Here is a 72,089-nt window from a genome sequence, read left to right on the forward strand (position 1 = left end):
AAAAAAGCGCCCAAACGAGCCGTTTTATGTCATTTTAACGCGAAAAAGACAGAGCCGTTGTGAGCTTGTTCACTGCGAAATTGCCTCCGAACCGCCAAATTCAAAGCTGCAGATGCCGCAACTCATCAATTTAGCTGCATTGTGCACCCACTGTTCGACCCGAAGGTTTTCCGCACCGTTCATCCAGGTATTCACCGCAATTCTCTTATTTTTCCCCTATGCATGTCGTTTCTCTGCAAATTCTCCATTGAACACCTGGTAATTCCCAAATTAAAGAAGGTCTCTTAGTCAATTCTGGACTAAACAGCCTGCATTGCCCTCTACTCCAAAAATTTGATGTTACAACAATAATTCGCGGCCTTAAATTCACGAATTATCATCCAAATCGCCCGGCATTGCTCCCTTTTGCCGAGTACATACTTGAAGGACCAAATTCACCAAGCTATAATTGCACCCCCTGCAATTCATCTTCATTATTCACAATTCCTGTGAATTTGCCCAAGCAGAGCAGAGACAAGCCTGCCTAGCCAGCCTGTTCCTCTTTGAAAAATACATCCAGCATCATCTGCATTCAAACTGCCAACTGACCTCTAGAAAAGCCTTGCAAGCAATTATACTTACCTTGTAACATTCAGAAACTACATAATGGCTGCTCCTGCACCCACAGCTCTCAGTGTTGCCCCCATGAATCCACCAAATAAAGAGCTTGAGTCCCTGCCTCTTGCTGACAGGGATTACCTCATCCAAGACTTTGTGGGTGATAGGGACCATTTGCAGACCTTCAGGGAATTGAGAGATGACTATTTGAATGGCAAGGATACATATGGGATATGGGAATCAAATCTGCCATATTACTTTCTCCCATCTGTTAACATTTTTCCAGAGATTATTCGCCTATGTGCTGAAAATTATGATGCAAATCACAGAGCTATCAAGTCTCCATCTGGGAGCATCCTCTTTCACATTAATGCTGAGTCCATCAACCAGATGCTCAACTTTAAACAGACTCAGCTGTTGTTTCCTTTCTCCATGAACTATCTGCTGGATACAGGTGCCAAGATGTCCACTGATGACAGGCAGAAGATCACCAAGACATTTATGAGGCCTGACTGCCAGCCCACAGGGCCACCTCCCTACTTATATGTCTATTTTACTGATGTAGGCAAACTTCTGCTGGACATGATTTCATATGTGTTGGGCTATAAAACCAGTGAATATGTTGATGAGACAGTGCTGGTATTACTAGCTGCTTATAGCCCAGGCCAACCTCCTGCCTACAAATATAATTTTGCTAAATTCATAGCCAACAAGATACATGAGCAACTTTTCAAAGTGGACAGGGAGGGCATCTTCAAGTATTCATCTTATATCTACCACATGTTCATGTACTACCAGTCCGAGGCTTTTCCATGCTACATCAAAAAGCTGGATTCTAGAGGAGAAAGAAGATCTGTTATCTTCTGGACATCTGTCTTCCACCAAGTCCAAAATTCACCATATTCATATTGTGAATTTATTGATCAATTTGTATACCCAGTCTCCTGCTTATTGATGAGGTCCCCTCCTCCCAGAGTGTCTTTTGAAATAAAGAAAACCCTACAGCTCTCTAAAAACTATAAAATAGGTGATTGGTACCTATACCAGGATCATACAGTCATCAGAATCTATGGCTGTGAGCTCTGTCCATACAGGCTCCCAAAATATGTGCCCATGAGACTGTTTGCCTTGGAGTATTATAGGCAGCTCATTCACTCTGACCTCACCCACTTCCACAGTGCCAAAAAGAAAGCCCACCTCAAGTTCAAGCACCACCTGGGCCCCTTCATCATGAACAAAAAAGAGGGATGGCAAGATGTTGAGCAAATCCTCAAAGACAAGTACATGCTCTCAAAAAGCTTCCGGTGGGTCCCTTATGACCCTGAAGGCTTCATCTGCCCCAGGAGGGTTAAGTACAGGCTGTTAGGCTATGAAAATTGCAAATATCCACATATTGAATAGTATGCCAATCAGCAAGAATGGCTGCAAGATACTTTAATTGAAAAACTAACTGAAGAAGAGATAATGCAAGAGAATGTCAAGGATTTGGAAAAAACTCGTGACTTGGATTCTGTGCAGCAGGTAATCTTCAAGAAACCACATCCATTGGGAGAAGGGACCTCAGCCACAACAACTGCACCAGCCACCTAGGCACCTTCCACAGCAGCATCAGGTACAGATAAAGGTAAAGGGATAATGGGTGCTGAAGAGGAAACACTAAAAGAACAGCCTGCCTCCTCAATTGGGCAGCAACAAGAGCAAACCCCTCCACCACAAACTGAACAACCAACAACCCCTATTTTGCAGACTCCAGCACATGAGGAGAGGGGTAAGAAAAGAGACAGAGAAGAGTCCACTCCTGCTAGTGGATCCTCCCAGCAACCTGAGGCCAAGAGGCAAAAGGTTGACTCCCCAATAGTAGAAGAAATAAGTGAAGAAGTCCTTGACAGTCCAAGGAAAGATGGGGAAGGCAGCCAGCAAACAGGTACAAGCTCCTTTCAGCAGGAGCAGGGATTACAGCTTGGCTTGGAGGTATCCTCCTCCTCTCAGCAGAGCAAGAAGCCCTCAAGCACTAAGGCTTCTTTCAAACAAATAAAGGCACAAAATGACTTGCTAAGAATTGAAGTGTACAAACAGTTTCTGAAAGCAACACCAGCCAAGCAAGAAAGGCTAATGTCTGTATATGACATTCAAGAGGAGAAAATGATCCTCAGCCACTTCAAACCTAAGGTGCCGCAGCCTAAATCAGCTGCATATTTTGTAAGGACAAGGGTGGAAGTCATGGCAAAAGACATTCATCCCATGGACCAAATTGAACTGCACAAGAAGACTGGAGAAATGGTCTATGCCACCTTGGTGGACAGGGCAACAATGGCCCATGAATTGAAAGAATCACTAAAGAATACCAACATTCAGTTGGATTTTGAGAGAATGTCCTCCATGGCCAAGGACAACAGAATTAAATCACTTGAGGAAATCATCATAGACCTAGGACATGATCCTAAGGACCCAAAGGGCGTGAGGGCCCTCATGAAGAAAAAGGAAGATGACCTTAATGCATTGAAGAAAAGGTTAAAGCTGTTGCCCACCGAGCACCCCCAAACAGCAGAATTGCAGAAGGAAAAGGAGGCCGATGAGCAGCTTGATTTAATAATGCAACTTAACCAGAAGGTCCTTGATTTGGAAAAGGAGCTTGAAGGGGCACTACAAGATAAGCAGGGAGAATCTACATCCCAAGCTCCTCCAACTACTTCAACCACTGCAACAACTACAGAGGCAGCAGTAGCCCCTGTACCAACTACAGCAACAACAGAAGCAGCAGCAAGAACAACAGCCCTAGAGTCCAGTTTAAACATGGAAGATTTGACTAAGGCTATCAAAGAAATGGAGCTCCAGGCTACTGAGATTAAGCAGGCCAAGGAAAAGCTAGCAGAGCTAGAGGCCAAATATGACAAATCAAAAATGACTGTGGCAGAGCAAGGTAGAGAAATAAAGGCCCTCAAAGAGAAAATAAAGGCCTTGGAGAAAGAGCTCAAGCTAGAAAGTGCTATGGCAGAAATAAAAAGAATTTTGTGGGCCCGAATTGACCAATCCATTACTAGACAATGGAAGTCAATCAAGATTGTGCATGAACAAATGGAGTTACTTGGAAAAGCACAGATAGAGATCCTGAAGGCCAGAACAGTATTGGGGAACAGACCTAAGCAGGCCAATAGAATGATACACTTTTTGAACAATCAGACCCAGGAGGAGAGGAGCTAGCAGCCATCAACATTGTTAACAGGACAGAGGCTGTCCTCACAGCTAAAAAGGTGCTAACTCTCAGGAATTATGTACAGACTGTAGAGAGAAAGTGCCACGAAATACAGGCTGAGGTGGATGAATACAAGCTCAAAATGGGAGCACTACAAGGAAAGGGATTGCCCAGCCTACTAACCAGCACAGGGAAACTGCTCCCCCGTGAGCAATATGCTGCCAGGATGGCAACTTTTATTGAAAATCATATCACTGCATCTGCCAGTACTTCTGAGGAAGCAAGGCCTCCAACAGGGCAGGGCCTTCTTGACAAACTTGAAAATCTGTTTTTCATTGAAAATGAAATCCACCACCTTTTTGAGGTTCCTCCTAATTTTTACAGGTATACAGAGGCAGATGAAACATTGGTGAAAATTCAAAGACACCAGCTGCCCAAAGAGGATTGGTGGCAGGCAATGCTACAAATTTTGCCACAGTAGTCTCAGTTGCTCGGTCCCAGTCAGCTTCAACTCAGCAAAAGGCAAAAAGCATAATAAAGACAGCACTTTAGGCAGCCGAAAGGGTGACTCAGCAAAGGACAGCGACAGCAAGCAAAAGATCAAAAATACGCAAATTTTGGGCAGCATATCTTCAACCGACTCCAACGGTCACAAAGTCAACATTCTCTGACCATTTTTGACAGCTAAGGCACTGAGGAGTTACTACAGCATTTACTTTCTCAGCTACAATGCTCCAGGAGTTGGCACGACATTAATGAAACATTTACTCATCAGCTAGATATTTTCTTATGTAAATTATGTATATATACCTCCCCTGGCAACGTATGAGGGGTTGGTGATTTCATTCTGAGGCAAATGTATTGTATATTTCAGATTATCTAATGCAAAAGGCTGGAAAAGCTCAGTGATTTCCTGAATCTTTGATGTCTTGGTGATGCTATGCATGCTGTTGCAGAATTCCTGTGTTGTCTGATGGAACAATAAGTTTTTCTCAATCTATGTTTTGCTTTCTTATGTTTATTAAATCATACACATGTCTCACTAATCTAGCAGTAGAGAAAAGGAATAGTACAGGAAATGTTTGGTTACACCTTGTGCTCAATCTTTATTGCTGAAATGTTTTCTTCAGAATTGATCATGAACATGAATTCTTAATTGCTCATGTTTTCATTAGTTCTATAAGTATGAATGTTATGTAGAAATTCTTCACTACTTCTAAATAATATTCTCATTGTTTCTCCATACCAGTTTATTGAAAGATTCTTAATTGCCTTTCATACCCTGGTTACATCACACTTAATCACAGATTCAAAGAGTTGTTTCTCAGACACTTATCTGGCTCTGCAACATCACTACTGTATCAACACTGACATATCAAACAAATTAAGCACCACTGACTCCATGCCCAATGGCTTAGAACACCCTGATAAGCACATACATATATTGACTGAAGTCATCATCCAGCAAATTCCAAAAACAAAACCTTGAGCATCATAACTAGCCTAAAATATTATACTAACAAAGTTAAATCATAAAGAGAGAGCCCTCTCTGGTCATAGGTAGGCTAGAACCTGTGACCCAAAGATTGGTTAGTGGTTACCTCGGTCGTATTCCCTTGGGAGTCAAAGGGAACAACCTGAGTGATAACACATATAATTATCCATTTTTTGGGCTTATCACCACCCTAGTTGGGTTGATTTTGTGTAGTTTCTTGAGCAAGTTTAGAGTTATTATTTTGTTTTTTCTTTTTCTTTTTCCCGCCAAGTTGTTGATGATTCTTTGGTGTTATGGATTTCATTATATAAACCTTGATGGTTTTATCATAAAATTGTGCTTGTTGAGAACCGGATGCACTTCCTGGGGCTTGGGATGTGACAATTAACAACCCTGGTTGACAACTAACTCGCTCACAACATTTAATGAAATGGAACCAATGACAACATCAGAATATGGTCTTGGTTTGGGTCATGGTGGATCATACGAAGGTCGAGGAGCATTAAGGATGACCTTGCATAAAGTGCCCAATTGAGAATAAATCAAATCAAGGTGTAGAGTACATAAAACGTTCTACTCCTTAGTAGTTTCCCTGGCCATGACAACATCCTTGGCTATAGGTGGAGGTAAGGATTGGGTAAACCTATATTTAAGAAAATAATAAGGAATCATGGTCCTAATTAACCTCTTTCATCTCCTCCACTTATGAATATGACCATAAATGTGAGTAGAATTATCTTGTTTAAACATGGACAAGAGATCAGCCCCAAGATCTTGGCATATAGGTAGTTGAAAATAATTCAGAAAGGTGTGGACCAAGGAAGAATTATCACTATAGGATGCCCTATGAAGTTTAATATGCCATTTAGCAGCACCATCATTCAGGTTTTGTTGGAAAATACGCAACCTCACAAAATCATCCACCAAAGAATTTAAAGAACACCATAAATGCTAGGTGGTAATATGTGTGGTTAATTTTCTCCTAAATTTCCTTCAATTTAGAAATATCAAAATGTAATCTTGCAAGCATAGGTGGCCACCTAGGATCGTGGCATATGGGATCATTCATAAGTTTCTCCTATTCTGGAAATTCAGGTGAATCTAGAAATGAAAGCTAATGTTGGTTAAATGGATTAGGTGGTAAAAGTGTGCCCCTAACAAAGCTTGTGGTCCCACCCATAATGTAGTTAATGGTGGAAGATGATGGACCAAGGTTATAGTTCATCCCAGAAAATTGATCTCTCGAGCCAATAGATGTGGTGAAAGGATATTGTCCTTCATGGGAGACGCCCCTATCGAACAAGGGACTCCCAAAGGCATGACTTCTCATGGGACTATACCCAACACTGGAAGAAGGACCTCCTTGTACAAAATCATTTTGTAAGTGTAAGAACTCGTTGGAGTAGTGGCACTAGTGGGGTTAATGCCCCCAAGTAAACTAGCCCCTCTGAAGGAAAGAGAACCTCTAAGGAAAGGAATCTCACCTAACATAGAACCTCCCAAAGGTTAATATGTTCCACAAAAAACATTATTTCCCCCAGACTAGCAAGAAGAAAATATAGATCACCCCTGCATGTTTTACGAAGAAAAGATGCCCATATTAGGTAAAGAAATCGTAAGAATAGATGAGCTAGGTGGAAACACCCCAGCTCTAACTGGTTGATTATGGTTTTCCCACATTTCAAACATAAAGGTGGAAGAAGGAATAGATATAGACAAGCTTGGAAAACTTGTATGGGTTACCAAAGAAACCAGTGGAATACCCCATGAAAAGGGCAGAGGTGTTGTCAATGTAGGATAAGTGAGACCTATCATGCTAATCACTAGGAATGTAGAAATAATAGAAGATATCATTGCCATAGAAGGTGATGATGGACCCATCTCCCCCATGGTAGAAGCACCACTCTCACCAAACATAGGATGAGAGAACAAGGAAAAGGGTTCAGAACCAAAAGGTCTCAGCTGCACAAGTACAATGCCAAAAGGGTTAATCAATGGTGGGATAATGTGTGGTAGTGGACTTTCATTAATAATCTCAATAGTAACCAAGATTATCCCCTTCAACCTGATTATGGTCTAAGCTCTTGTTGTTAAAGCTATCCTATGTCTCCTAGGTGGTGGGAATTCCACTTCAGGAGAAAGGTTTAAGATTCATCAAGAATGTCAAATATTTTTGTCAACCACGATGAATCTATTTTATTATATAACTTAATTAAAGTGAAATACCCCTATGGTCAACACATGGCCAACTAGACTCTGACCAAATAACATATGTTGTCAAAGCTATAGAGTCAAGCACATAAACCAATAGATCAAATGGATATTCCCACAACTGGAACTTGGTTGATCAAGGCCCAAGTTGACAATGAAGATATGGTTAGAACATTTACATTGGCCTCCTTCTTAATGGCTCTTACACCTGGAACTAAGTACCCTTATGAGTCATGGGGTACTCCCTAGTAGAACTGAGTGAATCTTAACCAATGTCTACCCCAAGTCCAACAAGGACGTCCAGCTCACCATCACCTATGAAAGATTCCTGATATTATGGCCATTGTGGATACCACTTACAACAACCTAGAGAGGGATCAAAACTATTTTCACTCCAAAACAGGTTTGCAACTCAAAAGATTGTGTTTGCTAGATCTGAAATTAAGATGAATCTAGGTTGATTAAATACCAATACATTCTCAAAAGGGTTAGAAAACAACTAACACAACAAAAAGATACACAACTAGAAATGACTCACTCACTGCATGAGATATGACATACTATTGAAATCATTCCCACCTAAAACCTTTAATACCAGGTCCAACTTTTGTCCAGTTTGAAATGCAACATTTGCTCTGCATTTTCACCAATATGGAGCCCATGGCCTAGTTGAGGTGTGGCGAGTGCAAGTAACAGGATCTTCATGGTGCAAGTAAATCCAAATCCTTCCTTCATGTTCACACTGACCTGACCCTCTGGAAGTGACTAGTCGAATGTGCGCACGAGAAGGGGATATGGCGTGTTGTATCTTAACATACACCATGTTCGCAACTTGGCACCTTCTCCTACCAGAAGAGAAGGGCAGGAATCCGAATTCATTGCCACTTAAATTTATATTTGTTTCCAATGGGTCCTTGAATCTTTCCAGTCTGAAACTGAAAGGTTTGTCCCACAATTTGGGGTCGTGTGCAAGACCCCATATGTTGAAAAACATGACGAATTTAGAGGGGATTATGTAGCTTGTGACATCTATAGCCTCTTCATTAAGATGGGGATCCGTCAATGGAATTGGTGGATGAATATGAAGAGATTCTTTCACGACACAATCTAGGTATGGAATTTGCCACATGTCTGATTCATCCACCAGTCAACTATTGCCCACAACTCTGTAGTATTTCCCCTTTAAGATTTTTGAAAACCCGAATCATCTCTACCATCGTCCATTTAATTTTGGTTGCCATGATATCTATATTGAATAGTAACATATCCTGACATACAAACAAAAAAATTCATTGTGAGCATTAAATTATAGAGTTTCAAACAAACTGAAGAAACATATCGTCATCAATCCCATGAGAGATTTTTCTGAGAGTTGTTCTTATCCTTAGAGGGGCAGCAAAATATGCACAAAATCCTTGGTCTCCTCTATCACATTCGCATATGATTCCAACAAGTTGTATCACAGTCAAAGGTCTCGAGTTCGAAACACACCAAGGTAGCATTGGGGAAGATTGTGTTAAAGATAGTTAATAACTCTTGCATGCATAGTTGTCTAAATTTAGAGTGTCGGTTAACTGAGTCAAGTGTGAGTGATCTAAAATGGAGAAGATTATTAATGTTGTGCTAATTTCCCATTTAGAATAAAACCCAAGATGCTTATCATTTTCTTATCAAGTGCTTAAGGATTCACCATGTTTGTTTAATTAACTCATTCCCATGAGATTTTCTTATGTAAATGTTATAAACAATTTAACATAAAAACATATGGTGAACAGTAGTAAAATAAAGGAAAAGAACATCAAAACACAACACACAACACAGAGATTTGATGACGAGTTCACCCCTCCTGGGCTACGTCTCCTTGGTCCAACTTCCAATGCTTGGGCCTCTCTATTATGCTCAAAATTACAACAAAAGTGTGTTTGCAATGCTCAAATGCCTCTTAAACTTGTCTCGATGAGTTTAGAATAGCCGAAATTGCTAGAATTGTCTTTTTTTCCCCTAATTTGGATAAGAATTGAACAAGTTATGACCTCTCCCAGTTCTCCCACAATTTTCTCAACAAAGTCCCCTTTTCCGACCACTAACCATCAAATTCGGCCTAAAATCCGCCAAATTTGCCACATTTCGACCACCGAAGCCATACTTCCTAACAAGTTCAGAAATCACAATTGGCAAGGACCAAAACCCATACATTGCAGCATCGGCGGACCTGACAGGGATATAAACTGCAACATATAAAAATATCCTGTCCAGGCAGTCTATTGGAAATCGCAATGGGTGATTACTACCAGAACCATATCGAAAACATCAACCATTTTCTGCAATTGCAATATGTGATCAATCACATTGCAACCTGCCTTCATCGGGTCTGATTCTGTAATATTGGTCCACCTCCGATTTTTGATATCGCAATCGCAAATTGGCGATGCAGGGGGTCGATTATTAACCTGCATCCTCTGTTTTTTTCTTCCTATTTGCGATATGCGAGACCTAGTAGAAACCTGCCACTTGACGCTTCCCTATTCGCTCGGACTTTTGCCACGTCATCCAACCCTGCCACGTGTCCAAGTCAAACTTGAACCTTGACTTGCTCTAACTTCTTCATATGAGCTCGGATTTGAGTGTCGTTCGCACCATTGGATTCAGAATGATGAGCTTTTTCATCTGAAGCTAAGCTTATCAAGATTCTAATACTTTGATTTTTGAGCATAATTTTGAGCACCTGATCAATGAGTGAATTTGAATTCAGTCATATTTTTGGTAAAGTCAAATTTAGAGTGTGTGTGTATGTTGAAGTTATTTTGAGAGAGTCGCTAGTAGAAAAAATATAAATACCCCTCATCGGGTTCATTGTAATCATAAAGTTTGTGTTATCAATATAAGAGTCACAACTTGTGTTATTGTTTGTGTGTGAAATTTTGTGTCTATCCTCCTCTGCCTTTCCAACAAATTGGTATCAGATCCAAGGAAATATTACAAGATCCAAAGAGCTAACTAAGCTGCCAAGCAGGGGGAAGAAGACTTACAATTTTTCAAAAATCGTGGAAGCAAAACCATCGTAGGTTTTAGGTCCCCATCGCAAGTTGTGAAGTTTAAAGGTGCGATGATTTGGCAAAAACTTACAAAATTAATGGAATTTCGACCTTCATCGCAACTTCCCTCTGTCTAAAAGCGAAATGAGTAAATCATCACAACTCCCTTTTGACGAAAGGTGTGATGAGCCCACGAGAAAATAAAAAGTTTCGTTGTTGATTGGGTTATAAAGTGTAAAAATATCACATCACTTTTTGAGTTGTTTTATTCATACGTATGACCTCCTTTTGAAAAGTTATGCTATGCAAGATTTATATAAAGGGTTATAAGGGGCCTATTATAAGGAGATTTATAAATATTTTAAAAAGTGCTTTTGAAAATAAAGGGTTTTTTTAAGGATTTATAAAAGGTGTCTTTTTAAGTAAAAAAAATTCTAAAAAAAAAAAAGGAAAAGGATTTATTACAAAAGGGAAGTATAAGGTTTTTGAAATATTTTGATATTTTAAAGATGGCTTCATCAAGTTTCAAGTCGTAGTTTCCACCATTTATAGGGAAGAACTATGATAGGTGGGTCATTAAGATGGAGACCACGTTAAAGGATCATGATGTTTGAGAGTATGTCAGGGTTGGATTTCATGGACCTAAGGATTAAAAAAGAACAAGCCCTCACACATGCAGAGAGGGAGAAATTGAAGATACATAAAAATAATAATGCACAAACGTTGCAGCTTATCCAACAAGGAGTGGACCAAGTAGTGTTCCAGAAGATTATGATCACGTCTTCAACAAATACAATGTGGGAGACTTTGGAAACGAGCAATAAAGGTATGGCCAAAGTCAATATTGTTAAGTTGCAGAATACTAGGAAAGATTTTGAATGTCTGTAGATGAAGGAAACAGAGGATATCAATTCATTCATGAATTGGCTTCTAACTATTGTAAACTAGTTAAGTATTTATGGTGATGACATAGAAGATCAAACAATGGTCGAGAAGGTCCTCAGATCTTTGTTTACCAAATTTGATGTTGTAGTAGCAGCTGTTGGCATTATGATTCTGGTATGGCTCTATGTTACAGATGTTGTACTTGATGGCAACACCCTCAAGTGGCAATGCTCTGATCAGGCTCTCAAAATGTTGAAAATTAAGAGGTACGCAGGAGAATAGTTCAAAAGGTGCGTACACGCAGGTACGCCGTGAAGGGACTGCGACCAGACACGCAGGTCACCCGTTCAGAAGGTGCGTACCCCCAGTTCACTTACTTCAAGGCAAAGAAGCGCGTTCACGTGGGGTTTCCTATGTTTGGCCCATGGTATTTAGCTCTCCGATCTTGTTTCTATGGTTTTGGCCCGTGGTATTGTTTTATATTATTATTATTATTGAGCCCCATGTTTTTGGGCCCCTTGTATTGGTGATCTATGGTATTGATCCATGATTTTAGGAAGAGCTTGCCTATATAAAGCAAAGGAGATCACTTGGCTAAGCATCTTTTGTAAATTGAATATCTTAAGATCTGAAATATTGGGTTATTGTTTTAAAAGCTTGATCTATATAAAAGTGAAGTTGGAAGCGAATCTATGAAGGGTGATCTCTCGAGCGCATGATCAGATCTGGGCATCTGACGATCTGAAGCACACTGGTGGACTGCCAATTAGGCCCCTAACCAGAGGTACGCAGGTGATTGACAGAGCAAGTGCGTGGGTACGCAGAGTAGAAGAAGGAGAAGTGCGTGGGTACGCAGAGCAGAAGAAGGAGAAGTGTGTGGGTACGCAGCGGGATAGAGGTTCAGGTGCGTAGGCACAGGGAAAGTACGCGGCGCTTCAGAAGCCGCAGGTGCGTAGGTACGCGACGCGATAGCATCTGTGGGTGCGTGGCTACATTAGCAGTACGCGGAGCGATAGTATCTGTGGGTGCGTGCCTACAGTAACAGTACGCAGCGTGATTGAAGAAACAGTGCGTGGGTACGCGGTGCGGCAGAAGGGTCTCTGCGGGTATACGCAGGGGAGCAGAAGGTGAAGTGCGTACGCACGCAGGCCAGAGAAAGAAAAACTGCGTATCTGTCTTAAGATCTTTTGTTGGCTGACTTTTCTCTGTTGATAAGGTGTTCTGGGTTTAGTTTACTATTATTATTGATCTGGTTACTGCAGTTGACTGGGTGATTTACTTGTACTTGATGATCTCTTGATGTTTATGGATCCAGTTTGAAAATTTATGAAAAGTGGTCCTTGAAAGAAAAGAAGTAGGGGGTTGTAGCTCCCTTCCAGGAGAAGCTGGAGAACGAGAGAGAGTTGTAGCTCTCTGCAGGTTGCAGCCTGCGTACTGGTAAAGGACTGCACCAGTACAAAACCATTGTAAAAGGAGTTTCTAATTTGAAAGAAGATAGAGACATATTGCAGCAGGTGGTTTTCACCCACATTGGGTTTCCACCTTACATCTGGTGTTCTTTGGTGTGACTATCTGTTTTCTTTGTTCATGCTCATTATTTTATGGTACTGACATGAAAAAATAATTCAAAGTATAAATAAGGAAGATTTATTAAAAGAACTTGATAATATTGATTCACCCCCCTCTCAGTATTATTTCCAACAATTGGTATCAAAGCAGGTCCTTAAGAGAAGCTTGATCGCTTGGAGGAAGATCATTCATCATGAGCAACTACGAGAGGGAAGCATCAATCAGGCCACCAATCTTTGATGGGACAAACTTCAATTATTGGAAGGTAAGAGTTACTGCCTATCTTCAATCTCTTGGTACAGAAGTTTGGGATATCATAGATACAGGCTACACTTTTCCTTCAGCTACTCCTACAGATTCGGCCGAGAAGAAGAAATATGAAACAAATGCTAAAGCAGTCAATACTCTGCTAGGATGCTTATCTCAAACAGAATTCGTAAAGGTTATGCAATATAAATCCGCAAAGGAAATATGGGACAAGATTGTCTTGAGCTATGAAGGAGATGAGCAGGTAAAGCGTGCTAAACTTCAAACCCTCAGGATTCAGTATGAGAATCTCAGAATGTATAATGATGAAAGTGTGGCTAACTATTTTCTTCGGGTAGATGAGATTGTTAATTGCATGAAAAACTTGGGTGAAGAAATAAAAGAGGCTATTGTGGTTGAAAAAGTTCTAATATCATTGTCCCCCAAGTTTGAATCTAAAGTGTCTGCAATAGAAGAAAAGGAAAATCTACGAATTCTTACTATGTCTCAGCTACACGGAATTCTAACTGCTTATGAAATGAGAAAGGGAGGTCCATCAGACAGAAGAGAAGTTGCTTTCAAGGCTTCAGGAAAAGGAGACTATTATGAAGCAAGTCATGTGCCATAAGAAGAAGAAGAAGAATCAAATTTTGTCAGAAATCTTCAAAGGGGTTCTGGAAGGTTCAGAGGTAAGTTACCTTTTAAATGCTTTTCTTGTGGAAGAGTAGGTCATTATACTGCGAAATGTCCTTATAAGGATAAAGGAAAGGAACCTGTTAGATGGAACAAGAAACAGATTGCAAATAAGAAAAGCTACTACACGCATGAAGATAGTGATGGTCTATCAAATAGTGATGAAGATGAACGAGGTAATGACTATAAACTTTTAATGGCATTTGAAGATGATGATTACATGGATGCTATAGATGTGGATAGCTTTTGTGAAGAAATTTCTAGACTCAAGACATGTATAGAAGAAAAGGATAGGATCATTGATACTCTACAACTTCAAATTGATGAAAAAGAAAAATATCTTGAAAAGTTAGAAGGTGAAATTGTTGGTCTTAGAAAAGAGATTGAGAAAACAAAGGCTATTAATCTTAAGTTTCTCAAAGGATCTGAAACTTTGGATGAGATCATCAATGTACAGCGTTCTCCTCTAAACAAGACAGGTCTAGGCTATACTGGAGAAACTTCTCAAGCATCCACCTCAAAAAGTTATCTTGATGCAGCAAAAAGGAATGAGCAAAGGCACAATGGATATCACCAGGTAAAGCAGGGACCAATTACAAACAAAGACTATCAGGCAAATCAGGGGCAATCCGTCTTAAGGATGAACAAAAGCTACAACCAGCCACAGGTAAAATCCTCTCAATTTGCTTCAAGAATGAATGACAATAGAAATTACAATCGTTTGGCCAGAAGATTGGATAACCGCAGAAGTTTCTTCAATGGACAATGCTTTTCTTGCCATAACTTTGGTCACAAAGTAGCTCAATGTGTTGCATATAAAACGATCATGACTAGAGAAGCTCAAAAACAAAGAAGTATGACCGGGATTACAAAAAGGACCTATAACAACTTTTCGGTTCTTGAAAATGAAGTTGAATGTTCTATTTGCAATAACTTTGGTCATGAAGATTCTGAATGCAGGAGCAGGTTTCAGCAGACAAAGGAACAAGCCTCAAGCACCAAAACATGGAGAATAAAGGAACCACAAACAGAAAGATGTGGAATAGCATTTTATGCAGAGGGACAGGAAAATCTATGGTACATTGACAGTGGATGTTCGAAGCATATGACAGGTGGTAAAGAAAAGATTGAATCATATTCTGCTCTAGAAAAGGGAAAGAAAGTTTCTTTTGGAAATGATACTACTGCAACTATAAAAGGAAAAGGCACTGCTCAGTTAAAAGAAAAGGTCAAAGCTGGAAATGTTTTGTATGTTGATGGATTGAAGCATAATCTTCTGAGTGTCAGCCAGATGTGTGATCAAGGAACTGAGGTGATATTTAGATCAAATGGATGTCTTGTTCGTGATCTTGATACAGGTAAAACAGTGATCAAAGGTAAAAGAACTCCAAATAATCTATTCATATTTGAAGAAGGACAACAACAATGCTATCTAAGCAAGGATGATGAACACTGGTTATGGCACCGGAGGCTGGGGCATCTAAGATTTTCACAAATAAGGAAAGCATGCAAATATCAGGCAGTTCGCGGTCTTCCAGATATCAAAATTCCAGACAACACCATATGCAAATCATGTCAGTTTGGTAAGCAAACCAGAACTAACTTTCCAGAGAAGGAAGGATCAGCTAGCATGCCTCTTGAGCTAGTACATACAGATACATGTGGCCCATTCAGGAAAAGGACACCTCGAGGAGAAGAATACTTGATATTATTCATTGACGATTTCTCCAGATTTGTCTGGTTAGGACTTATGAAGCACAAAGATGAAGCATTCGAAAAATTCAAATCCTTTAAAGCCTCGGTTGAAAATGAATCAGGATACAAAATTAAGTGCCTCAGATCCGACAGAGGTGGGGAGTTTACCTCAAATGAATTCTTCGATTTCTGTGAAGAACATGGGATAAGAAGAGAATTCTCTACATCTAGAACTCCTCAGCAAAATGGAGTGGTGGAAAGAATGAACAGAACAGTCCAACAAATGGCTCGTGCTATGCTTGATGAGTCTGGAACTCCCGCAACTTTCTGGGGAGAAGCAGCACATGCTACGGTTATTATTCTCAACAAAACAAATGTCCGGGTGAACAGCACTCAAACCCCTCATGAGCTCTGGTATGGTGAGACTCCTTCGGTAAAGCACTTCAAAATCTTTAGGAGCAAATGCTATATTAAGAATACTGATGAGCAACTTGGCAAACTTGAACCTAGAGCAGATGAAGGCATTCTTCTTGGTTATTCTCCACACAACAAAGCATACAAGTGCTACAATCAAAGACTTGGAAGAATTGTTGACAGCATTGATGTAGTGGTTGATGAGAAGGGATACATTCCTAGGCAAGTAAATCATGAAGATATCGAAGAAGATGAAGACTACCCTCAAAGACAGAATTATGAAGAAGAAGAACCTCAAGAAGAACCAGAGGAGCAGATAAGGATAAAAGAGAAGACTCCATCCAGATATGTTCAGAAGAATCATCCAGAATCTCAGATTTTGGGGCAGAAAGAAGCAGGTGTACAAACAAGAAGAACAGTTGCAGAAGCTTCAAGCTATTTGGCATTACTCTCTTCCACTGAACCACAAAATGTGAAAGAGGCATGCAAAGATGAATGTTGGGTGAAAGCAATGGATGAAGAACTTGAGCAGATCGAAAAGAAAAACACTTGGGAGCTGGTTCCTAGACCAAAGGATAAGAATGTTATAGGGACAAAATGGGTCTTCAAAAATAAATTGAATGAAAATGGAGAAGTAATTAGAAACAAGGCCAAACTTGTTTGTAAAGGGTATGCGCAGCAAGAAGGAATAGATTTTGAAGAAACTTTTGCTCCTGTTGCAAGACTTGAGGCCATCCGAATGTTCCTTGCTCTCTCAAGCTTTCAAAACTTCAAAGCATTTCAAATGGACGTGAAATCAGCCTTCCTGAATGGAGACTTGGAAGAAGAAGTTTACATTGAGCAGCCAGATGGTTTCATTCTTGGAAATGATCCAAATCTTGTATGCAGATTGAAAAAGGCTCTCTATGGTCTCAAACAAGCTCCAAGGGCTTGGTACTATCGTTTGGACAAATATCTTCATCAACAAGGTTTTTCAAAAGGATCAGCAGACAACAATGTTTATATAAAAGTTGAAAATGACAAATTGCTAATACTTGTTGTGTATGTAGATGACATTATCTTTGGCAGCAATGAAGAAGCTATGAGTCAAAGCTTTGCCTTGGTGATGCAAAAAGAATTCGAAATGTCCTTGCTGGGAGAACTGACATATTTTCTTGGTTTGCGAATCCAACAAAAGGAAGGAGGAATCTTTTTGTCTGAAACCAAGTATCTCAAGCAGATTTTGAAGAAATATGGCATGGAAGATGCAAAACCAGTATGTACACCCATGGTCACAGGATGTAGCCTCAGTGCAAATGATGAATCAGCAGCAGTGCATCAACCAACCTACAGATCTATGATTGGAAGTCTACTTTATTTGACAAGTACCCGACCAGACATCATGCATGCAGTGGGAATAGTTGGAAGATTTCAAGCGAATCCGAAGGAAGCTCATCTTCAGGCAGTGAAGAGAATCTTTAAATATCTTCAAGGGACTCAAAATTATGGCTTATGGTATCCTAGAGACACAGATCTCACACTTCATGCTTATACAGATGCAGATTGGGCAGGAAGCGTGGATGACAGGAAGAGCACAAGTGGTGGTGCGTTCTTTATGGGTTCCAGATTAGTATCTTGGTTCAGCAAGAAACAGAGTTCGATTGCCTTGTCTACAGCTGAAGCAGAATATGTTGCTGCTGCATCTTGCTGCACTCAACTCCTTTGGATGATGCATACCTTGCAGGATTTTCAAATCACTTGTACACCACCCATCTCCATCTTATGTGATAACACAAGTGCAATCAGCATTTCAAAGAACCCAGTCATGCATTCAAAGACCAAGCATATACCGATCAAGTATCATTTTCTCCGGGAACAAGTACTAGAACAAAAGGTCAAGTTGGAGTATGTTCCTTCTAAGGAACAAGTTGCTGATATACTCACCAAACCATTGCCCAGGGAGACCTTTGAATACCTCAGGCAAAAGCTGGGGGTTGTTGATGCATCATCTTGTTGAATCTCTTCTGATGGTTGGTTGTACGCAAGGCTCATCTCGGGCATATGCGTACATGTGCTGGGTTGCGGATGGCACAGGTTCAGGGGGAGCATATAATGCATTGTTGGCATTATGGAGGACATACAGAAGGAGATCATGGATGCTGTCTGAATATTGCTGCAATATGTCTCTATCTCTTTCATGATCATTTATGGTGTTTGGTGGATTATGGTTCTTCTTTGCAAATCTGGTTCATATTCAGGGGGAGCATGTTCTTAGGGGGAGCATAACCCTTTGCCCTTGATGTCAAAGGGGGAGAATGACGTTGAAGATTTTGAGGTTGCCATCAAGTCCAAAGGGGGAGATTGTTGGCATTATGATTCTGGTATGGCTCTATGTTACAGATGTTGTACTTGATGGCAACACCCTCAAGTGGCAATGCTCTGATCAGGCTCTCAAAATGTTGAAAATTAAGAGGTACACAGGAGAATAGTTCAAAAGGTGCGTACACGCAGGTACGCCATGAAGGGACTGCAACCAGACACGCAGGTCACCCGTTCAGAAGGTGCGTACCCCCAGTTCACTTACTTCAAGGCAGAGAAGCGCGTTCACGTGGGGTTTCCTATGTTTGGCCCGTGGTATTTAGCCCGCCGATCTTGATTCTATGGTTTTGGCCCGTGGTATTGTTTTATATTATTATTATTATTGAGCCCCATGTTTTTGGGCCCCTTGTATTGGTGATCTATGGTATTGATCCATGATTTTAGGAAGAGCTTGCCTATATAAAGCAAAGGAGATCACTTGGCTAAGCATCTTTTGCAAATTGAATATCTTAAGATCTGAAATATTGGGTTATTGTTTTAAAAGCTTGATCTATATAAAAGTGAAGTTGGAAGCGAATCTATGAAGGGTGATCTCTCGAGCGCATGATCAGATCTGGGCATCTGATGATCTGAAGCACACTGGTGGACTGCCAATTCGGCCCCTAACCAGAGGTACGCAGGTGATTGACAGAGCAAGTGCGTGGGTACGCAGAGCAGAAGAAGGAGAAGTGCGTGGGTACGCAGAGCAGAAGAAGGCGAAGTGCGTGGGTACGCAGCGCGACAGAGGTTCAGGTGCGTAGGCACAGGGAAAGTACGCGGCGCTTCAGAAGCCGTAGGTGCGTAGGTACGCGGCGCGATAGCATCTGTGGGTGCGTGGCTACAGTAGCAGTACGCGGCGCGATAGTATCTGTGGGTGTGTGCCTACAGTAACAGTACGCAGCGTGATTGAAGAAACAGTGCGTGGGTACGCGGTGCGGCAGAAGGGTCTCTGCGGGTATACGCAGGGGAGCAGAAGGTGAAGTGCGTACGCACGCAGGCCAAAGAAAGAAAAACTGCGTATCTGTCTTAAGATCTTTTGTTGGCTGACTTTTCTCTATTGATAAGGTGTTCTGGGTTTAGTTTACTGTTATTATTGATCTGGTTACTGCAGATGACTGGGTGATTTACTTGTACTTGATGATCTCTTGATGTTTATGGATCCAGTTTGAAAATTTATGAAAAGTGGTCCTTGAAAGAAAAGAAGTAGGGGGTTGTAGCTCCCTTCCAGGAGAAGCTGGAGAACGAGAGAGAGTTGTAGCTCTCTGCAGGTTGCAGCCTACGTACTGGTAAAGGACTGCACCAGTACAAAACCATTGTAAAAGGAGTTTCTAATTTGAAAGAAGATAGAGACATATTGCAGCAGGTGGTTTTCACCCACATTGGGTTTCCACCTTACATCTGGTGTTCTTTGGTGTGACTATCTGTTTTCTTTGTTCATGCTCATTATTTTATGGTACTGACATGCAAAAATAATTCAAAGTATAAATAAGGAAGATTTATTAAAAGAACTTGATAATACTGATTCACCCCCCCTCTCAGTATTATTTCCAACAGCAACCATATAAGAAGCCAAGGATTTGACAATGCTGACAATTGATGAATTTTTGGGATCACTTCTCTCCCATGATGCAAGGATAGATAGAAATAAGGATTCCACCCTAGAGACCACTTTTAAAAGTCAGGTTTCTATCTCAAGAGATAGAGGTCGAGGAAAAGGTAGATCGAGAGGCAAAGGATGAGGTGAAAGACATGGTGGTCAGAGAGATGGGAGAGAAGAGCAGGAACAAGAAAGTGGAAGAAATAGCAGAAGATTGAACACCAATCAAAGAGTTGACAAATCCAAGGTGAGATGTTATTATCGCAATAAATTTGGTCACTATGTCCGTGATTGCAGGAACAAGATAGTTGATCAAGGAAAGAAGAGAGCTAATGTCACCATAGAAAATATTGACTCAGTGTTCTTAGCTTGCCATAACATGCATGAACCTTCTGATAATGTTTGGCTATTAGATAGTTGTTGTAGTAACAACATGATAGGCAACAACAACCTAGTTGCAAACCTGGATCAATCTGCGAAGACAGAGGTAAAGTTAGGCACTGACAAGACTGTGGATGTAGATGGAAGAGGAGTGGTCAACATTCTAACCAAACAGGTGGAGCCGAAGAGAATCTCATACGTATATTATGTCATTGGTCTCAAAAATAATATGATAAGTATTGTTCAATTGATGCATAAAGGATATAAGGTTATTTTTTAGGGACAAGAGTGTGTTATATATGACAAACCTCCAAGCAAGCAATTGATAGCCAAGGTGTAGATGACAGGGAATAGGCTCTTTCCTCTAATCATGAATTACAGAGATCAGGTCAGTTCATTTATGATTGCATTTTCTGATGATTACTGGTTATGGAAATTTTGATTTGGACATTTGCATTTCTCTGGATTAAGATTATTGCAGCAGAAACAAATGGCTAGAGGATTACCTCTCATTTTGGGAAAGCGACACTGTGAAAGTTTTCCAAAAGGAGCTGCAAAAAGAGAAAAGCAACCAATAGAGCTAGTTCATACAGACTTGTGTGGACCTATGACGACATAGTCAGTTGGTGGAAGTTGTTACTTCCTCACTTTCATTGATGATTTCAATAGAAATAGTTCCTAAAGCAAAATTTTGAAACTTTTGAAAAGTTCAAAGAAATCAAAGTCTTAGCAGAGAACTAGAGTGATCAAGAGATCAAGGTGTTGAGATCATATCATGGTGGAGAATATGATTTGAAGGCATTCCATGCTTACTACAAACAACATGGAATTAGAAGGCAGTTTACAACTAGATACACACTGCAGCAGAATGGTGTAGCAGAGAGAAAGAACATGACAATTATGAACATGGCAAGGAGCATGTTAAAAGGAAGAAACTTGTCTAATGAGCATTGGGCAGAAGCAGTTGCATGTGTTGTTTATGTGATAAAAAGATCTCCTACAAAGAGCATGATGAATAGAGTGCCAGAAGAAGCATGGTTAGGTATGTCTTGCAGTGTATATCATCTTAGAGTGTTTGGATGTGTAGCTTATGCACATGTACTTAAAGAGCTGAGAGGGAAGTTGGATGTTAAAAGTGAAAAATGCATATTTAGTGGTTATAGTGAGCAATCAAAAGCTTATAAATTGTATAACCATGTCACCAATAAGACCATAATCAACAAATATGTTGTTGTCACACGGAATCAGTCAAGGGTGCGGACACAACTGACCTTCCTAGAAGTCTAAGACATTCTAATGACAAACAAAACAAACTGGAGCTATCCTTCTCTAAACATACATTATGATATGAGAAATCAAGTGTTTCGTTCTTACCTTTGTCCAAACGCTGTTGTAGAAGTCCAAGCTTTGTTGATCTGGATGAGCTCCTCCTTTTCTCCAAAACCTGTAATCACCAACAGTCAAACAATTAAATAGCACCTGATTATAACATAAAACAAAGCATATTCAACATATAGACCAAGGAGTACATGAAATAACCCATTAACAACAAGTTATTGAGAAGAATGGACCAATTTGCATTAAAGGTAATCAAAAGGAACCATTACAACCTGAGCCTTGGTGTTGTGCAAGCTCCTTCCAGGGTCCACAAGAGTCTTCCTCTACTTTGACAAAGCTCACCCACTTCCAAATAGAACAAGTAAAGATGACAATCTCTCCTCACAAGCTTCTAAATGGGAGTCCTAATTCCTGCAGCATTTACCCTTAGAAATCTATAGCTTTCAACCTCCCTCCTTCTGGCCCAATGCCTTTATTTATAGTGCTGTAAAGAGGTTATTCAGGTCCACCATCAATGGGATAATCCCCCTCTTTGGGTGGGATAGCTCCCTTATTGATGGGATAAGTTCCTCCTTAATAGGGATACATGAACCAACTGGAGGCGCATCCATTTCATCAAACCGACCTCTAGAAAGTTCTAGAAGTAACCACAAGTAACTTTTTTAAGATGAAACTTGCGCATTTTGCCTTTTACAGAAGGACGCACCTGTCCCTTAACATACAGAGCGTCCAAGGACGCAGCCTTTGTGAACATTGTGAGCGTCCCCGCAGGTAAGGCTTGAGAGAACCTGCGTCCCCAGAGATAAACACATTTTTTACAAGACTTTCTCTCTTCTTTGAGTTTGAGATGGATAGCAGAGGCATAAGACTTGCCTAAGAGGGTAGCATGACTGTTGATTGAGCCATACTAACTGTAAATAGTCATGGTGACATTTTTTAGTGTAACAGATTTCCCCCTAAAGTGCGAAGCCTGGAATAGATTAGGGTTTGTAATATCTACGAAGGGTGAAGCGCTTTATCATTTCAAGGATTATCCCGTGGAGAGCCTGGTCAGAACCTGCAATTTTCAACACAAAATACATGTATAAGATTATATCATCACTGAGGTAGGCATTCCCATACTCAGATCAAAACTTTAACTAACAGACTAACTACTCTGATACAGGAATGATTTTGCAGTACATCACAATCATAGACTTTTGTAGACACAGTATGGACGCAGCCATCTGTTTATGATTAGTCTACTTAGATAATGAATACAAAACTCCTCGCAGCCTGGATGGTGGAAACTAGATCCAGGGTCTTCATTTCTACTTCCCGAATTGGTACGATTCTAGCCATGCGAATAAATGAGTTGATGTCGAACATGGTAGAAACCACTTGATTACCAGTCGATGATGTAAACTGTTAACAAGCGTGAGAGAGACCACCAGTAATGTCAATGGTTCTCAAAGTACCCAGTACAATCCATGAGATGTGAATGAATGAGTTGATGTCGAACATTTCACGGAATCCTTCGATCGAAAGTCAATGATGTAAACTGACGTCAAAGGCGAGAAACCTGCCATTGATGCATGCAGACTTCAAGGCACTGACAATTTCTAAGTCATCTCTCTAGATAATGTGCTGATGTCGATAGAAAGCGACCTGTTGCAGGCAGGCCCGCAACACGAAATCATTGTTCAAGTTGAAGAAATGTTGCTGTAAGGACTGACTCAGGGATGGTCAAATGGATGACAAGTATTTTGCAGATGAAAGTTTTGCTTGCAGACCTCTTGAACACATAACGACACGACAGATGGCTTGGTGACGAATAACTCAAAGTTAATCCCGGAACCCGGTTAAAGACTTTCAAAGTGGTTTGATCAACTGTGAGGTAAAAGATTTCCCAACCCAGGTGAATGAAAAGTGTCGTGTTCAAGAGTGGTAATAAAGTTTCTTCTGAGACAAAAGGTAACAAACAGGCTCATTCTTCTCTTTTTTCCCCCACCATTTCTGGCAAGTACCTCTTTATTTTTAACAAGCTTGAGGAGGATAACATGTGCTTGATTATAAGCTCATCCTTCGGATGAGTCCAACCTAGTTTTGATTCGAACCCTAGGAAGGAGTGGTTCGTTCCTGTTTGTAATTGAACAGGTCCTTTACTGTGAAATGTTTAACGAGCCCAGTATAGGAGAAACTCGGTGTTTTTCAATTTTAGAGAGTCTGAAAAACTTAAGAAGACTCCAAGTTGAACTTTTTCGTAGATTTGTGTCCCTCAAGCCCGAAAAAGTATAAAATAATACCTGGGGGAACCGCTTGATCTTGCGACCAAGGAGTACTTTCATAATTAGTGCCACTGACCTGAAAAGTAAAAAGCGATCAAGGACACGTCGTTTTATTTCCGTATCGAGTTTGAAACGACAAAAACCGGCAATCTTTTCCTGATTTTACGGTCAGAAAAGAGCTATAAGGGGACCGTCTTTTAATTCCGTTTTAACGAGTGTAAAAGAAACGCTCGGCAATCTTTTCATATTTTAGGAGTCAGAAAAGGGCTTAAAAGATGACTCTGAGGTTTCACTTTTTCGTAAGTTTTAACGAGTTCGAAAAAATGATAAAAATGTACTCATGGTTTTCACTTTTTCATAAGTTTTAATGAGTTCGAAAAAATGATAAAAATGTACTCGTATGGCCGACTTTCAATTTAATTTACGAGCAGGAAAAGACGGAAAGAACTCGGCATTTTCATTTGTTTTACGAGAATGAAAGATAGCAAAATAACCTCGGTATTTTCATGAGTTTAACGAGTCTTGAAAATAACTGAAATTGACTCGAAATAAGTTTCATTTTTACAAAAGCTTGAAACAGATAAAAACTATGCTTCAAAGTAGTTTCATTTTTACACAAGCTTGAAACAGAGAGAAAACTATGCTTTATGCCCCCTAAGCACAACTGCTAGAGCGCAAGCCCCCCAGCTTCCTTTCATTCAACCAGTTGGATGAAATGAAGGTTGAGTTACGAGATCATTTCAAAGACTCGACCTAAAACTGTAAGAAAATTATGCAAAACACTGAAATAACTAACCTAAATATACAACTTAACATCTATGAGATCTAGTCAATCTCTCGACTCAAATCTGAAGGAGGATTTGTTTCATTTTTTAACGAGCTTGACACAGGAAAATAACTATGCTCGGATTCGATTTCATGTTTACGCAAGCTTGAAACGAAAAACTATGCTTGTTATAAGTTCACATGCCCCCAGCATAATGACGCAAAACGAGGTACGTGCCCCCCAAGCTTCATTGCATTCAATGAGGTGGATGGAATGAAGCTTTACTTTCAAGATCTTGGAAAGACTTGTGGGAGCTGTTTCATTTTTTAGTGAGGTTGACACAGGAAAAGAACTATCCTCAAAACCCTTGTTTCATTTGTTAAGCGAGCGTGACACAAGATAAGGAACTATGCTCATAACTATTTCTACAATCTACTTAACAAAAAACTTTACTCTAAAAACCTTGATTCATTTTTTAACGAGCTTGACACAAGACAAGGAACTATGCTCATGATCCTTGTTTCATTTTTTAATGAGCTTGACACAAGACAAGGAACTATGCTCATGACTACTCTCTAAAATCTACCTATCTAACCTATCCTTGTTTCATTTTTTAACGAGCTTGACACAAGATAATGAACTATGCTCAAAAAAGTTCGCATGCCCCTAGCATAATGATGCAAAGTGAGGTACATGCCCCCCAGGCTTCATTGCATTCAACCGGCTGGATGAAATGAAGGTTTACTTTCAATATTTAACTTGAAAAGGGAGTTGTTTCATTTTTAAAGAGGTTGACACAAGAAAAGAACTATCCTCATACCTGATTCATTTTTTAACGAGGTTGACTCAGTAACAGGAACTATCCTCAAACCTGATTCATTTTTTAACGAGGTTGACTCAGTGACAGGAACTGTCCTCAAAATCCTACTTTCTACAATCTACCTATATAACCTAAAACCTACCTGATTCATTTTTTAATGAGGTTGACTCAGTAAAAGAACTATCCTCATACTAGCCTGTTTCATTTTTTAACGAGGTTGATACAGGAAAAAACTATCCTCGTCCCTGATTCATTTTTTAATGAGGTTGACTCAGTAAAAAGAACTATCCTCTGACCAACTGATTCATTTTTTAACGAGGTTGACACAGTAAAAGGAACTTTCCTCGTACACACTGATTCATTTTTTAACGAGGTTGACTCAGTAAAAGGAACTTTCCTCACAACTCCTTGTTTCATTTTTTAATGAGCTTGACACAAGACAAGGAACTATGCTCATGACTTCCAGTTTCATTTTTTAACGAGGTTGAGACTAGAAGAAACTATCCTCACACCTGATTCATTTTTTAACGAGGTCGACTCAGTAACAGGAACTATCCTCAAACCTGATTCATTTTTTAACGAGGTTGACTCAGTAACAGGAACTATCCTCAAAACCCTACTTTTTACAGTCTACCTACATAACCTAAAATCTACCTGATTCATTTTTTAATGAGGTTGACTCAGTAAAAGAACTATCCTCATTACAGCCTATTTCATTTTTTAACGAGGTTGATACAGGAAAAAACTATCCTCGTACTCACTGATTCATTTTTTAACGAGGTTGACACAGTAAAAGGAACTTTCCTCGTACCATCCAGTTTCATTTTTTAACGAGGTTGAGAGAGGAACAAACTATCCTCGTAACTATTGATCATGACTTCCAACTGGAAGAAAGACATGTCAATGGACACACCTTGATCATGGCTTCCAAGAGGTCTTCATCAGAAGGAAGAATACTCCTCTGGAAGGAACACATGTCAAGGGACTCAAAAGGGATAAGAACATCGTGTTCAAATAATCCCATAGAGTTTTCCATGTCAATTACCGGATCTAAATCAACAGTGAGAGGCTCACTTACATCGGTAACTGAAAACATGGGACCAGTTGCCACATAATTAACCCGTGGCAGGGTAGATACCACTTTAGAATCAAGAACATTTAGGGGTGTCATATTATTGGTAGTTGAGACAAGACTAGGGAATGAAAGCTGGTCTACAGTAACAATACTGCCATTGTGAGGGAAAGACATCACGCGAAAGAGTGTCGATACGACAGCTTTCATTGCATAAACATAGTCTCGCCCAAGGAGTAAATTGAAATCCAAGGGACCTCGAACTACCATAAGATCAATACAAACAGTTTTACCTTCCAAGGTAATAGGAAACTTAGGAAGGATCCCTAAAGGTTCACTAATGGTTCGGTTAAAAGCTTTGAGATTCTGCGTAATAGGCGCAAGCTGAGGGGAACCCAAAGCTTTCCAAACATTTGAGGATAAAATACTAACAGAAGCACCCTCATCTACCTGAGTACGATGTATGTCCCTACCACCAGCCTTGACAATGATTTGGAAAGGGATGGAGGAAGGAAGACGAGGTTCTGTCAGTCTATTCCAATCAAAGGAAAAGACCTCAGTGCTTGGAGGGGGTTCTCTAGAAACAGGTGAAATGCCCCCCGGCATAGAAGAATCTGATGTAACAAGAAGAACCTGAGTAGTATGAAGTTCACTCTCTAAAGGGAAAGTGGGATCGACCGAATGTGAAATTGAATCGACCACTTGATCAACTAATGGATCATCAACCTGAGTGACATGAGTTTCACTCTCCAATGGGAGAGTGTGATCGACTGTACTTGAATTTAGATCAATCATTATGTCAGTTGACGGTAGGTTGGGAGAAAGTTTACGGTAACCAGTTGGAAATTCTTGCTGTGGAACAGTAAGGTTTTCCAACAATGTTGAGGCTTCATCCATGTGAGGGCAAATGTGAGTTTGATGACTCCCTTTGCATAACTTACAAGGAAACCTAACTTTACCCTTTTTCCCAGGAACCTGACTATCACTGGTTGATGGATCAATGGAAAGTTGATGAGATTTTTCTGACCATACTTCCAAGACCTTTGGAATACCAGGGCAATTGACAAGGAAGTGGTCACCCTTACAAAGCCTGCAAGGGTATTTGGGTTTACGATGCATGTCGGAATTTTCCTCAACACAACTAACACTTACAGCCATGGTTGGTTGGTTGACTTCTTTCTTATCTTGCTTCTTCTTCTTCTTCTTCTTCTTCTTCCCTTTCTTCTTCTTCTTAGCCTCCTGGTTACTAGCATCAAGGCTTTTACCAGGCGAAGAGGAAGAAATGGAGGAAGAAAAATTAGGCGAAGAAGGTAAAGGGTCAACAGAAGGTTGGTGATGTTGAGATGGTGAACTCTGTTGAAATGAAGCATCCGGTTGAGATGGAACAATTGGAGTATTTTGGGCCAACGAAGTTGAAAATAACCATATCGGTAAACCTATTGTAAATCCAGGTAATGACAAAGTAGCCATATAAGGAGGACCAACATTTCCAAAGTAAGGAAGAGTACTAGGATTCTCATTAGGAGGGGTTCCTAGGTTGATAAATTCCGGAACATTTGCCATTATATTCAACTTCAGTGAATTTTATTAACAATTTTAAACTAAAATTAACAATTCACAATTCACACCTAACAATTAAAATTCACAATTCACACCTATGGTCTCTAAAAGTAAAAACAAACAAAGTAACACGCGCTATCAAATCTAGGAGTCAAACCATACACAAACAGTAGCCTTCCGGACTGAAAACACTAGTTGGTGATGAAGCCCAACATCGCCGAATTCAGTACAGAAGTGGTGGGTGGAACAGTTACCCCGACAACCTGCTTAATGAATAGACTGGACCAAGTTCCTCCACTTTAACCGTCTCGAGTGAAGTGAACCCCCCAGAAAATCCAAGTGAGTATAGCCGACGTCTGCTCCAGGTACAGTGGGATCTTCCCTCCACCGTCACCTTGGGTAGAATCCTAAAGATTATGGTCACTAAGGTTACCAACGGCAACAAGTACACCTGGGGGAACAGTCTAAACTCCGACAGCACGCAAGGGCAGAGTAGCAAGCTCAATCCCCTTACCGGCTCCTTGACAGTAATCCAAGGTTTACCGATAAGTGACCCCTGGCTCCTCGACAATGGTTAATCCGAGGTTTACCGTTTGTAATACGTACTGTCTGGCGTCGTTCCCAACGAGGGGGGAATGATCCCCTCACTGGTTCGGACACGAGCTCGTGCTTCTCCTTTAAGAGGAGCTTTCCCAGAGTGCAAATGTAACAATTGGATTTGATTCTATCACAAGATCAACTACTTGTTTGGTTTTACTGTCTTGGAGAGTTAAGTACTCACCTACTCCAAGACACTAGCCTAAGCTATGTTGGTGTTTCAGAGCCCTAGAAATGTAAAAATTACTAGATGAATTTTAATTAAGCGCTGTGTTATTAAGGTTGTTATTACTCAAATGGGTAAATGGATATGAAACCAATGGTGTTATGACCCGACTCAACTGAATGCAATCGAATATGATAATGTAATCTTTTCAATTCGATGAATCCTAACTAAAGTAAGGAGAGAGTTTCCATTCACTTCCAACAATGCAAAAATTGATCACTAAGAGAAAATATAACAAATTCTCTAATGCACTAATTTCATCAAGAAAAACTAATGCAAATCAATTCCAAACCATTTTTTTATTTTTATTTTTGTGTAAATTCAAATCAAAGAAAACTGATCTAAATTTACGATTGAGTTTTTCAGAATGTAAACTATGCAATGGTAATCTAAGCACAATTCACTTGAAAAGTATGCAAATGTAATCTATGCACATTTTTCATTCATATTCTGAAAATGAGAACTCTAATTATGCAAATGTGATCTATGCAAGAGAATTCTCAAACACAAGACGATTCTAATGTAATCTAAGAACCAATCAAGTGCAAGTCGAGAAAATTGGGTGAGAGTTCCAAAGATCATAAAATAAAAACACTCAAAGGCGATTAACACTCATACACAATTTAGCCCCCCCGGCGAATGAGGGGGAAATTTTTTTGCAAAAACAGAAGCAAAAAGATGCAAAATTGTGAAAAGACTGAGCCAAACCTCCAAGTAATGACCAAAGGAAATCAAATTAAGAATTTCTCAAAAAAGAGACTCAAAACACCCAATTGATGAAAGCTTAAAGCAGGAATGTCAATGAAACAAGCTTAGGTGAAGATTTATGGCAGGTAACTAGTGGATCTGGGCAGTAAAAATTAAGAAAAAACAAAATCTAAGAGCAAAAAATGCAAAAAATGGAATTTTCTCAAATTTTAACAGGGGACGCAGGAAACCCGTTAAGACAGGTGCGGGCCCGCACTGTGCACACAGCGACAGTGCGTCCAAGGACGCACTGTGCAGCACTCAGAGGGTGCGTCCTACTGAAAAAACTCAAGAAAAACCAAAATAAAACTAATCCTAAGCTAACCCACCCAAAGACAAAAGCACAGAGCCAAAACCAGAAAAATAAACCAATTTTCTCAAAGCAAAGTTCACACAAAGGAAAAGACTTTTCTCATCAATGGAATCCCCCGTGGAGTCGCCAATTTGTCACACGGAATCAGTCAAGGGTGCGGACACAACTGACCTTCCTAGAAGTCTAAGACATTCTAATGACAAACAAAACAAACTGGAGCTATCCTTCTCTAAACATACATTATGATATGAGAAATCAAGTGTTTCGTTCTTACCTTTGTCCAAACGCTGTTGTAGAAGTCCAAGCTTTGTTGATCTGGATGAGCTCCTCCTTTTCTCCAAAACCTGTAATCACCAACAGTCAAACAATTAAATAGCACCTGATTATAACATAAAACAAAGCATATTCAACATATAGACCAAGGAGTACATGAAATAACCCATTAACAACAAGTTATTGAGAAGAATGGACCAATTTGCATTAAAGGTAATCAAAAGGAACCATTACAACCTGAGCCTTGGTGTTGTGCAAGCTCCTTCCAGGGTCCACAAGAGTCTTCCTCTACTTTGACAAAGCTCACCCACTTCCAAATAGAACAAGTAAAGATGACAATCTCTCCTCACAAGCTTCTAAATGGGAGTCCTAATTCCTGCAGCATTTACCCTTAGAAATCTATAGCTTTCAACCTCCCTCCTTCTGGCCCAATGCCTTTATTTATAGTGCTGTAAAGAGGTTATTCAGGTCCACCATCAATGGGATAATCCCCCTCTTTGGGTGGGATAGCTCCCTTATTGATGGGATAAGTTCCTCCTTAATAGGGATACATGAACCAACTGGAGGCGCATCCATTTCATCAAACCGACCTCTAGAAAGTTCTAGAAGTAACCACAAGTAACTTTTTTAAGATGAAACTTGCGCATTTTGCCTTTTACAGAAGGACGCACCTGTCCCTTAACATACAGAGCGTCCAAGGACGCAGCCTTTGTGAACATTGTGAGCGTCCCCGCAGGTAAGGCTTGAGAGAACCTGCGTCCCCAGAGATAAACACATTTTTTACAAGACTTTCTCTCTTCTTTGAGTTTGAGATGGATAGCAGAGGCATAAGACTTGCCTAAGAGGGTAGCATGACTGTTGATTGAGCCATACTAACTGTAAATAGTCATGGTGACATTTTTTAGTGTAACAGTTGTGTTCAAAAAACATGGTTTTAGTTTAGCGGTCATAATTAAGGGGGTGTGTTAAAGATAGCTAATTACTTCTGCATGGAGAGTTTTCTAAATTTAGAGTGTCAGTTAACTGAGTTAGGTGTGAGTTAGTTCGAGTGTGTGTGCATGTTGAAGTTATTTTTAGTGGGTCACTAGTCAAAAAATTATAAATACCCCTCACTGAGTTTATTGTAATCATGAATTTTGTATCATTAATAGAAGATTCGTAGGTCGTGTTATTGTTTATGTGTGAAATTTTGTGCCTTTCCTCATCACGCTAGGGGAGATTGCTGGGCATTAGATAACTCAGTGCCCTGTGTGTTTGGAGACATGTGTTTAACCACCTCTCAAGGATTCATTAACTCTAGCAATGTGTCTATTTACTAACACCGGCAAGTTTTGGTGTAATGGCAAATGTGATTCTAACACATTTCTCCTAGAGTTTTTTTCAAAACCCTCTGGTTTTAAATCAGCTCTGCAATCTCCCATTTAATTCCAGTTGTCGTGATATCTATACCGAAAAGTAACACATCCGTACACACGAACACCTAGATTTAGTGTGAACTGTAAATTATAGAGTTTGAAACAAACTGAAGAAACCTACCATCATCAATCCCATAAGAGAATTTTTTGAGAGTTATTCTTCACCTTCAAGGGACAACAGAATGTGCACAAAATCCTTGATCTCATCACCCATACCTGCATATGATTCTTTTTCGAGGTCACACTTGTGGTCATCTATTATGAGCGTGTATACTCTCTTCAATTTTTTGCTTACTCTTTTGACTCTTCAATCATTGCCCTGCAAATCCAACCACTCGAGAAAATGAACAAGGTCGCTAACAATTAAGGCATCGATGAGCACCATCACCTCTTTCACGTATTCCATAAATGAATGCATTTCCATAGCAATCGGATGCTCGAACTGAGTATATTTGTTTTCGAATAAAAATCAAGATACAGTACTGAGAGATATAGAATCACATATGCTTATGAAATTGATGAGATCTCCTCTCTGGGACACTAAGAGGATGTTGTACACCATGGCCAGGAATTCTTGTCTATGGATATGAGTCTAGGCCTTTATTTTGGTTGTAGAAAAGAGATGTGTTGCACATATCTTCCGCAGGTGGTGCTAGTGGGAGTCATTGGGGCAAAAGTCCATTGAATGAAAATCAAAGTTGATGTATTTCCCGACAGAAGACAATGGCATGGACGACCACTTGACTTCTTTGGTTTTTAAGTACTTCCATGGTGATCTCCGGGCTTGAAACAATGATAATATCTGTAGTCCCTAGGTAGAGATGCATGAGTGGACCATTCTTGTTGGTCTCTCTTGCAAAAGTGTGATACTTGTAGTGAAATCCCACATACAAAAAAGACCCCATGAGGGGCCATTCAATTGGTTCTGGAGGAAAATCCCTTGACCATCTTTGTCTCTGAGAGAAATTATATAATAAACCTGTTATAAATAGAAGAGCAATTAACAAGGATGTGTAGGACACAGCCCACACAGAATTCATACATCTCATTACCTCTTCCAAAGCCATCATCATCTCAAAATCCAAATAAAAAAACCCAAAGGCAAAGGTAGTCCTCCCACCAATTAATCAATAATCTATATGAATGGTTTTGAGTATGGTGATTTTAGAAGCAAAGATTTAACAAGGTTGGAGGCCAATACTTCAGTTGCTCCCAACAATTGCCATCAAAATGAAATCAGAACAAACTATTCCCAAGCCCATCCAAGTCACAGTGGCATCTTTAATCCCATAGTAGGTTTCAGTTATCAAAGGGGCCAACATAATCAAAGTCAATTGTTAATTTTGTCTCTAGTCTTTCTGATGGCACCAAAGCCAGAAAATTCAACTGTTAAATTTGTCACTATTCTTTCTAATGGCTTAATTTTGTTGCTCGTGCTTTTGATAGTCCACATTTGCAGCGGAATTTCCATGGTTAATGTTATATGTATCATGAAATAAGTGTTTTAATTCCTATTATGGATTGATGCCTATCAACATTTACCAACCATTTAATTTATATGATTGTTCTAGTATTTGTAAAAATTCAACATTATCAATATTGTAACATCATAGTCATTTTGATTTGAATATTCCCTTTCCCACAATGCATATGCTCTAAATAAACCTTAAAACAATTAACTTATGTATGTAGGTATTGAGAGAGATAACCCATTATTCAACCACTTTCCAAGTCTCTCAAGAAAATTGAAAAGAAAGAAACCCGAAGAGAGTGAAAATATGTAATGTAATTGTAAAATACATACTAAAACTTTGTGTGTCTGTGAAAATAAAAATATTTCGTTCTTTTGTATTTAATGGCTTTTAATTATATGAGCCCACTTCAATCATCTCCAAACTCTTTCAACTATCACCAAGCTATCTCTCAACATCATGGTTTACCAAACTAATCATAGCCACAAGATCATAATATTTCAAATTGATCAAATTTTGTACATAAACATATTTGTATTTTACAACTATTTTTTAATTAAATTTACTTTGTTGTTTAATATTTTGTTAAGAGACAGATGTTGTCATGTAATGTTACATTTAAAAATAATAAAATAATACCTACATTAACAAATTTAAAAATAGTAATAACAAAACATCAAGGTTGATCATAAATAAAATATTTCAATTTCCACCTTAATTTTACATCAATTTTGTATAGAGAGATAAAGTAATTGAAAGTAAAGAAAAATTAATTTACTTTTTAGTATAAGAATATGTAATTCATTCACTACTTAATATGGTGTTGAGAGATGACGTGTAAAAATAATATTATTGATATTACATGATGTATAATTTACTATGTTGATAAGTATCTCTATTTAATTATCAATAATTATTATGTGGATGGTACGGATTTAACCTCCATAGAATATTTTAGAATGTTCTTAGTAGTATACACAAATCAAAAATTCACATTTGTTTCCAAAATAGTTATGTTTTTTTTTCCCTATGAATTAAATTCATTAGCTAAAAAAAATTGTTATATAAACATATGTCATATAAAATGAGTTATGGTTTTTTGGACATCTGATATTGATAAGTTATAACAAAGTCTAATTACAGATTAAGAATCTCCATGATAAAGTCGGGGTGAATCTCCCTACTAAGAATCTTGTTACGTATTTGTTTAAAATGCATATATCTTTAACTTATATATTTATTATTTTTATCATTAATAATAACAATAATAAAGATACTTATTATAAAGTAAGTGTTTTGATGTTTATTATGGATTGATGCCCATTTACCATCCATTTTATTTATTTCATTGGGCTAGTTTTAATTTAATTATCAATAATTATATTAATAAATATGTCTATTTTGAAATAGGACATTCATAATTTTAATTTAATTATTAATAATTAATAGATAAAGAGTCGAGATTTATCTCAAAAGTAACTATGCTAATGTCAAATTCTTTTTGGGGATCGTCATTGCGTTTACAAGTGGAGGTGAACGTTCATGATTAAGAATTTTATCATGTTTTTTAAATTAATAATAATAATAATAATAAGTTAAAATAAATTTATATTTTAGCTGTTTTTTTTTTTAATGTGAGATGTATCATGAGGTAAGTGTTTTGACGCCTATCATGAATTGATATCTATCCTTATTTACTTGTCATTTAATTTATATAGTTGCACTAGTTAATAGATGGATGCTAAGGAAGAACCATGTTACATGTTTTTTTTTAATGTATACATGTTTAACTCAACTAAGTTGGTCTCATACTCACTAAACACGGGGTTGATTCCAACAGTTACCACTCTAGCCCCTATGTGAACAAAGCCACAGGTAAACTTGAGAGTTTTTAACCTTGACTCTCTTGAAACATATTCATTTTCATGGCCATCACCACTTAAATTTCCTCGAAGAGCTTAAGCTAATTATATATTAAATTAATATGAATATTACCATTAATTTTTAAGTAAATATGATTTAAACTATATATAATTTTCAAAAATCAACATAGAAAACATAGTTTAAAATTTATCTATAATAACCACAATATCAAATTCTAAATATGAAGAAAGAAATTTATATAATATTTTATAAATTACAATCATGTGTTGCAATATAGTATGTAAAAGATTACAGTTATTATTGTAATATATAAAGAATATTGTATAAATATATCGAGACTATTATATAAAGACTTATGTTAAATATATATCAAAGTATTATTATTTAATTAAATATCTCTATATGATCACATGTTGATAGGGGGAGCAATGGCTCTGCGATGTGAGAGTATGTGTCTTTAGGGGTCGCAAGGATCAGACAAGTAGCCTATGACGTAGGTGTTTCACTTTCTTCTCTTCTCCAGAATTCCTTTCGAGCATAAGTCTGACGAGTGGTGATTTTTTTGGGTTTCCCTGTCGAGTTGCTTTCAGTTTTTCTTGGTGGGTTTCGAGGGTTTTGTCCGTGGGACATTTCTTGGGTCTCCTTTGTTGTAGTTTGAGTATGTCGGTTACGAGGTCAGAATTGTTGATCGATTTTTTTCTTGTTTATCTCCCCAGTTCTAATTAAGGAATGACTAGTGGCTAGACTTTGGTATTAGGGTTTTCAGTATGGAAGATATCATTGATTATTCTCCAAATCCACTTGAAATTGTGTCCATCTAACAGTCTCCTCCACATCATCTGATGTTTTTAGAGGAGTGAGGGACATTTGGCTCCTAGGTCTCTAAAATGGGGGAAGAGGTGACATTTGGGTTTTTGGAAGGTGAGGTTTTTTCCTCTCTCTTGCATTTAGAGGGTGTCCCATTAGAACAACCCCTTTTTTTCTCTTTCCCACTTGTATCTCATGAAAGGGTGCTTTCGACGATTTGGTTTTTAGGAGGTTTGGATGATTTTTCTCAGGATGGGAAAGGAGTGGTGTTTCACCTACAACAAGATTTTCCTAAGGCAACCATAGCCCCTTTTCATGAGGATGATCATAGTGGATATTTGATTGGGGTTGTTAGTTTGGAGAATGCGTAGGTATTTTCTAAAAGTCTTCATGGATTAGGGTTTCAAGGTTCAGGAGGTTTGTCATCATGAAGTGTTGATCTTAGTGGCTCCACCTCCCTAGGAGGTTTTTCTAATTGTACGACATCTACAATAGAGGGGTATTTTGGAGGTTTTTTGGGGACTACAAAGCCTTTAGTCCTTTAGCCTTTTTGAGAAAGGATTCGTCTATTCGAGGTGAAGGAGGTTTGGCAGAGGACTTTGTTAGGGGTAAGGGTCCTGAAAATTTGTAAGATCATGAGGTCAACCCCCCTATTAACATATTGGGTGGATAGGGGTGAGCAGAGGTTCCAGTAAAGGCAAGAAAGAAGGTGAAATACACTAAATTTAGGGAGGAAGTTAACAAGTTAATGTTTGGGGTTGGCCTCCGATTAGATGATATCATGGACTAAGTGCTAAGTGGACTATTCAAAAATCATGAGAAATTAGTCAGTTACGACTACCTCTCATGAAAATGGTCATAGATAAATGACTTACTTAACACAGTTGAATCCCAAAAAATGATATTTAATATAATGCTCTGCGGAAACCCCCAATACTTAATTCAAAAGAGTGAAGGGAACTCTACTTGAATGGTTCATGAGGCACGATACTTGATAAGGTTTTGCAAATGGGGTAGCAAGCTAAGTGGGCTTGATTGTGGGGAAAACTCCACAGTTAAGTGCGCTTGAGCTAGAGGCGATCTAGGATGGGTGACCTCCCGGGAAGTCCTGGTTACCGGGTGCAAGCCCCAGAAGTGATGATTGACGCTATGTGATTTATTTCACTAGTTTCAATACCACTTCTTCACCCTTGTGATCATCACCCAATGCAATGAGTGCTAAGTGGACTATTCAAAAATCATGAGAAATTAGTCAATTACGACTACCTCTCATGAAAATGGTCATAGATGAATGACTTACTTAACGCAGTTGAATCCCAAAAAATGATATCTAATATAATGCACTGCGGAAACCCCCAATACTTAATTCAAAAGAGTGAAGGGAACTCTACTTGAATGGTTCATGAGGCACAATACTTGCTAAGGTTTTGCAAATGGGGTAGCAAGCTAAGTGGGCTTGATTGTGGGAAAAACTCCACAGTTAAGCGCGCTTGAGCCAGAGGCAATCTGGGATGGGTGACCTCCCGGGAAGTCCTGGTTACCGAGTGCAAGCCCCGGAAGTGATGATTGACGCTATGTGATTTATTTCACTAGTTTCAATACCACTTCTTCACCCTGTGAGCATCACCCGATGCAATGAGTGCTAAGTGGACTATTCAAAAATCATGAGAAATTAGTCAGTTATGACTACCTCTCGTGAAAATGGTCATAGATGAATGACTTACTTAACACAGTTGAATCCCAAAAAATGATATATAATATAACGCTCTGCGGAAACCCCCAATACTTAATTCAAAAGAGTGAAGGGAACTCTACTTGAATGGTTCATGAGGCACAATACTTGCTAAGGTTTTGCAAATGGGGTAGCAAGCTAAGTGGGCTTAATTGTGGGGAAAACTCCACAGTGAAGCGTGCTTGAGCCAGAGGCGATGTGGGATGGGTGACCTCCTGGGAAGTCCTGGTTACCGGGAGCAAGCCCCAAAAGTGATGATTGACGCTATGTGATTTATTTCACTAGTTTCAATACCACTTCTTCACCCCTATGAGCATCACCCGATGCAATGAGTGCTAAGTAGACTATTCAAAAATCATGAGAAATTAGTTAGTTACGGCTACCTCTCATGAAAATGGTCATAGATGAATGATTTACTTAACGCAATTGAATCCCAAAAAATGATATCTAATCATGGAAACTGCAGGTAAAGTGTTGGTAGTTAGGGTTAGGGGTCAGAAGCATTTGATAGAAAGATAAAATAATTGTGTCAAAGAGGAATGGGGAAAGATTTCACCTTCGATCTTGGTTGTGGACAAGAGAATGGTTCAAGTTAAGATTCAACTTGGATTCTGAAGCTAGTTGGGTTCTCTCAAGGTTTTAGAATATCTAAGAAGTGGTCTCATTTGTTTGATCCAGATAGGGAGAATACTGGAGTAGGTCCGATGTGGGTTTGTATGCTTAGTTTTCCAATGCATTTTTATACAGGAGATGTTTTTCAGTTTATAGGAAATGAACTTGGATCTTTTTTGGATTACGACAAGTCTTCTGTGAGACAGGAAAGATGGCTTTCACAAGGGTTTTGGTCAATATCGATACCAGAGAAGGTTTGGTTTCCATTTTAGATCTCCATTACCAAGAATTGTCTCATAGACAAATTCTAGATTATGAGGGGGTGTTGTTCTGATGTAGAAGATGCCACAAGGTGGGGCATGTGCTGAAGGATTTCCCTCTATCATATCGAGGGAAAGGAGGAAAGATGCAACAATATATTTCTAGTGTTGGTATGGTCAATTTTTCTTCAGGTGTTTTGGAGGGGGATGGTGTTGGTCCAAACATGCAAGTAGGAGGACGTGTTTCAGGTTCGGTGCAGGTAGGTCAATCATCTATGGAAGCTCGAGTCCTGAATGATCATGTGTCAGCTCAAGCCTTATATTTGGGGTTATCTTCCAGCAGTGCATCTCTTATCTATGGTAATTTATCCTCTCGCTTTCCTCCTTCCTTTGTATCTAGTTGTATTACAAGATCTTTCGCTTCCTTGTCTATTTATTTGGGTCATTCAGTGAGTAATCTATATTTTGTGCCTTGTTGTGTATGAGTCTGTCTACTGTTTCGCCCCTTCTCCCTCCCTTTCATCTATAGTTGATTCCTCTTCTCGATTTGAGGGTGGTTCTCTTTATTTTTTAGATCAAAGTCTAAATCGTAGGGTCATCTGGATTCCATGGGAGGGATTTTCTCTCTTTCTCCCTCCAAATTGTCAAAATATTTGCAAGGGCATCAATCCAATATTTCAAAATCTAAAGTCTCTGGGAGTCAGGATATAGTGGTTGGTATACAAATATCCTTAGTTGGGGTTCTTAGAGCGATGTAGACCCTTATCAATGTGTCAGGATGAAATGCATGTCTTTCAATTGTAGAGGATTGGCTAGCTCCTCTAAGCGTTTAGCCTTGAAATAGTTGGTTTTATCGTCTCATATGGATGTTTTCTTTCTTCAAGAAACATTAGGGATAAGTTTTAAGGGTTAAAAAGTGTTGGATAAGATGTTCCTGTGGTGGTGTTTTCAGGCAGTGGATGTAAAGGGTCGCTATGGTGATTTGGCTATGGGATTCAGCCAAAGATCTGTAAAATTCCTCAGTTCCTGGGGGTGTGAAGGTGTCATGGCATAAAACATTTTCTCTGTGGAATTTGGTAGAATGTTCAAGTTGGTTAATGTATATGGGACTTGTTGAGAAAGAATCCCCTTCTGGGAGGCCCTCATGAAAAAGGATTTTCTTAAGTCTGAAAATTTAATCCATGGGGGTGATCTCAATTTTTCTCTAGGCCTTTCAAAGATTTGGGGTGTTCATGCCCATGAGAATGTTCTTTCTGATTTTTTCTCTCAGCTAATAGAGGTAAATGGCTTGTTTGATGTGGAGGTGGTTAAGAGGAGCCCCACTTGGCGTAATATAAGGGTTGGGGAAGTTATGGTAGCTCAAAGGATTGATCATTTCTTTATAAATTTTTCTCTTCTTCCCTCCATTCCTCTATTTCATCAATGGGTGGGTTTAGGTGGCTCTTTAGATCATCATCTAATTTTTTTAGAGCCGCGGGTAGGTTCCAGGAAGACAAAATCCCCTTTTAAATTCAATTCCAATTGGTCAAAAGATGAGATTTTCGGGGCTTTGGTCTAGGAGAATTAGAGGCATTGTAATCAGGAGGATGGTAGGTCATATGCTGCTATATTCCCTAAAAACTTGTATCAACTCAAAAAACTACCTTGGAATGGGCAAAGGAAAAGTCTTGAAAGGGGGAGAAGTCTCTTAGGAAAATTGAAATTGAGTTGGAGAAATTGGAAAATCATGTGTTGCGAGGATATGGCTTGAATGAATCTAAACATAAAATCATCCAGTTAGAGGCTTCAAGAAAAATAATTCTAGAGTAAAGAAAGGAATCATAGAGGTTGGAAAGCAAGGTGATTTGGCTCCAGGCAGGAGATGAAAACACAAAATTCTTTCAAAATTTTGCAAAGGGTAGGAAAGTTGTTAATACTATCTAGGACTTAGAGGTTCCAGAAGGGGGAACAACCACAAGCTTTAGCGATCTAGCCAGTCTGGGAGTAAATCATTTATGTTCCTTATTTAAAGCTCCTCAGGAAGTATCATTGGTATAAATTATCGATACTACTAGTATTTTCCATCTTCTTGTTGATGATGAAGTAATTCAGGACTTTATGGCTCCTATGTGAGAGGAAGAATTAGGGAAAGTGCTTCACCATTTTAAAATAGACAAAAATCCAGGCCTCGATGGTTGGCCTGTAGAATTTTATGTGGATTTTTATGACCTAGTGGGTGCTGACCTTCTTAAGGTTTTCGGGGAAAGTAGAAGATTGGGTTAGATGTATGAGGCTTTCAGTTTGACTTTTATAGCCCTCATCCCAATGATTGATGCTCTAGGCTCCTTTAACAATTTCAAGCCAATTTCTACTTGCAATAACATCTAAAAAAGTATATCTAAAGTCATAGCAAATCATCTGAAGCCTATCTTATCGAAGTTTATATCGAAGGAATAATTTTCCTTTCTTGAGAGAAGGAAAATTCATGAAGCTATTAGTGTTACCCATGAGACCCTGCACAATTTGAAGACTAGAAGATTCAAAGGTATGATTTTCAAGATCGATCTCTCAAATGCATACAACAGATCTAGCTGGTTATATATCAGAATGTTGTTAACTCATTTAGGCTTCAATATTGATTTCATCAACTAGGTCATGTGTTGTATAACTTTTGTTTCATTTGTTGTGTTAATCAATTACTCTTCTTCACATTTTTTTCATGTTGAAAGAGGGCTTCGACAGAAATTCCCTCTCTCACCTCTCTTATTTTTTTTAATCACTAAAGAGTTAAGTAAGATCATTGATGAAGCAAAGCGTAGAGGATACCTCAAAGGTGCTGTGGTGGATGATATTTTTTTCTATCTCACTTTTTTTTGTGGATGATGTGTTTCTCTTTAGTGATGGCTCTTGAAAGCACACATCAGCTCTTTAAAATGCCTTAACTCTCTATGGACGTAAATATAGCCAAATATTCTTTCTATGAGTTGGGTTGTTCCTTGGATGAATTTGTTTTCACGCGTGCCTAGTTCCCCTTCAAGAGGATGGAGTTTGAAGACAATCTAAAATATTTAGGTTTTCATTTAAAACTTAATAGATATAGAAATGAAATATGGCTATGGTTATTGTTGAAGATTAAGAAATGTCTAAAGGTATGGAGTTTCAGATGGTTATCTCACACAGGCAGATTGGTTCTTATAAAGTCGGTTCTAGAGATTATTCAATTTTCTGGATGTCGCTTGCCTGGATTCCTAAAGGAATCTTAAATTTGATTAAGAAATGTTGTTGTTGGTGGAAAGGTATTCAAGATGGAAGAATCTTTTCTTGGGTGAATTGGGATAAGATTATTCTTCCTAAGAAATGGGGGGATGGTGTCTAAAGAATCTCTATGGTTTCTCTAAGGCGCTTTCTACAAAAGTGGGTTAGAGAATCATCTCCTCATATAGTTTATGGATAGAGGTCATGGTCAAGAAATAAATTTATTCGTCCTCTCTAGAAGATTTGATTAGGAATTCGAACAAGCATAAAATCAATATTTATGTTGTTTATAAAGCTATGGTAGAGTCTTCCCCTGTCATTGAAAGTGGACTTTGTGTGGAGGGTGGGTTCTGGTGAGTAGGTAAAAATAAGCTAGGATCCTTGGGCTGATGTGGGGAAAATTTTAAGATCCCTCAAGATATGATTAATTTTTTGGCCGATCGAGGATTTCAAACTTTGAATCAGGTAGTAGACTCGGAGTCTACTTCTATTTGGGCTCAAGGTTGGTTATCGCCTCTGTAACAACCCTGGTTTAAAATCCATGTAAAATATATAAGGCCACGGTGATGGGATATGTATTCCAAGTTGAATGGTGGGAAAAACATCCTAGTGGGTGTTCATTTGGTTTATTATGGCTAAGGAAATTGGAAAAGGAAATGGGAAAGGCTTTGGAAAGGAAAAATGACATTTTGGCACATTTATTTCTGAAAATAATGGAAATTAGGATAGAAGGAAAGTGAAAGGTCACAAGTTGCATGTGAAGAGAAAAATGAAGGAAAATAATGGAAAATCAAGAAAATAGATGCCTCATTAATAAAAAGGCTTTTGAGGATCAGTGGGTAAGCCTAGCTAGTTCATTTTTGGAGCTCTCTCTTGGACACTTAGAGTTTTCTTGGAGCACTCTTGGAGGGTGTGGCATCCTTGGAGTTTTGGAGCAAGAAGGCAAAGGAAGAGTAGGAAATCACAACAAGACATCGGGATCAGCAGCTACAACGGGTTTGGCTTGTAGGTACCAAGTTGCATGTATGTTTTCCTCACTAGTTCTGGCATGCATGGCACATGCATGTGGTTTCTTGGTTACGATTTGTCATTGGCATGGAGGATTTCCTGTATTGACAGTGGATTTTCCTAGCCTTGCCATTTCTTGGATAGTTATGGTGTTGTGGGTTCATTTCTTTGTTTTTCTGGTTGGTTCTCATGTTTCCCTTGGCTTGGGTTGAGTTGCTAGTTCCTGGAGCCTTGGTTGGAAAAACGCTTTGGTGCCCTGTAACAATGGGTTGAGTTACTAGTCACGTAGCCTTGGTTGGACAAATGATCTAGAGCCCTTGGCGGGTTGAGTTAATAGTTCTGGAGCCTTGGTTGGACAAACACTCTCCAGCCTAGTAAAAGTTGTGGGTTGAGTTACTAGTGTTGGAGCCTTTGTTGGAACAAATGCTCTGGAGCCCTGGAAGGCTTGGATAGAGACCAATCTGATGATGGTTTTGTGATGTCCAACCATGAGGTCGAATTGTTGTTTTAATGAGTTGAGGTGGAGGGCCTCTGGAAGCCCTGGATGGTTTTGGATTGATGTGTTCTATGAGATATGGCATAAGGGTGACTGGCTGAAGAGAGATTTGGCTCAGCCATGTCTACGGTTAGGTGGAACGTGGTAATCCCATACTGGGTTGGATTTTGCATCATTAATATGAGGTTATTTATCATTCTACTTCTATGAGTAATATACTGGTTTATATGTGGATTCTATAGTTATTGTATCCCTCATATTTTTATTGTTATTATGTTGGTTATGAATATGTATTATGGCAATGGCTATGTATGGCTCCCATCATGTTTTTCTTGTATATGAATGAACAATTTATCTATGGCCTAATGGATGAAACTGCACCTAAAGTAACAAGGAAACAATGCCTCATAGCGAATCTCAAATAAGTATGAGACCCATGTTCTCTGATTTATTATTTACACCTATAGATTATATATTCGTGATATATTTGACGAAATTCTTGTCATGGCTAGTAGGGGTCCAATCAAGGTCTTATTCAGGTAATTGCATTAGTATTATTATTTCCATGTTCTCTTACTATTCTTAAGGTGTCATTCAATTATGGGCAGTGACCGGGGCTCTGGGCCTAGAAATGTGGCTTAAATCCCAGGGACGTTGGCACAAAACTAAGCATAATAGTCCCTGGACGCTAGCTTGCAAGCTTGTGAGAGCATCCAAAGGTCCCTATACGCTGGCATGCCCATAGCATGAGAGCATCCAGAGGTCAAGTGATCCAAAATCTCAGTGGAACCTAGGGGCTAGTTGGCATAAAAGTTGGATTGGTTCCTTAGGGTCCTAATGATGACTTTGAATGTTTGTATGGTGTGTTTCCGTTAGTTCCACTTCGTTAACGTGACATAAGAGGTTGAGTCAAACCATAGTGGCCTCTCATCGCATGTTTACCCTGGCTAGTCGGTTGCTTGGGTAGACGTGGGAGGAGCGTGTTATAGCCTCAAGCTTTGAACCTCCCCAAAGAATGGCATCGGCAATGGTCTGACTACATGTGTGCCCTTAACATATCCCATGTCAGAATTCAGAAGGAATAGGATGAGATTCAACGGATTCTTTCGCCATCTGGGGTGTATACTTTTTCCAAAGGAAAAAGCGAAACTTTTTATTAAGATTTATAAAAAGTTTACATTGTAAATGCAGAGCATCACTGATCCGTCTGAGGGATTACCATAATTGTTTTACAAAAACATGTTGTCTTATACATCACCTATTCCTTAGAAATCTGCTGAAACTGTTCTGTTACCTCTGAACCGAGGTGCCATTCAAATGCTGAAAATCAAAGTACTGTTTGCACAAAAAAATAAACCAGCATGCCGGGCCTCCTCAACATAGAGGAAAACAACCTGACACCTGATATGGAGTTTTATAAGCCGGTCTACCAAAACTGTTATGTTTGTATGGAATTACGAAAAATTTTGGAAACAATAGAGTGACACAAAAAACCGCCAGAGTGTCAGGAAGGCTGATTATAGGGCGGCTGATCCGTTCTTCTGGTTTGTCCTTGGTCTTCTTCTACGATCTTCCAGCTGCCCAGATCCTGTTGAAGACCGTCTTTAGAAAGCTGGTCCACTGATTCATTTCTTTCCCTGAAAATGTGGCGAAGAGAGAAACTGTTAAAATAAGATTTTAATCTCTGAACTTCTCCCAGGATTTGTTTTAATAGTTGGTTTCTGCAGGTGCTTTGTCCATTTACCCATCTGATCACTATTTGGGAGTCCCCAAAAATTTGAATTGTGAGGGTGCGCCTTTGAATGAGCCAGCATATAAGGAGTTTCAGGGCAAGTAGTTCAGCATAGTTGTTAGAGCCAGTTCCAAGTCCCACAGAAGCTTTTAAAACATGAGATGGGGATTCATTGATGACTAAACCTGCTCCAGCTTTATTGTTTTGAGATGCACCATCAAAGAAAGCCCAGGGGATTCCTTCTGTGATCTGCATTTCTGGGATGATTCTTTGGGGATGAGCTTCCTTAGGCTCAGGGATACTAGAGAAGATGGCAGCGCTCTGGCTTGCAGTGATAGCTATAGGAATTTCCTTATCCTTGAAAATACTCCTGTTCCTAGCTATCCAAATACCCCAGCTAATGATGAGAGGGAGGTTGCGCAGATTCCCGTTTGGATGAGAATCCCACCACTTTTGCCAAGCTTCTTGCATAGTGTGTCCATCCCATTCCAACTTTTTGTTCATGAGGTTCCCTACCTCGCCCCAAATTTTAATAGCTTCTGAGCACTTTAAGAAGAGATGGTTTATAGTTTCTGCTTCTGATTTACACAGAGTGCATCTCCCAAGCCCATACATAAATCTGGTCTGCAGGGAGTCCCAAGTTGGGATTCTGCTTTTTAAGATACACCAGAACAGGATTTTTGACTTTGGGGGGCTCTTAAGTTTCCATAGATGTTTAGACCACCACTCAGGATTTTCCCATCCTTTTCTTGACATGAGGAAGTTATATCCACTCTTTGGAGCGTATTCCCCAGTGTCTGCATGGGCCCAAATTAACTCATCCTGTCTGTCATTCAGCCGGACATTTGTTCTGAAGAGTTCTTGAGTAAAGGTACTCCATTCGTTCCACCATCTTTGCTCCAGATCCAACTCCTCACCATTCTTCCAAGCTTGGCCAACCATCTGGGGTGTATACTACAAAGTAAGGCTATCTCAATAGTTTCACAGAGAAGGAACCAATTGAGTTTTCCTAGTGATGGAAATATTTATGGAAGTTGTGAATCCTGACAAAGGCTTGTATTTTTCAGTGGCGTTTATTGGAAAATAAAGTTCCTATAGGGGAAAATCTCAAAAAGTACGATTTTGTTGGGCCTAGTTAGTGTCCCCTTTACAGAGGAGTGGAGGAATCGGTGGATAATTTGTTTCTTTTATGTTCTTCTACTCATCAAAGTTGGCAATCGATGGCAGCAGTCTTTTCTATAAATAAGCAGTGGCAAGGTATATCCTACTCAAATGCCTGGTCTTCTTGGTGGAATTTGGATCGAAAGAAATGCCCTCATCTTCCAAGATAAGGCTCTATTCCCAAACCGAATTGTCAGTTAGGTAATTGCCATTTATGAATTGATCTTGAAGGAAGTAGAGCTAACAAGGTCGCATGTTATTAGGGAGGAACAAATTGATAGGTCAAGGCCTTGAACCTCCTTTGACACTCTTCTCAAAGGGATGACCTCTGCCGTGGGGGAGAAATCCTTTATTTGCTAGAAAATCATTATTTTAGACCAAAGAGTGGATTGGGTCATGGCTCAAACAATTATGCTAAGCTTTTAAATTTAAAGTTGCTCCTTCTCTTTGCTCTTGAAAAAGGGTGTCGGTAGCTGCAAATTTTTGGCGATTCTTGAGTGGTCATAAATTGGTTTAATGAAACATTTGTTTGTCACATGCACACACTCAGACCCATTTTGGATCAAGTTCTTTTGATTAAGCGTAATTTTGATAATATCTCCTATCATCATATTTGCAGGGGGCGTAATTCCATCGTTGATGCTCTATCCAAGGAAGGCTCGCAATAGGCTTGGGGTTCATGGCAGTTTTTCGAGCAAATAAATGGTGAACACTTTGAGCATTTTCATCATCCTTTCATAGAGGGAATTCCTCTTGTTGCCATGTGGGTTTGAATTTTTTTATACAGTTCTTTCCTAGTGTTCCTTGGCTCGTGATCATATTTTCCTCCAGCAACAAATTCTTGGATATATATATATATATATATATATATATATATATATATATATATATATATATATATATATATATATATATTGATACTTGGTCTTTTGTCTTATGTGCAAAGTGGATCAACATCATGTTATATCTCAGGCTTTTATTTTGATGTATAATGTTGATTAGTGATGTCTATCCTAGTCAATTTTGACTACAGAATTGTTATGATGATCTATGTTGGTACATGTCTTTTTTATATGCCTTTAGGCATCTACAATATGTAACTTAGTTATTCCTAATATGCCTTCGGGCATTTACAGTATGTAATTTTCATTTCTTTCTAATGGAAATTACGATTTTTCATTAGGGGGATTTTTTAATTAAATATAAATATAAAAAATAATAAAATATTACATCTTGCTTAATACTCATTATATATATATATATATATATATATATATATATATATATATATATATATATATATATATATATATATATATATATATATATATATATATATATATATATATATATATATATATATATATCTTTCTTTTTGTCGTTCAAACTACTTTCATTATATTTCCAAAAAGAAGTTGATTACATCGTTTGCTTTGTCCATACTCCTCACCTCACTCTGAACAAATTTTTTGGTGAGGAGAGACTTTTCTTGGAATGAGAAAACTATAGATTTTTACCTACATACATAGAGTTTCCTTTTTCCTTGCTTTATATACATGAACAAAATTACAAAAAAACACAAAACAACACCCATAGGCTTACAGATGTGGATTCTCTTCCACTCGAGGAGCAACTGGAGGATTTGCATTAGCCAAGGCATGGTATTCTATATGGTCCACCTTGGCCTCAATGTCATAAAGTATGTCCATAATCTGATGTTAACAACGCTTCTCCCTTCCATGGCTTCCAAAATTTCCTCCTGGCCTATTTGGAGAGAAGTGAAGTATGCCATATATTCCATGTGGTCTTCATACCTGTGACGGTCTATAATATCCAGTGAGGTATGAATTCCTCTCAGTTGGTATGCAATGGATGACAAAGAAGGAAGTTGATCTAGATGGTTAGACGATGTTACTCTACCTTCGTGTAGCCCTGCCTCCTTAGCCTCAGTGTCCGTATCCTCATCCATCCGATTAGCCCTGGTACCTCCTCAACGATTTCGGTCCCCACCTCGAGTAGGTGGACCCTCTGTCTTAACATCCCTCTCCTTCGACACCTCACATAACCAACCACCACATAATTCATACAATAGGCCCAACCACCTTCCACTACAAAGAACCACTCCCCGAAACTCCTCAGAACATCCTCTGCAATGAAGTAGTAATCTCTCCTGGCAAGAACTAGGTACTCCCCCCTACCACAATTCCTCTAACTAGACACCACAGCAGACCCCAGTGGCTCCAGTCTAGGTAATCTCAACAAACCACCCACCCCGTCACCCACTGGACCAAATGTAGCCTTCACTACGAAACTCTCCCCAATACCAAAGAATGCTCTTAAAAATAAATACCCAGAGACAGGAATACTTATAGAGGTAGCCTTTACAGTGGCCTCTAAGTTTCCTAAATACTTAAAAAACTTACTAAAATCGTTGTTCAGAAAAGGCGCAACTCCCCATTTGAGTAATGGTGTTCTCCCAACTTCCCTTGAGCTCCCCAGGAAATTCGTACTCGACAACCACCCCTTAACAAGAAGATGACCTAACACAGAGCATATGACCCTCCAACTAAAATAATATCGCCTTGCCCACGCCCCTTCAAACAAACCTCTTCCCAAAAGTGCTAGGAGACAAAGCACCTCTTAGTCCTAAAGAGTCGACCAGGCAGGTGTCTTTGGATGCCTTATTGGGCACAAAGATCTTATCGTCTTCCTTCCCTTTAATAACTCCAGAAACTAAATAATTAACCCACATATGCTGATAGGGAAAATGGAGCAGCAACCTACCAGCATGCTCGAAACAATCCCTGTGAGACCATGAACCGCAAGGACCACTGTCGTTGTTGCTACGAGCAACCCACCACACTCCCTTCCTATTGTTATCATCATCTTCAAAACTCACTCTCCCCCTTGACCTCTCTAGGGTCCCAGATTACTATCTAGGGACGAAATTTCGGAGTAGAATTCTCATTAATTATGTCGACAAGCAACACATATGAACGCCAATGGTTTGTTGCTCCAAAAGGGTCTCCCTCATAGACCTCCCTCCGCAGCCAGAGTACCATGTTCTCACCAGACCCACAGTTCATCACCCACTCTGCAACTCTCGTCTGTGAGATTGACCACTGGAGGGATAAGCACCAAATAGACCACACTTCTTGCTGTAACTTTTTCTTGTCCAAGAAAAGTCACAATTTTTTTCTAAATTTTGTTAATTGGTTTCTTAGCAAGACCCTCAAGTATAAGTGAACCTCGTTGGAAAAAATATTTTTTATACATTTATGGGGTATTATTTATAATAGTTTTGATTTTAAATAAAATTTAATTTTATTAAATATATGTAATTATATTTTTTATAAAATTATTTATTTAAAATATTAAACATATGTTAAAAATATTGGGTCAAACCCAATCTCTAAGTACGACAACCACATTTATTACCATATATTACGGGGGTCGAAAGTCAAAATCAATAATTCCATTCAAACCTATGTCCCCACCCCGCATTTCACACATTAAAACACCATAATTTATAATACCCATAATTTATAATACCTAGAGATGTGTGAAATATTAAATTGATGGTTTGTGGGGCCCCGACTATCTAAATTTTAACATACCCCCCTCCGCAAAGTTGTTTTATTTTTACGTCAAAGAATTTAATGTCCGATAATGGAGGGAAGATTTTTATAATCATATTTTTCTAAAATGAGCTCATGGGTGAAAGCTTGAGGTAAGAGCAAGCTAGATCAAAAATTGAAACATATTTGTTTTATTTTTACGTCAAAGAATTTAATGTCCGATAATGGAGGGAAGATTTTTATAATCATATTTTTCTAAAATGAGCTCATGGGTGAAAGCTTGAGGTAAGAGCAAGCTAGATCAAAAATTGAAACATATATTCGTGCACGCACATGTTCTAGAAGTACATTTCAATATAAATCACGGAGTTTACAATGTTATAAAGAAATATTTCCTCCCTGTGGAATAATTTTACAGAGGTGAAAATGAAATTTTACAGAGTAGACAAATAAATGTTTTATGTTATGGATATGAGGAAAGGAATTATAAAGAGGAAAATGCACGTGAAGAGAAAATTTGGATATTTTTTTTATCCAAAGTTTTTACAGAAATAAAAAGGGAGATGAAAACATATTTTCATAGTTTACCAAAAATGCTTGGAGACATGGCTTTCAAAACCATGGGATGAAAATGAGTAAGTGGTTTGCACAGAAAAATAAAAATTATTTCTCACGTTTCACTTATTCATAATTATACCAAAAGTGGGCAAAACTAAATACGAAAATAGTGGATGGTTTGGATAAATTGTTGTAAATTTCATTTATGAAATTCATAAACAAATAAATGCTACGATGGAAAAGTATTACAAGACATTGTTTTCAAAAACCATGGATGGTTTTACAGAGCAAGGATTATTTAAGGAAATATGTAGGGATTTAATTTATGAAAATCGTGAAGGAAATAACAGTTTTACATGTCAAAACAAGACATGGTTTTCTATTGAAGACATGGTTTTTCAAAACCACGGGCAAGATTTATTTTTATGGAAATATGGAAATATAATTTTATAGATTTTTTAGAAATGTTTTTATTAAAATATCTTATTCTCAAAAACTTAAAATTATTATTTTTGAAAACTAAAGAGTGACACAAAATCAATGATTTCCAAATCATCTCCAAATTTTACGCAATGGTTAAGGACCTAAAAGATAATCAATTAAATTATCAAAGGACAAGGGATTAATCAGATCTATAAAAATGATCAGTCAACCAAATTATGGACATGATTTTAGCATATGAAGAAGGAGGAAGATTAGCAGTCATTCTTATTCAGATTTAGAGGCAAAGATATTAACACTCAAAAAATTCCTAGTAGCAGAAGATCAACAAACTAAGGATCAAAGTGCAGTTTTCCAGCAGACAGTTTAAGTAGCTCAAGATTTCAAGGCGAAGACTTGCAAACAACTCAAAATCTCCTGTAGTTTTTAAGACATTGTTTTTAATTTTAGTATATTATTCATATTTTTTTTTTTAACACGGTCGAATATTTGTTATATTATAAAAGCTGCAGTAGAGGGACAAGTCCCATTACAGATACTAGAGGAAGCAAAGTGGAATTGATCCAAAATGGGTGTGCAATCCCTTGATCCAATTCACTAGGCCTGTTTTTGAAGACTTGGAAGGCAAACCGGCTATATTGCCGTATGAACTGACCTAGGAGCAAATAGTATTTACAATGCATAAGACATTTTCACCAGAACTGATTAACCGAATCATCAGGCGGCTGCTCTTTTTTATCGTTGTTCTTTGTTGAGGCCTCCCCTTGTATGCTTTGGTTCATAGATCTAATGTGACTGATGGCTTCTTCCAAGTGGGTGCATTTCTCTTTGAGGCCTTCAATTTCCGCCTTCTGTTTTTCAAGCATTTTCTTCTTTGATTTGTTCTCTGTCTGAACTTATTCTTTGAGTTCGTTAAAATGCTTGATGAAGCGGGCAATCATGAAGCAGTGTGCCTTGTAGAGGATGCAACTGCTATTGGTGACGACACGGGCTAAAGTATCTTCTGACATTGTTGACAGGTCTTGAGTAATCTTGAGTATCTTGAGACAGAGTTTGATTAGCTTGCTATAGAGAGGAGAGTGAAGATTAACAGAGATTCTTGAGGGAGAAGACAAGCAGATCAGGGAGTTGATGGCGGAGGGGCAGATCAGAGGAGAGAGGATAATACGCGGAGCTCCAGAGATAGGAGGGGGGGAAGCAGAGGATCGATAAGAGAGGGAGGAAGCAGCTTCTGCAGGGGGAAAAAGGAACAGGGAAGAGAGCGAGGGGATGAAAATGGAGATGATGAGGGACAGAGGTCTGCGAAACAAAGGCTGGCGGAGTTGAGAGAGCGTGAGGATGGTAGTAGAGATAATGAGGAACAGAGATCAGCAAAACAGAGGCCAGCGAAGTTGGATGAGGCTGGATCACAAAAACAGCACGGATGTTAGAGAAAAGAATGAAAATACAATCCCGACAGACGGAAACTATACCTCGCAGAGCTGACTTTGATGAGCTTCTTCGACTGAATAGCACCGGGGGCGATCTGGAGGAGGGACGACGGGAGCATGAGCCTTTGCCGAGAGAGCAGAAACCAACCGCAACACTGGACTGTCTGAACCAATGCACCACGGGCTGTTTATAAGCCCACTCAAACTTCAGAGCCTCTGAATGCGGATCGGACTGCTCTGAGATATTCCTGTCCCGGATGTCAATTCGAATATTTCTTGAGCAGCCTCTGAGGATTGCGAAATGACTGTTGCCTAACTTCTGAGTGATCTTTTCACAAGACTCTTCCCGATCCATTGTCCGGTACAGATTTTCCATTAGCCTGAGGATTTCCTTGACAGTGCTTGGGATGTGGGAATGGATACTGTCAGTGAAGAGGGAATCGGACGTCCAGCTGCATGGACTGAAGAGAGATGTGGACTTTTTGTTGAGATGACTATTGGAGCCTTGGATCACGAGCCCGTCTGTGGGGAGGGGCGTCTTATGGGATTGATTTATCATAAGTGTTGTTGTTCTCACGGACCTGCCCTACGGGTCTGGTGACTGCACTGTTGGCTAGAGAATCTGCCTTGATATTATGATTCCTCATGACATGTTTGAATTGAATGATCCCCATCTGTTTAGAGTTTACCACAATCCTGTGCTTGATTCTGTTGAGGGCCTGGTTTTTGAAGTCGCCCCCTGATTCCATAGCTGCTATCATAATTGCCGAGTCGCCAATTATGACTGGATTTTTGGCTTGAAGATTTTTCAGGATGCAGGTACCTAGAAAAAGGCTATAGGCCTCTGCCATGTTGTTTGTCATATTTCCCAATCCCCATTCGTAAGTGGTGATGACTTGTCCATTTTGATCTGTGATTATTCCCCCTGCTCCTGCTTGTCCGGGGTTGTTTTTGGAAGCGCCATCGAACTGAAGAGTGAAAGTCTTTTGTTCTTGAATCCACTGTTCTATTTCATTTTGAGTTCCCCTAAGTTTCCATTTTTTCTTCCCCTTACCTGACTTTGCTGGAGATTGTTTATTCTTTGAGTAGACCAACGGGAATTTATTATACCATTCTTCCTCTTCTTTCTGCCAGTTGGTGTGGTCGGTTTTTGTTACAGTGTTGGCACTTATCATTTCTGCAACTAGGCCCAGAGTTTTGGCCAAAGTAAGAGCTGGATTTGGCTTTTGGTTTTTGAAGATGCAACTATTCCTGGAGAGCCAAATTTGCCAATAGAGAGCAGAAGGAATGCATCTCCAGATTCGAGTAATTATGGCTTTGCCTTTTCTTGCGTAGGGATAGCCTTTTTCCCAATTTCTGTTGAGAGTTGTGAGTTGATCGAAGTTTTCTCTGGGGGACCTCAAAGGGCCGGTGATTTGGTGCCAACAGTGTTGGGAAAATGGGAAATTGAGGAATAAATGTTGACTACTTTCTTCCTCCGAACAGCAGAGGCAACACATTGAAGGACCTTGAATCCCTTTTTTTTAGATTTTTAGCAGTGAGGACCTTCCCTTTCAGGAGGGTCCATGCAAAAAATTTTATCTTTCGGAGGCATTCATTCTTCCAAACTGCTGACCGAAGGTTCCAATTATCTAGATTGTGGCTAGATTGGAGGAGTTGATGCCCATCTTTTACTGTGTACTTTCCTCCACTTGGGTCCCAAACGAAGCTGTCTTGAGCGGATTTATTTGTTGGGGCAGCTCCCATCAACGTTCTCTTCAGATCTGCCCACTGATTTTTGAGATGATTTGGGAGAGGGAGGTCCCTCCAAGCAGACCAATTATTGTGGTCCCAAACCGAGATGTCATATAGGGAATGAATGCTTTTAGCCTCCATCCATAATTTCAGGGGTCTGAACTGCTGGAGATGGTTTCTTGGCTCCGAACCCATTATTCTGTCTGACCAAAGATTTGTATCTTTTCCATTTCCAGGGGACTTTGAGATATGGTTTTTGATTTGGGGAATGACTTTTTTGATAAGTCTCCATGCAGGAGTGCATGGTCTTTCCATGATCAAATCAGTGAGTACCTTGGAGTGCTGCCCATTAAGGTATTTTTTTTAGAGCCTCAACCCACCAGCTGCCTTTTTCCATTAGCATTCTCCACACAAGTTTGAAGCCCATCGCTTTATTAGTTAGGCTTGGGATTTTGATGGATATGCCACCTTTTTCGAAGGGGAGGATCACTTGTTCCCATCGGACCAAACTAAATTTTTTTGTATCTTGTTTCCCTCCCTGCCAGAGAAAACCTCTCATGATTAGCTCCAAATGTTTATGGATGCTTGCTGGAGCCAAAGTAACAGCGTACTGATAAATAGGGAGGGCTGAGAGAAGAGCTTTAATGAGGATGGTCCTGCCCGCTAGGTTTAACCATGACAGCCCCCAGCTTTGGAGAAGCCCTCTCATTTTTTCAATCTACTTGTTCCAAATCTCAGACTTGACAACTTCCTTTGCCAAAGGAAGGCCAAGGTAGGAAAAGTGGCTCTAGTTTCTTTGGACTGGGATGTCCATGATTAGAGAGATTCTTTGCATTACTTGAAGCGAGACATTCCAAGTGTATATCCTGCACTTTTTGTTGTTAAGCAGTCCCCCTGAAACAGCCAGGAAGGTGTCCAGGATTCTCTTGAATCTCCTTGCAATTAAGCTTGAGGCTCCTCCTATTAAGAGAGTATCATCGGTGAAGAGCGAGTGATTTATTTCTTTTATTCCTCTCGCTATCCTTATGCCTGTTATCTCCTTTTGTTTCCTTAGATTTTCCAGATGTATGCTTAAGGTTTCCGCCATGATGATGAAAAGGAAGGGTGAGAGGGGGCAGCCTTGTCTCAGTCCTCTGGAACTTCGGAAGTAGTGACTAGGCCTTCCATTGATTAGGGGAGTTGTCCAAGGATTTGAAATGCATTCCATAGTAATGTTTATAAATTTGTTGGATATTCCAAACTTCCGGAGAACAACTGCTAAAAATTGGAGATTGACCCTGTCAAAGGCATTTGCCATGTCAAGTTTTATGATCATACCTCTTTCATTTCTATGCAAACTGTTGTGTATTGCTTCTTGGACCAGAATGACATTATCTGATATTTGTCTTTTAGGGACAAATCCTCCTTGGTTCTCTGAAATGAGAGTGGGCAAGAGCTTTTTCAGTCTATTAGCCAATATTTTGGTGATGATTTTGTAGGAGACATTGCAGAGGGAAATGGGTCTGAAGCGATCAAAGGAGAGGGGGTTTGGTTCCTTGGGGATAAGCGCCAAATGGGAAGTTTTTGTATTTTCTCCCATCTTGGTTTTTTTGAAAATATTTTTGACCATCCTGATGAAATATTTCTTTATTATATCCCAATGAGTCCTGTAGAAAGAAATTGTGAAGCCATCAAGCCCGGGAGCCTTGTCCAGCTGCATACTGCACACGGCTTCTCTAATTTCTTCCACCGAGACTTCCTGTTCCAACTCGCTGTTTTGGTGCTCATTGATTTTACTTTCTACTGGTAGGAGGAAGTCCACGCTGTCCAGAGGCTGATAGTCAGCAGTTAAGAGAGATTTGAAGTAGTTGTGGGCTGCTTCTTTGATTTCCTCTTGCTCTCTTAATTCTTTACCCTCAGCAGTGATTTTGTCTATTTGGTTTCCAGCTCTTCTGAGCTTGAGATTATTATGGAAGAAAGAAGTGTTTTTATCTCCTGCGCTAAGCTAGAGGCACCTCGATTTTTGTCTCAGCTCCTCTTCCTCTGCTCTGTTTTGCCTATATAATTCCCTGAAGATTTCACTTTCCTGGGTTTTCTCTTCCTTTGAAGTTTGCTGAGCCTCCTTTTCCTTATTCCATTTTTCCAATTTCCTGTGTAGCTCAATTTTCTTATTTTTCTCTGTTGTTGCATTCTCTTTTTCCCACTTTTTGATCGCTGATCTTAGGAGTTTTAATTTGGATTCCCACACATAGTGGGGGGATCCAATGACTTCCATCTCCCAACTTTCTTTGATGATCTTGCAGAAATCCTCCTTACTGTCCCAAATTTTATTGTATTTGAATGGGATTGGGCCAAGATTTCCTATTCTATCTAGGATCAAGACCACTGGCTTATGATCTGAAGTTGTGGCATGGACGATCTTGCTTTTTATTGAGGAGAATCTTGCTGCTATACTTTCATGGATTAAGATCCTGTCAAGTCTTTCTTTGATATTGTGTGCTCCTGCTCTCTTATTGCTCCATGTAAATTTTCCATTGCATGGTGGGATGTCGATGAGTTTATGGGATTCTATTATTTCTTCCAGAGCGTCTCTTGATGGATCAGCAAGGTATTTTCCTCCTATTTTTTCTTCAATGTTTCTTATTAAGTTCAAGTCACCACCCAGAACTGCCTTCCTATTTTGACATGCCTGCAACTCTGATTTGATAGAATCCCAACAGTATGCTTTGTCCCTGTAATGATTTGGAGCATAAATGTTGAGCACGGTAAATTCTTCATTTGTGTTTTTATTTTTGAGGTCCGTTCTGACCCACCAGTAAGTTGATTTTTGACTGATGAGGTCCCATTTTCTCTTGTTCCACAATGTGCCTATTCCTCCTGAGGCACCCAGTGAGTCTGTTGCTGTTCCTTCAAAGCTTTTGTATCTTTTTGTAAATTTTTGAAAGTCTTGGTTGGACATTTTGGTCTCTTGGATCAGGAAGAAATCTGGCTGCTCTTGGCTAATAATATCCCGGGCTACGTTGGATTTTAGAGAGGAGCCCAGGCCCCTGCAATTCCAAGAGACCAATATCATTACTTACTGGGTTTTTGGTGAGCCCCGCTCTTCTCCTTTATCTTTTCCCTGCTTCCTCTTTGCTTGGCCAAAAAAGAGTCCATCGGTTGTTGAGTGCCTGTGGCCATTTCTTTAGCTGTTGTTTCATCTCTTATTTCTTTATTTGATTTCCTACCTGCTTTTTTTGGTGGCTCTGAGATGAAGCTTGCTTCTTTGAATTTGTTTCTAGTTAGGATACGATCTATGGTGGGAGTGGGTGAGGGGAGGATCTGAGAAGGGGAGTGAATGACTGCTAGAGCAGAGGCTGGAGGTGGAGAAAGGGGGGAGGATGGATCTTCGTCCTCCAGGGATTCGAAGGGGTTTGAAGTGGAGGGTAAAGGCTGAGTCGAAATGGGGGGGGGGGGAGCTGCATGGAAATCTGGGGGAGGCTTTGGTTTAGGGCCTAGCTGTTTGGGGTTTGATTTCTTTTTTTTGACTTGTTCCCATGTGTCTTCACTAGCTTCAGCATTTTCATTTGTTTCATTTTCCTTTAGTTTACTACACCTATTAGCAAAATGACCATATTCATGGCATACCTTGCATTTGAACGGGATTTGTTCGTAGTCCAGCTGCTGAATATGGGTCCATTGGTCCACTTTGATCTTGATTGCTTCCGGGAGGCCCTTTCCTAGGTCAACTTCAACACAGATCCTTGCACAGGCATGCATGTTATCCTTTGGTTCGCATCTGTCGATGTATTTTCCAACCGCGTTCCCAATGGCTTTAACTGATTCATCTCCCCAGCAATGTAGAGGGAGATGGGGCAAGCGAACCCAAACTGGGACTGCATTAGGTATATCCATTTCAGGGTCGAAGTCAGGGGACCATCTGTTCAGGTAAAGACCTCTCGAATCCATGAAGTAGGGGCCATTTCTGAAGATGAGATTTCGGTCTTCTTTGGTTTCAAAGAGAAAAGTATAGTAACCCCTTCCACAGAATCTTATGGCGATTTTCCCTTGGATGTTCGCATTCCAGTTGCGTTCCACCCATTTCTGAACAGCTCTGGGAGAGGGCCACAGGCCAGTAAATTGTCCAACCAAACCTCTCTCTGCTAGAGAGATCGCTGCCTTCCTTGGGAGACTAGGAGGAAGGGAGATTTCTGGGATGTCAGCCAGTTTCTTAACGAACTTTGAAGCTGTAGGTTTGTTTCTAGTGGTTGCATTTTCAGAAATGAGAGAGGCAAAAATCTCAGCCTGGTCTTCATTGTCTTGCATCTGAGAGGGATCATTCCCAGCCATGAAAAGGTCAGTAGGAAGCCAGACGCAGCTCTGGCCGAAAGAAGGGGGCGGGGGCCGACTGCGGGGGAGTCGAGGAGGAATGCAGAAGGCCCAGCAGCAGGGGCTGCCAGGCGGGAGGCCTGCGGAGGGCCGCAGGAGGCAAAGTTGCAGAGGCGTGGGAGCTCCTATTCAAAAAACGCCCTTGTTCATATTTTTATTCCAAAAAGCTAGACATAATTAGCTTGATGTAATGCTCTATATATTCTTTAATTCTCATCATAAAAGGGTTGGCTTTTGATGTCAAAACCCTGTCATTTTTGTAAAGACTTTTATTGCAAAGTTTTTAATTGAAGATTTATGGCTTTAGTTTTATGACATAATTTGTTTCTCGTGTATGTCTTTCAAGTGATTTCATAATATGTTTCTTCATATGTTTGAGGTAATATAGAAGTTAGGGTAAGGCTAGGTTGAGTATCAACCTCCCTGACAACCCACTGCAAAGTTATCATCTACATTGAGACTAGCTAATTGAACAATATGTTTAAATTAGTTCCTCTGCATCATTAAATTATTGCCTTTTGTCGTCTCTTAAACATATTTATGTGGGTTACATAGATTATCTTATGTGCATCTACTCTTGTTAGATGATTAAGTGGAGGATACTTGGTTATCTAATTTCTCTTTTATTCTTCTACCAAACTTTTTAAAGCTATGTTATTTTGTCGAAGTTGGACGTTGGCACTTTGATAAGGCCTCTACAAGAGAGGGATTTATTTTTTAGCAGAGATTGGATACTCATCAGCAACCACCTATACAAATCCTAGATTTGGTCGTTGTGCTTCATAGGTTGTTGTCTAGTGACGGTTAAAAACATTAAAAAGCCTAATAACACTTAAGGGAGCCCCCTCTAGTTTGAGGGTCATCTTTAGCCTAAAGTTTGGTCGAGTTGGTTTATCAACCCAATTCCGTAGTCAAGAACTACCTTCGAGAAATAGATACAACATTGTCATCCAACTTTGTCTTGAAAATAGCACCCTCTGCCATCTGGATCGCATGCAAGGAGTTTTAATCCCTCGTACCACCCTCATTTAAACTAATTCAGGCACCCCCATTGGAGATAACTTTACTTACTATTATTTGTATTTTGGATAATAATATTTAAGGCAGTAATGTAACTTTTTATACCTGTCGAAGGCAGGGTTATATTGTTTTTTTTTTTGGTCCAAAAATACTTTAACCTCCAATTAGTTTTGAAATTTTTAAAAAGTTTATTAAAGTTTTTAGAAGAAAAAAATATATATATTAAACTAAATATTTTGAAAACTAAAAAATATTTTTTAATTTTTTTAAATGTAAATTGTTTTTTTCTATTTGGTTGATGATTATTTTTATGTGGTTTTAAATTGAATTATGAGATATACAACTTATATCAAAAAATAACAAATCTAAAAAAAATTATATTAATCAAGTGTCATAATTAATAATTGTTATTGCAGTCTTTGTACAACAGAGTGCCAAGTGGATAACATCCCACCATAATTTAAGCAAGTATTTGCATAAAAAAATGTGGGCAACTATCCACATGCATTATGTTGTACTAATTATTATCCTATCGTCGGTAGTATACCGCATTCGATATGCTTTTGACTTCTAATTAGTTGTAGAGTGGACTCAAAATTAAATTTTTATCTCTAAAGTAAACATTATGAAAGCAATTCAAATTATTTTTTTAAATATTTTATTGTATTTATTTGGCATTTCAATGGATGCACACTTTTTCCTCTTATTGTGTAATCATTGTTAAAGTGTACTCTTCCTCCTGCCATAGATTGTACCAGTCATAAACTATAAATGACAAGAAAGGAGAGGTCATGTATTACATTAATTTCATTCTTAAAATGTATTCTTCCTCCTTGGAAGATGGATTGTACCAGTGAGAAATTGTACTGTGTATGGGCTATAGTTTTGTGGTTGTTAGTTTTGTGCCACTATCACCATCTAAATCTTTGGTGTCGTCAAAGTCAATGAAATTGGGTACTTTTCCAGCATGTGTGCAACCGAGAAGTACATGCAATCATCATGGGAAGAAAATTTGATCCCTATATGCACCACCAATATGCAAGAAAAAAGAGCGTTCACTTTATTTTGTTAGTATGAGCGGACTTTTCTTTTTAATCATGATAAATGTGTAGGTTTTCTGTTTTTAATTTTATGTAAATTTGTAAAGTGTTATTTTTCTCTTATTTTATTTTAAAAAATAATGCATTTAGACTATTTGATTTTTTAAATTTGAGGCTACACTAACTTTAATACATGAAAATTAGATATTTTTTTTATTAAGTGTTAACTTCCTCTCCCATAAGAGTGTAATGGGTAATGATGACATAGAAGAATAAATCAAGAGTTATTTGATTGTCTTTATTTGGTTCTGGGATAACCTACTGCATAACTGAGTCAGAGAGTGCAATTTTTATATAATGCAATTGCTTACGAGACAATTAATTTTTAAATAATATTCTTTTGTCCTATGATGTTGTTTCTACTTCTTTAACAATGATATGTTACAATATGGAAAATCGGGAAAGCTTTTTTTAGTCCATGAAGCGTTGGTGGTATCGTAAACGTAATAATGGAAGTTGGAACCTTGATCCCCAATTGACCTCAGCTTGCCATGTTTCCATTTCTTGGCTCAAGGGGTTGGAAAAACAATCATGAGGTGCGGAAATAAGTATGCAAAAATTGCCCACATACACCAAAACAAAATCTTCTTGCTAGGGTGAACATATTATAGTTTTTTAAAGCTATGTTTGCATTGGCATTGAAATCAGGGTCCGACTTGCTCTTTAATTGTACAGATCAAGACTTTACCAATCAGTAAAATCTAAATTGATTGAATTCTAAACCTTAACACTAAATTGAATTCAATATTTTTAATCTCATTTAGCTATATTTAAACTAAGCGGCAAAACTCACTACTATGTAGCACTTGTTAATATATTTAATTTCCAATTTACTAAATATACCAATAACATATTAATTTAATCTCAAACTTAACCCAAATCACTTTAACTAATCACTAATTCACAACTCTATTACATTTATAACAATTCCACATATTTAAAATGCTAACTATCTTGAACTCACACTCGACCCTTCTTTTTTATCGTTCCTTGCACAATTGGAACTTTATCCACCGTAAACTTATCATAATTATGAGATATACCTTCCAAAATCTCAAATTTGTGGCTATCAATTTTAGCTTCTATGGCTTTTTAATTTTTGAAATCGTGATTATACAAATACATATTTATCATCTTTAACTTACATTTATTTTTATTTTTTAAGTTGTGTTGTGTCAATGCTTGTTTACTTGAGAGGGGAGGGAAGTTGTGAAATAAGCTAAAAGTATTATTAAAGTTTAGTTGAGTATTTTTATGTCATTACATTTTGTCTTTTATTTTCAGTCTTTTTTTAATTTAAAAATAAATTTTTAACAACAAATTATATACATATATAGAAACAATATTTTGATAACAATTTACTTTCAAAATATACTTTATAAAAATAAGCACATCCAAAATATATATATATATATATATAATGAAATATTTTTTTCAATATTATATAAAAATAAAAAATAAAAAATAAATAAAATAAATAAATAAAAAATAATAATAAAAAATAAAAAATAAAAAAAAAATTAAACAATATATCAATTACATTTATATATAAATAGCATGAAATTTAATAAATACACTTTGCATGAGTTGTCCCTGCCCACCATTATTTATGTTTCCTTCAACACCTCAATAAGTAGAGTAAAAATGTATGTGTGCAGACTTAATCATAATTTTAGTTAATATCAATAAGAAATCATTAAAAATATATTAATTTAAATTAAAATGGTTATCAATTCAAACAACAAATAACCATGTAAATAAAGCAACTCCATTTTTAATATTTATACAAAGCATTTATCTATACAATTTTAGTTCTTTATTGTTTTGACTTTAATTTAGCTATCAAATACTTTTTGCATAAGAGACACGTACTAAGTAGCAATGTTGCATATTACACTTGTTATATTTTGATTTTTGAAAGAAAAAAAAATACTTAGATTACATAAATTTGATATCTTAAACTTCTAATTGCAACAAATTTCTACTAAATTTGTAGAAATTTTAAACAACATTTATTAGAAAATATACTTAAAAATATATATTTCATGTAAATTAAAAGAAACATCAAAAATGCATTAAAAAAATTGTTTAATCAATACATGTAAAAAATGGTACACAAAAATGTAAATATTTTCATTGATATTTATTTGATATTAAAAAAAAATTTAACTAATAAGTGAAAAATAAGCACATATACAAAAAACATGTTATAATATCTACTTGGCAGTATCTATACCTATGTGATATCATTTTTCTAGAGCATATGTAATGACTCAACATTAGTTAGTTATGGAAATATAATAATAATAAATAAATAAAACATGCGCTAATTACGTCGAAGCCATTTTGCTCTACGGGCTTTCAATGTTCAAACATGGTTTACTCCAGTGAATCAGAGAGCTTAACTTCCGTCCTCCACGCGCCTATCCAAGTTTGAGACATCACTAGTTTTCATTGCACCTTTTTCTATTCGCCTTCTTCTCTTGCTAGAAAGTCCTTCCTACGTGGACTTCTATATCGACCTCCTTTATCATTCATGTTAATTCCTTGACATTTAGGGCATGGCCAAGACGAGCCATGAAATGGGTGAGCTCTGCTACCATGATGTAACCATTGTCGTCTTTGTCAAACACATGGAAAATCGCATGCAGCTACTCCTCCGAATAAGGTGATGCCGAAACGACCTCGGGTGCGACGAGAGTGACAAATTCCGAGAATTTGATGAGCCTGTTATTGTTTGTGCACCTGTTTCTCTTGCTTGGCTACAATTGCTTATTGTAATCACTCCTCAATTTAACCTATTTCAGTCTCCTATGAAAATTAAGACAAATTTCAATTTCAATCTCACAAAGCAGAGGTATCATTCTTGATGCTAGTTATGTCAATTAATTTCCAAAAATCAGAGCAATTGTGCATGTGGAATGCATATTATGTGTAATATGAAAATTTGATGACAGTTTCCAACACTTATCTGGAAACATGAAAGGTTACATAAAGGCAAATTCTGGACACTTATCCGGAACAATACTTTTAGATAAGCATTGGGAAATGAATGGACACTTATCTGGTACAATACTTTCAGATAGTCATTGGGAAATGGAAGGAAAACAGAAAATATTCTCGGACCCACTTTTGGATAAAGTATGAAAGCAAAGTTCAATAGTTCAAATGAGGAAGCATGGTAGGCTATAGTTATTGAAATTTGATACACAACTGCAGCATTAAGAGAAGCTTATAGAGGGAACTAGCTCTCGTAGTGGAACCAGCTATCGTAGAAGGAAGTTGAACTCACTAGAATTAAGTTTCAACAAAGACCACTAAAATCATAAGTCATCTGTAATGTTGCAATCACACAACCACTCTAGGGATACCAAAAATAAAATAAAAAGGAAAGGAACATAATCTTACCACTTTGCTCCATCGAATCTATTATTGAAGAATAAATCTAACATATACATGGTCACTTCGATCTGTTCTTTCCCAAAACAAAATGAATGCAATCAAATAAACTGAGACCTGGATGATAATCGCATCAAAAGAAACAAACCCAATTTCTCAAATTTTCTCCAGAAAGATATACATCCTTACAATGCTCTTCCTATACTACTATAGTCATGGATAGAAAACCCAATATTTCCAAAATGGGTTAGAGTTATATCCTTCTTTCTATACTACTACAGTCTCAGATAGACAACCCAATATTTTCAAAATGGGTTAGAGTGATGTTATTCTTTTCTTTAAAATGGTTGCGCTTGATAATCGCATAAAACAGGTGAAATGTAAGAGGCCAGAAGCTAAATCAAAATTTTGAACACCCTGAAACCTGAAATTGGTCATCTAAGGCTCACACATCAATTATGCCCAAGACGGTTGCATATATCACCTTGCACCCTTTCTTTTGTATTGCTATAATCTTGTGACACATACCTCATCAATTCTCGCATGTGCACTTAGTTTTGCATAAACATAGGGACATATGAAAAATATTACAATGATCAAAAAAAAAAAACATTCAAAATCTGTCATATGTTCTTCCTTTCAAACTGGCCACAAGCTCTCGTCGTTGGTTTTTATTGAACGTCATGAATATCTCTCACAGTTGCGTGATTTGGCCTTTGTCCAAACTGGAGGACATGTCATTGGCAATTGCTCTCGCTCATTTTCTTCAATCCCTCTACACTTTCAGTTGCGCGTATGATTGGGGATTTTATGAACTCCGTAAAATATTATTAAGTGCTCGCAAAAATTTGTATCACGGGTCTGAAGGCCCCATCATGATATGGATTTCGCCATGGCCAACACTTCGATTTTTTCCTTGTGTTTCTATTCTCAACTTCTTGATCTTTCGGCATTCCTTTGCACCTCTTGGTGCAATTGCTAGTATCTACTATATATTATTTATACCTATGTGTTATCATATGTGATATTATTTTCCTAGAGCATATGTAAGGGCTCAACACACACTATTAGTTGTGGAAATGTAAATTATGTAGTAAAAAGAAATGTTTGGGAATCAAGTTAATTTGTATTGAGATAAAAATGAAAGTTAAGTAATTTGGTTTGTAAAAATAAAGTCGATATTGTAAAATTTAATAAATTTATTTGGGAAAAATGATATATATCTTTAATAACAAAATATTTATTTAAATTTAAAGTATATTAAGTAAATTTTCATAATAAAGACGTACAAAATAATTTTAACCTTTTTATAAGGTTAAATTCCACATACATGTCATTGTCATATATATTTAGGAAGATGATGAAACCTTAATAGGGCAATGATTTAGTGTGTCTATGTAGACAAAAATAATCTAATGGTAACATGGATTTTTAGGTAGAAGTTATAGGGATCTATGGCAAGGAAGTAGTGCTTTATTAGTTGAATTTGTAAAGGAGTTGGCATATGGAGCATGCAACAAATAAGTATCGCTATGTGGGTGGGCACCATTGAGGACTATAGATAAGTAGCCTATACTTGTGTGAATTTGGAATGCGTTAAGATGTCATGGATGAGTATTATTGTTTTGTAAATTATAGTGGATAATATACAAGGTAGCACATCACAACAAATATGAATATGTTATCACAACTACAATGAAACTATACTTTACTATGGCAATGAATAATTAGGATTATGACGTAATATTATAAGCAATATAACACTTAAAATACTAAAAGCAACTTAGAAAATAAGAACATAATTGCAATTAAAAGAGAATACCAATAAGTCATTGAACTCATGGTGTACCCTAAAGAAACCCATCTTGGGGAAAATTTAGATAGAAAGAAGGATTATTCCCTTCTCTTGTATTCTAAGATTTATAGGGAAAATTGCAAAGAAAGATAAGCACTCCTACGGAGTGGATGGACATTATGGCTTAAATAGGATACTACATAATCATCTCCTTCCTCTTCTATGTTTTGACATCCCAATCCTTTTATTTCCTTGTAATGGAACAATGAATCAATACAATAAGGATAAAACCTATTCCTTCACTCATGACAAGGTTTTTAACATGTTTTTATTGGCATTAGGGTCAAGGTTATGGCCTTTTCTCTTAATACCTATTGAATGAGGTTAGTACTTTAAACGTTCTAGAGTAATCTTTAAAATCCACATATGTGAGTTATGCTCAAGCAGATGTGGTATCCACATATGTGAGTTATGCTCAATCAGATGTGGAATCCACATAGTATGGAGGTGGTCAGTACATGCATCAAATTGGAGGAGGCATAAATCCTCATATGAACTACAATTGAGGTGCACTTTGAAGCGTTAGAAAATTCTTGACAAACTATAGAACAATAATAAAGGGTTGTGAACTATATTGACCACTTTTTGACCCCCAAACGACAATTCATTGCAGAAAATACAATCTCGAAGTTTCATTACCCAAATAACCAAATCATAATCAACCCTTAAAATGGCATAGACAAACCCTTAGCTCTGCTTTTCAACAACCAAAAGTACCCATAATGATTAAAAAGTATATTGTGATCCATTTTGAGAGGCTTTTAGTCCTCTAAAGCTTTTACTCCTAGAGTATATGAGGAAAAAGTTTTTCAACTTTTTCCTTGTAGTCACCACTTTGATTTAACTAGCTTACTAACTACTTCTAATTGATCTAATATTCTTTTACAAAACCATATCATTTTATAACCCTTTTTGTGAATTTGACACTAAATATTTTATGAGAAGAAAGATATGTCCCTCTTTTACCTCAATAAGCATGGATGGATCGAATAATTTTAGTTATTCACATTTATAATAAGAGAGTATATGTCCATGTGTGGGGTTAGAATGAACCATTAAGCATTGTTTCCTACAATTTCCAACACTTCAAAAAGCTCATATTGTAAAGACTTGAATCTACTATCGGATCCTTGCAAACTCTTCTTGTTCAAGCAAATACACTTAGTATCCTATCTTGAATCTCTTCCCAATACTATCCTAATCATGGATAGCCTTGTACTTTTCACATGATTTATTTAATGTCTCTTTCAAATGGATTTGTTATATTTTATCTATGAACCTTCCAATATTTAATTCTTCACTTATGGCATCTTATTTAACTCTTCCTTGTTTCCCATATACAACATCTAGAGGTGTTCAAGGTGGAAAATATCCAAAATAGGTTTCGGGATGAGGCTCACTAGTGGAAGTATGGAATAAGTCCTATTATGAGAGTGTTGTATGTAGATGAAATTATTATCCTAGATCCTTGGGTGATTTTGACAATAACCCTTCAAAATATAACTCAGTGCCATGTTCACCACTTCTATATATGTATTTTCTTATCGATGGAAAGTTATACATCTCTTCAACAACGTGTCTATGTGCCTATCTTTTCCCGAATGTTAGTCCAAAAAACATGAAAAAAATTTATATCATTTTCAAAAATGATGCTTGTTTGTATCCCAAAGTACACCCACACATGCTCGAAGAATATGACCTCTTTTATCAAGCATAGGATGCACATTGTACTAAATATTTCCATTAACATAAATAGTTAATCATCTAGACACTTGTTTCTTGGAAAACCTTACATAAAATCCATGGAGAAACTTTCTCATGACCTAGTAGTACATGTAAGGGGTTGTATAAACCTCATTTATGTTATTATGTTTACTAGTACAATAGAGCATACATCCTCTAATGAATCATGCTACATCTTCTTGCATTCTAGGCTAATACACATACCTCTACAAAATGCATACTATGTTTCCAACAACAACATGACCTACAAAATTTTGGGTATGAGTAGAGATTTACATTGTGTTCTATCACCTTTGGGTACACAAAGTTTATCCAACTTGATGAGTAACTTATCTTGGAGACAATAGTCAACATTTTTTTATTATTCTTCATGTTGTTGGATTTGTGCAATTGATGAAGTATCTACTCAAAGTCCTCATCTTCTTCATATTCCTCTTTTGATGTATCATCTGGTGAAAGGATCCATGTGCATAAGAGAACCCAAAGCTATAATATTAGGTGTTGGTGATTCTCATATCATGTCTGTCAACTATTAGCATTTACCTTATATTCGATAATTAGATGAAATTACTACAAAATCCAATATGAATGTAGTTACTAAAACTTACTTTAGCACCACAAGGGCCATTAAGTCTGAATTTGATGGAGTATATATCAAATCCAATGTGTTTTTCCCAACAAAAGACAATGACATGGGTGACCACTCAACATTTTTAGTTTAAGGACTTCCATGGAAAACTTGGAATTGACATCATACTAACATATGTAGTCCTTATAGGGATATGAATTAACGACCCACACTTGTTGTATAATGTAACAAAATAATGATGCCTGTATTCAAATCTCACTTACAATAGAGAGCTTGTGTAGGGTCATTGAATTGGTCATGGAGGCAAATACGATGGCCATATCCAAGTGAATGTGAAACTATACATCATTGTTGCTTTCAATATGAATATTTTCGTAGGAAGAATTAATAAGGGATTAGCTCACATAGAATTCATATGTGTGATTAGCTCTAGGTGATGCTCTAGGCCACACGCGGGTTGTATGGTGGTGTGGGAGGGATAAGGGGGTAGTGGCGATCAAGATGGGTGGGTGGGTGGAAAATAGTTTGAGGAATGGGTGGGTTTTAGAGGTAAGGGTGATTCCAATAACCCTCCACCCAAGTATATTAGTCTACATGTGGATTATAGGGTAGCAAGGTAGGGAGAGAGGGGGAGAGGTCCATCCAAGGGGAGAAGGGGCATGTGGATGACACAAAACTGAGGGAATAGGTGGGGTTAGGTGGGGAGAAGTGATTCTGGGGAATAGGGAGGGTGGTGGGGTGTTGGGGGCGGGTGTGGGTGATCTGTAATTGAAAACTAAAGGTGATATAAAAATTGCAAGTGAAATTTTATATGTGTTTTGGGTAATGGATCAAGTTAGTAAACACATAAACAAGTGATTTTTAAACACAATTAACAGTCAAAACATAGACAAAACACATAACAGCAAACATGATAAAGGATTTCACCCCGCTCATGGGCTACATCTCCTAGTCCAACTTCCAATGCAGGGCCTCTTTCGTTTTGCTCAAACATATGTGTTTACATGAATTTGCAGTGCTCATAATGCAAAAGGATTATCTCCAATGGTTCGAGAACAGTCAAAAACCCCTAACTGGGCTCTTGTTGCACTCAAAAAGGTAAAAAAATGATTGTTATGCTCCAGAACAATTTTCTTGCTAATTGTGCTACAATTTACACCCACCTGCAAAGTATCCTACAATTTCCGCCTTTTTCGGCCACGTTGGGCGACAAATTTGCCCCGCGTCGGCAAGATTCACGTCAATTCGGGTGCAAATTGTTGCTAGCTTTAATTTCCCAATAACCCATAGTTCTTAAAATCGCGATCACATGGGGGCCACATGCCTAGGGGGCACAGTTAATCGCCCTCCCCCTCTGGTCAGGCCCCCAACACCTGGCATCGTGGTCTCATGCGCACATATAACCTGAGGTTTGGCACTATAATTTTGTGCCCTTTCCAGCTATCAACGTATGGTCATATCACCACCCATAGAACCGGGCCTATTGCCAATTTTTCCGCTTTGAGGGATTTAAATTTGGCACTCCAACTATCACTGGCGGTGAGGTCCTGTGGTGGCCAAATGGCCAAGGGCTGGCCCCCTCCGCTCCTCTGCACACCTAGTCGCATACAGGGTCATGTGACCCAAGGGCTGGGACCATGCCTTAGCACCCTCTTGTTAGCGTAGGAGAATTCGCACTATGGTCACCTGTGCATTCCCAAGACCATGGGCTGGGCCCTTCCAACTTCGCCTCTGCTAAGGTTATATGGGGGTCTTGTGACCCAGGGCTAGCACCTCATTTCTCCACCTCTGGTCATTTGAAAGGGCTCTAACTATGGTTATGTGGTGTCGGGACTGATGTGGGCTATGACCACAGTCCTGTCCCCACCCTTAGTCCCGCCCCTTGGTTCCAACGGCATGAGGACCAGGGCTAGGGCTTAGCCCTGGCCCCAACCACCAATATGCATTGTGCCAAACATAAAATCAAAGCTGAAATATTATATAGTTAAGAAACATGACGTGACGCAGTGGTAAAGGCCTTATGTTGCTTGGAAGAGATCTCGAGTTTGACTCTTGTAGGGTGGTTCGGCCCTCAAAAAAAATTAGACCAACCTTTGGAGGCCACATGGCAGCCTCCAATTGGTCCACGTGGCTCTCCCACATTGGTCCTTCAAATACACACTTAGCCCAATATTAATAGAAAAATAAATTATGAGCCAATCACAAAAGGACACATGTCAACCAACCATTGGCCTGAATTATACACAGTCAACTGCCCAGTCACCTACCTAGTCAGCGTACGGGCTACTAACTAGGTGTACCTGCAACCCAACTTTTAAAATTTTAGTTGTTTGGCAATTCGATTAGAACATGATATCGGAAGCATACGATATCGGTTTTGAGTGAAATGAGTTGCGTGGGATTTAGATCGTCGAGCTCTACCTAATCATATAGCTTTCAAGCTCTATCACACACTTTGAATTTTGAGCACTAAATTAATCCCCTGGATCACTCCTCCCATTGGAAGATTTTGGACCTCCAAAAGCTCATTTTCAGTCAACAAATAGATGAGGGTACAATTCCCTCACCCTTCCAACCTCAATCCATTTGGATTTGTTTGTTTTTGTCACTTTGAGCTTCTCATGAAGGTACTTCACTCTTGAAGTCTTTGTCTTTCTGTCAAAGATAGGACCTTGTTGCAATTCTTCAAGATGTTTAGATGAGAAAACTTTTGTTAAAGAAATCTGAACATTCTCTCCTCGATCTTCAATCAAAGGAGACTTATTCAATTTCAAGTTCACTTCACCTTGAACACTGTAGTCATAACGATGCTTAGCATGTCTAGCCTTGCACTTGGCTTGACTCTTTACCAAATGTGATCGCCATCGCCATGCACCATTCTTCCTCAAAGCCAAAACATTATGAAACCCACAAGAAGATATTTTAGAACCAATGTCCTCTTTGTCAAATAGCTTTTGCTTTTTATTTTTGACCCTTGCATTCTTTAACACTGGCATCTTGTTCATACCAATGTTCAACAATGATGCATCTTGCTGCAAATGAACTTCACATTGTTTTCCTCTTTTAGGAGGCAACATGCTATACTCCCGAAACATCTTATCACAGGGATTAGAAACCTCAATGAAATCATATTTCAAACTTGATTCATATCCTTGAAAGACATTAGATTCATTAGTATCTTTATGTTTAATCATCAACAATGTAAAATTATGACTAGCATTTACAAACCCATTCATTTGTTCAGCATTCACAAGTGATAAATTCAACTTCTTGCTATGTGCTCTAACAATGTACTCCTTCCCATATTTAAACAAGTGATACTTGTTATCATGGCGATCAAAGATAGGTTTCCTATGATATAAGTATGGGCTTCCCAAAACAATCCCACAAATGTCAAGTGGTACCACATCAAGTTCTACCTCATCAATAAAATTTGCAGTGATGGCAAATCTAAGTATGAATTTTCTTCTCACTTGCAACTTGGCATTGTCACATACCCAACCCAAAGGATAAGGTTTAGGATGAGGAATGGTTTCCAAATTTAATTTCTTGACAATGTCTTTTGAAATGAGGTTTGCTTGTGAACCACTATCAAACAAAGTATCTACCTTTTTATGTTTTGTGATGATTCTAATATGGAACAACTCTATTCTTTCTCTTTCATTTTGAGTTTCAATGGGTTTGCTAGAAAAACTAGTACTTTCAGTTGAATCCTCACCTTTGAATCCCATGGCTATGAATTTTGTTTCATCTCCAAAATCAAATCCTAGATCTTGTTGTGTAGTTGCAACAATCTTTTCTTTCTCCTTGTTATTAAACTTTTTGGGTCTCATCTCAGGATGAAGTTTCCAACAGTGGTCTTCATCATGGCCTTCTTTAGAACAATGTTTACATGTGAGCTTTTCTCCTTCTTTCTTGACTGCAACATTCTTCTTATCTTTGTTTTTAAACTTCCCTTTTCCTTTTTCTCCAAACTTGAATGACTTCTCACTAGTTTCTTCATAAACAAATTTCCCTCTTGCCTCTAAATGAGTTGCATGTACACAAACTTCATCTAGTTTTGTAGGGTTAAACATGAGAATGGTATGTCTCAAGTAACTATGTAATCCTCCAATGTATTTGAGCAAAGTATCTTGAGAGGACAAATATATACCC

General features: G+C 38.4%; 1 pseudogene; it reads right to left on the reverse strand.

Moving 5' to 3' along the window:
- Positions 1-8,084: 8,084 nt before the first annotated feature.
- Positions 8,085-32,809, reverse strand: LOC149142657 (cytochrome P450 782C1-like; annotated as a pseudogene).
- Between the last annotated feature and the right edge of the window lie 39,280 nt (positions 32,810-72,089).

The sequence above is a fragment of the Pinus tabuliformis genome, chromosome X (genome assembly GCF_031772625.1).
Source record: "Pinus tabuliformis cultivar Carrire ecotype Pingquan chromosome X, CPIR1, whole genome shotgun sequence".
In the NCBI taxonomy this organism is placed as follows: domain Eukaryota; kingdom Viridiplantae; phylum Streptophyta; class Pinopsida; order Pinales; family Pinaceae; genus Pinus; species Pinus tabuliformis.